Source organism: Chlorocebus sabaeus, chromosome 16 (genome assembly GCF_047675955.1).
Source record: "Chlorocebus sabaeus isolate Y175 chromosome 16, mChlSab1.0.hap1, whole genome shotgun sequence".
NCBI classification, from domain to species: domain Eukaryota; kingdom Metazoa; phylum Chordata; class Mammalia; order Primates; family Cercopithecidae; genus Chlorocebus; species Chlorocebus sabaeus.
In genome coordinates, this window is record NC_132919.1 from 71,174,014 (window position 1) to 71,244,700 (window position 70,687).

Genomic DNA, 70,687 nt, shown 5'->3' on the forward strand with positions numbered 1-70,687 from the left:
TCTCAAAAGTGACATTCCGCCACTTCTACCATATTTTACTCATTAGGAGCAAGTCGCCAGGTCCAGCCTACGCTCAGGGGAGGGGATTACACAAGGACGCGTGGTATGCCTACCACATACTTGAACATTTATAGCATCTTCTCAATAACAAAAACAGTATTTTCTCAAGTTACTTGTCTAATATGGAAACTTTCTAAATCCATTGGTGAATGCCCACGCCCATTTCTCGCAAGCAACAGCCCCCGGTCCCCCCGGTCCCCCTGGCCCCCGCCTCCACCAGACTTAGTGGAAAGTCCCTGCCGGGTGAGTGAGCGGCTATTTGCCAGATTGGGGGTGGGGTGGGGGTGGGGTGGGGGCAACATGGGCACCTTCAGAAGTCAAACGTCAGAGGAGGGAGGCAACTCAGGACTCGCCTTTGAAAAAGGTTCAGTTGGTGCCTGCCCCAGGCCATTATCATTGCTTTAGGCTGAATTCTTAACCAGCCCAACAAGGTGTGTCCGGATGTGGCTTCGCCCGCTTTCTCCAAGCTCAACCCGCCTTTCTGTTCACTCTCTCCACACGCTAACCACAATGGCCTCTTCTCTGGCCTCAGAGAGGTCAGGCTCTTCTTCTCCCCATGAGGCATTTGCTATGCTCTTTCCTCTCCTGGATCCCCGCCCTGCCCCCCAAAGCCTCACCTGCCTGACTCCTACTGAGCCTTCAGACCTCCGCTTGGACAGCACTTCCTTGCAGGGGCCACCCCCAAGCCTCCAGTCTCGGCCAGCTCCCTGAGCTACCAGTGATTTCCCCCCCAGGAGATCTCTGATTCCAACCAGAAATAGCATTTCCAACCAGCCCTTAGGCAATTTTTAAAATAGGGCAAGTTTGGGAGGCACTACCCACTGTCTTCACAAGTTCACCTGGCACCCTTCCCTCTCCGGTCCCACTCAGCACACCTAGAGCTGATGAGTTGGTTCTGCCCTGTGGACCCCTGTGGGCCAGGCCCACATCTGTCTCGCCTAAGCTCAGTAGGGGTAAGTAGGCAGCGGGAGAGCAGGCTGGAGGGAGATGGACAGGCACTGCCAAAGCAAAGGTGGGGTGGAGCGAATGAGCACATTGCTGCTGAGATGGGCTGAAGAGAGGCTTGGCTGGGCACTGTTGGGGGAGGCAGGTGCCGCAGGACATCCAGGTCCCACTGAGAATGCTCAGGATGCCACGAGACAGAGATCCAGGAAGAGGAGAGATCTTCCAGTGCTCCTGCAGTCACCAGGCAGAAAACCATGAACCTCAGGCTCTTTCTGGGATAGTGTAGTCTACTCACAGCCCAGCTGCTCAGGATTACAATGGCAGAGACTGAGGTTTAGGGTTGTCAGGTTTACCAAAGAAAAATGCAGAAGCCCTGTTACACTGGAATTTCAAATAAACAACAAATAATTTTGTAACATAGGTATGTCCCAAATATGACTCAAGTGTCACATATTTTAGCTGGCAATCCTGCCAAGGTTATGAGCTGATGCTAAGGCCCCAAGGCTAGAGTCTATGATTACTCCAAAGGTTTCCTGGAGACAAGAATAAACTCAGGGCCAGGCACAGTGGCTCACACCTATAATCCCAGCACTTTGGGAGGCCAAGGTGGGAGGATGACTTGAGGCTAGGAGTTCGAAACCAGCCTGGGCAACATGGCAAAACCCTGACTTTACAAAAAAAAAAAAAAAAATTACAAAAAATTAGCCAGCCATGGTGGTACGCACCTGTAGTCCCAGTTACTCAGGAGGCTGAGGTAGGAGGAACCCTTGAGCGTGGGAGGTTGAGGGTACAGTGAATCATGATCACACCACTGCACCCCAGCCTGGGCAACAGAGTGAGACCCAGTCTCAAAAAAAAGTAGGGGGCTGGATACAGTGGCTCACGCCTGTAATCCCAGCACTTTGGGAGGCTGAGGCAGGCAGATCACTTTAGGTCAGGAGTTCAAGACCAGCTTGGCCAACATGGCAAAACCCCGTCTCTACTAAACATACAAAAATTAGCCGAGCATAGTGGCACACGCCTGTTAGTCCCAGCTACTTAGGTAGCTAAGGCACAAGAATTGCTTGAACCCAGGAGGCAGAGGTTGCAGTGAGCCAAGATTACGCCACTGCATTCCAGTCTGGGCAACAGAGTGAGACCCTTTCTCAAAAGAAAAAAAAAAAAAACTCCTAGGGCTCTCCTCTCCAAACAGTCCACGGAAGCGGTTTTCATTGTTGTGATAGTTCAACACTGGAAGCAACCTGAATGCACCTGAGGAGGGGGGGATTCCTTTCTAGTGGCTTAAAACAACAGAAATGGATTGTCTTGCAACCTGGAGACCAGAAGTCCCAAATCAAGGTGTCAGCAGGGTTCTGTTCCCTCCGAGGCTCTGGGAAAACTCCTTCCTTGCCTCTTCTAGATTATGACGGGCAGCTATCCGCCCTCAGCGCTTCTTGGCTTGCAGCCACATCACACCAATCTTTCCTCTGTCATTGTGTGACATCCTCCCTGTGCCTGTGTTTCTCTCTCTCTCTCTTTTTTTAAATTTTAAGTTCCGGGATACATGTGCAGAACGTGCAAGTTTGTTACATAGGTATATATGTGCCATGGTGGTTTGCTGCACCTATCAACCTGTCACGTAGGTTTTAAGCCCCACATGCATTAGGTATTTGTCCTAATGCTGTCACTCCCCTTGCTCTTCAACCCCCATCAGGCCCCAGTGTGTGATGTTCCCCTCCCTGTGTCCATGTGTTCTTGTTGTTCAACTCCCACTTACAAGCGAGAACATGCAGTGTTTGGTTTTCTGTTCCTGTGTTAGTTTGCTGAGAATGATGGCTTCCAGCTTCATCCATGTCCCTGAAAAAGACATAAACTCATTCTTTTTTATGGCTGCATTCTCTGTCTCTTTTTATAAGGGCATCAGCTATATTGGATTAGGACCCACCCTAATCGAGCATGGCCTCATCTTAACTTGATCACATCTGCAAATACCCTATTTCCAAATAAGGTCACGTTCATAGGTACTAGGGATTACGACTTCTTCCTCTTTTTTTTTTTTTTGAAACAGGATCTCACTCTGTCGCCCAGGCTAGAATGCAGTGGCATGATCTCGGCTGACTGGTTCAAGCGAGTCTCCTGCCTCAGCCTCCTGAGTAGCTGGCCTCATCTTAACTTGATCACATCTGCAAATACCCTATTTCCAAATAAGGTCACATTCATAGGTACTAGGGATTACGACTTCTTCCTCTTTTTTTTTTTTGAAACAGGATCTCACTCTGTTGCCCAGGCTAGAATGCAGTGGCATGATCTCGGCTGACTGGTTCAAGCGAGTCTCCTGCCTCAGCCTCCTGAGTAGCTGGGATTATAGGCACACCATGCCCAGCTAATTTTTGTCTATTTAGTAGAGATGGGATTTCACCATGTCATCCAGGCTGGTCTCGAACTCCTGACCTCAAGTCATCCACCCACCTCAACTTCCCAGGGTGCTGGGGATGACAGGCGTGAGCCATGGCGCCTGACTCAGGATTAGGACTTCAATGTAGCTTTTGAGGATAATACAATTCAGCCCATCACAAGGGGAATGGATAAATTGGGAACCAATACATGGAAGGATTCCATGACAGATTTTTGAGTGAAAAAAAAAAAACAGTCAAAACAAGGAAGGTGCAAGAAAAAAACATATGTAGCATGATTCCCTTTTTAATCTTTAAAAAAACAACTATCTATGAGCCTCTATGTGTGATTACTACTTATGCATTAGTTCAATCAGCAAGTATTTCCTGGGCACCCACCAGGGACACAGCCGTGGGCAAGGCAGATGCCATCCCTGCCCTCCTGGAGCCTGCAGTTAAATATGCAGCTCGATGGAAGGACACACATCTACCCATTATTTCTTTTTCCAAGTGGGCTTGGAGGGGACAAAGGAAAGATTTTTTCCTTTCTTTTTTTTTCTTTATTGCTTAAATTTTTATAACAAGCGTGTTACTCATTTGTGACTTTTTAAAAAATGCTTAACTTTTTTTTTTTAATCCGAAAGGCCAGCCCTTTGGAAGCCTCTTTGTTGTCTTCCTGAGTGCAATGGCTGGGACACGTCTGGGACACGGCTGCAGTAGTGGCATGCTCTGTGTGACTGCTGGACCCTGCAAGGTTTGCCCTGAGTGTGGATAACTGAGAAGAAGTAGGAATCTTCGCAATCCAAATGACACTTAGGAACGTTTAATGGCTAAACAAGTGAAATATTTGTAATTGTCCACTTATTTGTGGTGTGTTTGATGTCTGTCTCTTCTATGAGACAAGACGGCAGGGGCCAGGTTTGTTTCGTACATCACAGAGTCAGCCGCCAGCACGCACTCAACACATACTCAATAAAAATGGGGTCGAATGAATGAAAGAACACCGGAGCTTGGGATGACCCTGATGGATCATCTAGTCTAACCTTGTCATTTTATATAATTGGTAAAATTGAAGCCCAGAGAAGTCAAGGAACAGAGAAAGTGAGTGGTAGCCAAGACTCAGAAGAGACTTATCGCTCTCAATCCAGGCTCTTACCTTCAAAAGAAAATGTAAAAATTAAAAAACCCATGTGACACACATTTTATAGTAAGATCAAAAGACATACGAACAAGGATAGAGAAATATTGTCTAATAATTACCAGAATGTTAAACCAGTGTTTTCATCTAACTTTGGCTTTTCCCACTGGGGCTAGATATTCAACAGATGTTGGGGGTTTGCGGGTGCTAGTTAATCACACCCCTCACTTCTCCGAGGTCTGATCCAATTGAGAAATAGTCACAGGAGACAAGTAGGGATTAAAATGTCAGCTTTATTGCTAGTCCAGATGGACTGGAGGATGTGGCTAAGACCCAAGGCCCAAATGAGCTTTCTGTGTCTTCTCCCCTGACTTGAACTCACTCACCCACTCGCGGCAGAGCAGCTGGACTATTGAAGTCCTCCCAAGCAGGGGCTGGACCCGCCCTGGTGCTCATTGCCTGGAAGAGGCAGGAGCAGAGAGAGAACATGCTGCTTGCAGTCAGGTCAGTCCCAGAGAGAGAGCCAGGAACAGGCTGAGCCATGCACACTTCATACCCTTTTCCCAACTACACCAACCCAAGATTTCCCTCCTTCTCTCACAGAGAGGAACCAGTGAAGATTGTACCAAGAAAGTCGAAAAGTTTCTACCCAATTCTTCCAAGAGGTTGTCAGTTCCTGTTTTATGGGCTGATAGGAGAATGGGGAGGGGAGATTGCTGCCCCCTTAACAGAGCCTTCAATTCACTCAATACCTTTTCATAGAATCTGAAAACTTCTATGTTACAGGAAGCAGATCTGAGGCAAAAGGCCGTATCAATTAGAAGTGAACTTGCTGCAAATAACACAAAATTGAGATCAGTAACTTAAACTAAAAAGGGACATTTTTTTCTAATGCAACAGGAAATTCAGAGGGGGGCAGATCTGGGCTGGGTCATGCTCCATGATGGTGCCAGGGAGCAGGACTCCATCTGCCTTTCTGCTCCACCATCCTTAGAAAGTGGCTTTTGTCTTTACACTTTTAAGATTGCTCCTCCATGTCTAGGCATCCTGTCTACATTCCAGACAAGGCAGGGAGGACAAAGAGACAGCTAAATCTGTCCCTTCTTATCAGGAAACGGATAACTTTTCCAGAAACTCTATTCGGTAAATGTGTGTTTTCATCTCATGGGCCAAAACTGTGTCACTTGCCCCTCTCTCTGAAAGGGAGTCCATGAAATTTAACTTTGAACTTGACAAAACTGGATTCTTTTCAATAAAGGAAGAAGAATGAATATTGGATAGCAGAATGGCCTGCCACAAAGAGCACAAAATGATGAAAGAAAATAGAAAAAAATCTTGTCCAAAAAGTGGTTTTTTAAAAAGATGTGGACAATTGTTTTTGCAAACATTCAAGAAGGAGATTATTCCCTGTGCAAACACTTTCAGAGAATAAAAAAGGTAGAAAACTTAGTTCATCTTACAAAGCTAGCACAACCCTGATACCTAAACCTAATAACAGAAAACAGACACTAAATTAACAAATTAATTAAAACTACATACCAAGCTAACTTATAAGCTGACAAAAATTCCATGTTTTTCTCATTCTTGGTTTCTCCTTTGTTTTACTGCTGTACATCCTCTATTGCTGTTTTTTTCCGGCAGCATTACCACAAGGAGTCTACAGGAAGTAAACTTCCCTAGTCCTCATGTGTCTTAAAGTGTCTTTGATCTGCCCTCTTAGCCAGTAGACAGTTTAGCTGGGTATTGAATTCTAAATTGAAAATCACTCTCTCTCAGAACTTGGAAGAGATTGCGTCACTGTCTTTTGGCATCCAATGCTGCTAGTGAGAAGTCTGGTGCCTTTCTGATTTTCAATCCTTTATAGGTGATTTTTTTCTCTCTGGAAACTTTTAGCACCTTCTCATTTTCCTAAGTATTCTGAAATTTCTAAATCTTGTATGTTCTTCATGCTGGGGGCTTGATGAGTCCTGTTATTCTGAAGACTGGAGTGTTTTGTGTTTAAAAAATTCTGTTCAGTCATTTACTTAAAAATTCTCTCCCTTGATTTCTCTCTTCTCTCTGAAATCTTTATAAATCAAACATGGACCTCCTGTATTGATTTTTTATGTCTCATATATTCTCTAATAAAATTCTGTGTCTTTACCCTTTTGCTTTATTTTCTGAGAGATTACCTTGACCTTAACTTTCAACATTTCCAATGAATTTTAATTATATTTTTCTATGTCTGGGGCTTTTGTGTTCTCTAATTGTTTCTTTTTTCATATCACTACTCATGTTTTATAGATTCAGGGTCTTCTTGAATTCTTTTTTTAAGTTCTGTTCTACGTATGAATTGTCTTTGTTTCCTCAGAGGTCTTATTTTCACTTTGTTTATCTTAGTCTCTCTATTTCATATTTCAGGCTTCCTCAAATAGCTTCTGGCTTATGGTTGTCCATTCATATTTAAGAATGAAGCAGTAGAAAAGTTTCCTGGAAGCTCTGTGTACATGGATAAGAGGAGATGAATGGCAGGCTTTGTTTCCAAGTAAACTGATCTTTATGCCTTGAGATTTCTAAATGTCAGCCTGCAGTGTGCTTTGCTCTCAGATGCCACCTTAAAACCCAGCTATCCTAGTCTTCCTCAGGCAGTTTAATTTCTTTAAAGAAGAAATTAAGGGAAGCAGTAAAATGGGGGACAGAGCAAACATCTGCTGGCTGAACAGTTTGCATATAAGGGTCAGGGAAGTTAACTGTTCCATTTTTAGACTTCCAATTAAGCTCCCCCTTTTCAGACACACATCCCTTTCCCACCCTCAATTGCACCTAGCACATCCAAGTCCTGAGCTTCTCGGGGCCTCGGCGGACAGGTCAGCTCCCTCTTTGGCTGCAAACCCAGCCATGTGCATTCCACACTGCAGCTTCCTCTGTCCTGCTTACTCGGTCATCATTCCCCATCAAACCACTTCTCCAGAAATTTGTTGAGATTTCTCTTGTACACAAGTGCCCCCTCCCAGTTCAAATTTTCCTTTGGAAGCATTGATATATTTATTATTTATTATGAAGACATTTCTGGAAGAGGTAAAGATAAGCCCTTGTGCATTTAGTCAACCTTCTTGGATTGGAAGTCCCACCGACCTTGTAATGAAGGCTGGTGGGCATGGGTGTGTGCTTTTACATGGACAGACCTGAGCAGACTGCGGTCCTTCTAATCAATGACACATTTACAAGAAACTCAAAAATATGCACAGAGATGGAAGGAAAGTTTTTTTTTGTTACATAACACATTTCAGTGTCTGTTGATTATAATATATTTTAAATATGAAACTAAAATTATACGTGTCCCTAAAGCACCTCCTCAGAACCCTAAAAATTTTGTAGAATATACTGGGAAAACCACTGGCATGATTAAAAAAAAAAAAGAGCATGGAGTTTAGAGTCAAACAAACCTGATTCAATTCCTGGTTCAACCATCTGTTCTCTCCAAATGTTAGTTCCCTCATCAGTACCTACCTTCTCAGATTGCTGTGAGGATTAAGTGAGATCATATATACACAGAGCACCTAGCACAGAATCCAGTGATTAGTAGGTGCTCAATAAATGCTCATTGCTATTCCTCCTTCCCACTCCATACTGGACTACTCACCATGCCCCACCTTGTTCATGCTATTTCCACCTTCCCTCTTCTGTACCTCTTGGATTTATGCTTGTTCTTCAAGGTTCAGATTAAACATCCCCACATTCACAAAGTCTTCTCCAACCTTCCAGAAGATTAACTGCTGTTTCTTCTGGGTCCCCGTGACACCTGTTCACACCTCTGCTTTGTTCCAATCTCTCTGCAACCAAGAGAGCTTTGCACACACCTGTCCCTCTGGTACAGAGGGATTCCTTAAAGAGAGTATCCTGATCTGATTCCTCATATTTCCCCTATACCCAGTCCTATAGCTAGCACATAGTGCGCAATCAATAAGTACTAGAGTCTAATTGAGTTGCAGCAAACCGAACCAGATTATGAAGAGCCCAAACCCACTGCCAGGCAGAGATATGAAAGCCAAGCTATTATGGCCAGGCACGGTGGCTCACATCTGTGATCCCAGCACTCTGGGAGGCCGAGGCAGGTGGGTCACTTGAGGTCAGGAGTTTGAGACCAGCCTGGCCAACATGGTGAAGCCCCGTCTCTACTAAAAATACAAAAATTAGCCAGGCATGGTGGCATGCACCTGTAATCCCAGCTACTTGGGAGGCTGAGTCAGGAGAATCACTTGAGCCAGGGAGGTGGAGTTTGCAGTGAGCTGAGATTGCACCACTGCAATTCAGCCTGGGTGACAGAGTAAGACCCTCTCTCAAAAAAAAAAAAAAAAGAGAGAGAAAGAGAGAGAACAGAAGGAAGGAAGGAAGGAAGGAAGGAAGGAAGGAAGGAAGGAAGGAAGGAAGGAAGGAAGGAAGGAAGGAAGGGAGAGAGGGAGGGAGGGAGGGAGGGAGGGAAGGGAAAGAGGGAAGGGAAAGAGGGAAGGGAAAGAGTGAGGGAGGAAGGAAGAAAGGAGCCAAGTTATGACCTAGACAGACAGATTCTAACTTGTCCACAACACAAACACTTTGTTCCTTTCTTGCAGGAGCTTCTGAGCTGCTGTCATGACCTCCGTAGCCAACCCTGCCACTTTGCCAAACACAAGTAAACACGTTCCACTCCACGAGACACATCCTTGGTTTGGCTTGGCCCTTGCCCCACCCCATAAGACAGAGTCAGAGGAAGAAAGACAGTTAGACTAGACAGAGCTCACCTGGAATTCTGAGAACCCACTGGGTGGGGATGGAATTTTTCATTCTCTAGAATGACACATTTAGCTCTGGGGCAGGGCTGGGGCAGGATGCTTTCTCTGTTCTTCTCTTTACCGCCTTGGGCAGCACAAGTCTGAATAAAACACCTTAGGCCTTCAGCTCTCCCTTCTTCCTCCCTCTACCTTTGCCTCCCACCCAGGCAGAGTTAGGCCCATTAGTCAGACAAATATGGAGCTAAGACACAATCTGTGAGCAGGATCCTGTTCTCGGGCCTTGGGCAGAGCCAAGAGGAGGAAGAGCATCATCCACACTTTTAAAGAGTCTTTTAAAGAGTCGCAGGTTTAATGAAGAATGCAAAGTCCTTGTCCTCAAGGAGCTTCTCATCTAATATAGCGGGGGGTGGCAGGGCAGGGAAACAAAATAGAGTCCCAGGCTGATGTGATCCCATCCACACTCAGGAAATACCCAGTCCAATATGGGAGACAGTACATGTGCACACAAGTGTCATCCAAATTCAGAGGATGCAGCACCAGTCACTGCGCCTACTGTGTCCCTACTGTGTGCTAAGCATGTTACATAGGTATCACTTATAAGGCCGTCATGAAAATAGTCCAGTCTCAAAGCTGTGTTATCATCAAGGATGGCAACCAAGCTGGACGCAGTAGCTCATGCCTGTAATCCCAGCACTTTGGGAGGCTAAGGCAGGAGGATCACTTGAGGCCAGGAGTTTGAGACCACCCTGGGCAATATAACAAGACCCTGTCGCTACCAAAAAAAAAAAAAAAAAAAAAATTGGCTGCAGTGAACTATGATCTCACCACTGCATCACTCCAGCCTAGGCGACAGAGCAAGACCCCATCTCACAAAAAAAAAAAAAAAAAGACAGAGAGAGAGGGGGACAGGAGAGAGAATAGCAACCAAAAAATAATAATTTCACAATAACTCCATTTACTTGAATTTCTTAAACTTGACTACAAAGAATCATGGATCATAGTGATGCTTCTCAAATCTCCTTTTTCCCACCCACTCTCTTCCCTCACCCATTACAGCTGCTCAAACCTCCCTCCTCCCTCAGTCTTGCTGCAGATCCTTCTTCCCTCTCTCTCTCCTCCCATCACCTAGGCCTAAGGACTATTCCAATAAATCAGCACCTTTCTTAGAGGGCAAGGGAGACACACACACACACATACACACACACACACACACACACACACAATTCAAATAGGCCAAGCCAGGATTTTCTCTGATGAGCAGAGAGAAGGGAGAGACTGGGATGGAACACTCACTCCGCCCCCATAGCTTTCCTCCTGCCACACAGTATCTCATTTGATCCTCACAACCACCGTATAAGGTTGATGCTATTATCCCTATTCTACCAATGAAAAAACTGAGATTAGCAAGTAATGCTTGACCAAGGCCATGCCATTAGTTAGCAGTGGAGCAGGGACTTGAACCCATGTCTGCCAAAAGAACAAATATCCTTGTCCCTAGCAGGGTGTCCAGAGTGAAGGAGTTGGGTGACTCAGGGCTTGGAGGGGGTGCTTTGTGGAAAGCAATCTTCAGGGTGTGGTGAATTCTTCTTCAATACCTCAGGATATGTATGTGTTTGTGTCTGTGTGTGTCTGGGGACGGGAGTGACTTGACCACAGGAAGTTCCTCTCAGCCATGCTCCACTTCCTACAGAGTGGAAGGACGTTCCCTATGGAGCCACTCATCCTGGAGTGGCTCAGGGACAACTGTGAGGGCACCCTCCACACCGGGGAAGATACCTGGGGACTCTCCCTGGGGGTCAGAGTGGAGCGGGGGACTCCGGAAGCCCAAAGGCGGGAGACTCCTGGGGCTCAGGCTGAGGGTATGGTTCGCTCATGGCATCTTGTTACAGCCACAGGATGCTTGTGTCTCCTCAGAGCCTCCCTTCAGCAACACGAAGCTGGAAGGGCAGAGTGTGGCCCCATTTTACAAGTGAGAAAACTGAGGCCCAAAGCAGTTCCTTTACTGTAGAGAAGACAGGGCTAGGCCTCAACACAGAACCTCTGACATCCTGCCACGCCCCACAGACAGCCCCGGCTGCCAGGAAGACTCCACAGCCCTGCATCCCACCTCCACTTCCCCCAGCCCATCTGAGACAGTGCCTCCTTCTCTCCTTCCTGAAGCCACCAAGCGACTCTTGTCCTTGGACTTTGGGTCCTTCAGGCAGACCCAGAGGAACCTGTCCTGCCCACTGTGTCCTGCTGGGGTCTGGCAGGAGAAGACACTGTGTGAATGGAGGGATGCAAGCGGCAACAGACAGGCTGGGGTAAGAGAGGCAGTGCTGGGCAGGAGGCCTCGTGACCTCTTCCCGCTCCACCACAAACCTGGGTGGTCTTGGGGAAGCCACTCTCCCTCTCTGTGTCTCCCTCCTTCATTGCATAGGAGGGAGCGGGGACACGTCAGGCTGCATAGAACCCAGGTGGGGGGTGCAGGAGTTCGGAGGGGGCTGAACGGCTAGGGCGCTGACCCCTCCCTCAGTGCCCACCTCCACCAGCACCCCCTCCAACTGGATTAGCCTTGACCTACCTGTTGTATTCGTCTGCACTTACTGGTAAGCTTCTGTTTGAAGAAAGGATTCTGCATCCACCTTCTTTCTTACAAATACCTCTGTATGGCGTCTGTTCATAATCCTGTTCTGTTGATTGTTATTAAATAAGGATTTTCCTGTACATTTAGGAGGATGTTCCAGGCTATGGGCTGGGAATGGGCCAGGGGATTCACTGCTTCACTCCTCCTGGGTCCCCCCACCCCGCTATTGGTACTGGAAGTATTCAACACATGGCTTCCCTTTGAGACCGTCTCCATGGGACACCTCCCCTGAACCTCACCCCCCAACGACGTAAACCTTCTGAGCTTGCTGTCTGTTTTACCCTGGTGGTTCTGACCAATTTGTTTTTGGTTTTGTTTTTGTTTTTGTTCTTTGTTTTTTTGTTTTTCTTCGATACCGAGTCTCACTCTGCTGCCCGGGCTGGAGTGCAGTGGTGCCCTCTCGGCTCACTGCAACCTCTGCCTCCTGGGTTCAAATGATTCTCCTGCCTCGGCCTCCCAAGTAGCTTGGATTAGAGGCGTGTGCCATCACTCCTGGCTAATTTTTGCATTTTTAGTAGAGATGGGTTTTCGCCATGTCAGCCAGGCTGGTCTTGAACTCCTGACCTCAGGTGATCTACCCACCTCGGCCTCCCACAGTGCTGGGATTACAGGCATGAGCCTACTGCACCCAGCCGGTTCTGCCCAATTTGGATGCGACTCCCAAGAGCTTGTTCCTCAGTCCTTCCGGAAGGGAGTGTGTGTGGGATATTTCTGAGGCCCTCAAAGGCACAGGCTGCCCCAGTGCCCTCTGACCTTCCCACAGCCCCTTCTGCTTCCCTGGGTCTCACTTGGCCTTTTTGCTTCACCCACACCTCGAAGCCTGTGGAGCTGCTCCCAGCTGTCGAGGACTCCACTTAGAATGCCTGTTGGAGATCAACTGTTTTTCTCTTCCCCTAAACTCTGCTGCCTTCTTTAAAGCTCTACAGTTCCGTGCTACACCATCCAAAGTCTGAGAGTGCTGGGATTCAGGGGGCGGGTTGCGGGAGCAGGCGTCCTATTCTCCCAAGCGCCCCTTGATGTGATCTTAGGAGGTTGGGTGGACACCAAAGCGTAGTGAGACCAGAGCAAGGAAAGGCGCCTCCTGCTTCAGGTCCCAGCTCACACTGGAGAGGGTCTGCCCCTTGGCAGGAAGGCAAGGACTGGAGCAGGTGATTGTGAGCTCCCAGCCCTGGGGAGCTCCCATGGGGCTGCCCCAGATGCCCTGGTGCTGGTCAGCAGAGTCTCTTTCCAGCTGAGCTTCTGCTGACTAGAAGGCAGTTCTTACCCTCTCTGTGCAGTTCTGCTGCTGTTCTATGAAGCGGACCCAGGAGCCCAGGCGGAGCAGGGGTGGGGGGTGCGGCAGAGGAGGGAGCCAGATGCCAGGGAGAGAGCACTGCTGTCAGCGCCCCTGGGAGTCAGAAGAGTCAGGCTGGAGAGCACAACCTGACCTCCGTGAGCCCCCAGCAGCCCCTTAAAGCCCGGCCCCATTTCCAGTCACAGCAGAGAGTGCGCCCTGGAGCTCTTTGGATGAAATGGACAGAGTGGGCTCTAGTGGGGAAGCACCCTCAAGGTCTGTCTGTACTCCCCACAGCCAGGGCCTGAAGCCCTCTAGACAGTCCTCAGCAGCAGGAAGTAGTTGGGGAGGCAGCTGGAGCCCCACAAACCCACCCCGCAACCTGCCATTCCATATAACAGGAGGATCCCTCAGAGCCCTTTGAGGGGCAGAGGGCTGGCGCGAGGGTGGCTGGCAACAAGCTGTGGGTGAGAAACCCTCCTCAAGGCCTTGGAGGAGCCCTAATCACCAAGCAAAGAAACATCCCTGCCCTGCCCTCAGGGAGCTCCCACTTCAAGGGGAAGACCCAGGCCTTACTTGGAGATGGGTATGAGGGGATAGGGGTGGGTGCTCGAGCTTGCTCACTGAGACACCCCAGGGAAGGGTGCGAGCCTGCAGCTGGAGGGCGGAGACTCCATGAGTAAGCAGGTTTACAGAGAAATGCACTTCCAAGGAAAATGAGTCAGAGGCAGGAAGAGGAGAGTGAGAGCAGTCTGGAAGTCCCTTCTCTCACCTGACCTACGAGGCTCGGCTGCCCCAAGCATTTGAGGAGACCCCTGTTCCCTCTCACACTCTCAGCCCTACTACGGGCCCCGGTGGAATGCAGGGAAGATCCCTGTAGCCAAAAGTCCTATAAATGATGGTGAGGAATCAGGGAGGAGACCCTAATGAATCCTCTCCCAGGGCCCCGTTTTCTCTTCTGCCTGGAACTCAAACAGTATTTTCAGGAAAGCACCCACTGAAGGTGCTCCTTCTTCCTCTGGGCATGAGCTCCAGGACGCATGCTTGCTATTTGAACCTCCCTGAGCACTTTGCACTTTCAGCCTGTCCAATCTGCCTCCAACTTGCACTCCAATTTCTGGGAGTGAGAGCTGCCTAAAGGCAGAGCCCAGCCTGGCTCTCTGGTCCTTAGAGTCATGGTGTTTAATAGTGTTGAATGGACAAATTCAACTCTACTGTATTGGACTGTTTTGGACAGTGCCTTCTAAGTACTGTGTTTCTCAAAGCCAGTCATGTGCCTGTGTCTCCACCACCACCACCCTAGGCTCTGCCTCTACATTTGATCAGCTCCCCCACCCGTTAGCCAAACACACTCAAAGGATCTTTCAAAACACAATGTCTTGGGAGGATTGCTGGAGCCCAGGAGGTCAAGGCTGCAGTGAGCTATGATCATGCCACTGCACTCCAGCCTAGGTGGCAGAGCAAGACCTTGTCTCGAAAATAAACTAAAACAGGGCCGGGCGCTGTGGCTCACAGCTGTAATCCCAGCACTTTAGGAGGCCAAGATGGGTAGATCACGAGGTCAGGAGATTGAGACCATCCTGGCAAAGAGGGTGAAGCCCCGTCTCTACTAAAAATACAAAAAATTAGCTGGGCATGGTGGCATGTGCCTGTAGTCCCAGCTACTAGGGAGGCTGAGGCAGGAGAATCCTTGAACCCGGGAGGCGGAGATTACAGTGAGCCAAGATAGCGTCGCTGCACTCCAGCCTGGGCAACAGAACAAAACTCTGTGTCAAAAATAAATAAATAAAAATAAATAAACGAAAACAAACAAAAAACAACAACAAACACAATGTCGTCACACTTCTACAAATGTTCTGTTTTCCACGGTTCTCAAGGTAAATCCAAATCCTCTAAGCTGGTGCACTGGGGCTGGTCCCCAGCTGCCTCTCTGGCCTTGTTGTTGTAAATCCTTCTGTCTTTGTCCACCAGCTGCACTAAGTTTTCTTCAGCTCCTCAAGAGGACCACTATCACTCACTCCTACCCCAGGACCTTTGCACCTGCAGTCTCTTCCATCTGCAAGTTCTTTCTCTCCCCTTTACCCTCTTTGCCTGGCTAACTTCCACTGTACCCAGATCTTGGATTAATTGAGGAAGCTCTCCCTGATCCCCTATAGGCATGTACCTTGTTACATTCTCAAGGCAACCTTGACTTTTCCTTCATAGCCTCTTTCACAGTCCATAATTAGACATTTGCATGGTTATTTCATCAACGTCTACCCTCCATCCTCACCCCCTATCCTGTCCCAAAGACTATCAACAGGATGTGGACCAATGCCCAGGCCCAGTCCTAGCACCTGCCCCCCAGGAGGCTGGAGTCAGAAGGACACACCTGACCCAGAAAGGCCCCGCACCCCAAGAGCCTGAGATCTGGGAAGTACTTGGCCCAAAAGGGCAGCCCCACCCTGTGCTGCCAAAGTTGCAAGAGGAAGAACCTGGGCTCTGGGTATACTCACCTGGAAAGAGAAAGCTGAGAAATGTTTGGAGAGAGAGATAAGATGGCCAGAAAGCAGGAAATGAGCTGCAGATAGCTGTTGACTGAGGCAGGGCAGTTTAGAATTAAGGCTGCAGATCAAAGCCACAGGAAGTGGGCTGGTATTTTTTGGTAACAGAAAAATCTGATAGAAGCCACACTTTCCTGTCTGGGTGGGGCAGGCAATTCATTCATTCATTCATTCATCCGTGTTTGTTCCTATCATACAGTCATTCAACAAATACCGATGGAGCACCTTTCTGGGTGCCAGGCACTGTGCAGTGCCCTGGGGGACAGCAGTGAGCACGAGTGAATTAAGTCCCTACTCTCCTGAATTTGCAGGCATCTACCTTGTCATCTAGACCTTTTTCCCAACTGCCAGCCTATAGTCCATTTAGTGAGTCACAGCCAGCATTTTTTTTAATGCAATACAGCATGGGATAGAAAATATCAGTGTGGCCCATGCACTAAGGATAAGCATTCAATTATACATGTATTATGTGAACTGGGTCCTGGCATAAAGTCCTTTTCTTCCTGTAGTTCATAATCAGAAAAGTTTGAGAAACATCAGTCTAAGCATTATTTAAATAATTCCAAGGCCGGGCATAGTAGCTCACACCTGTGATCCCAGCACTTTGGGAGGCCGAGGTGGGTGGATCACCTGAGGTCAGGAGTACGAGGCAAGCCTGACCAACATGGTGAAACCCCATCTCTACTAAAAATACAAAAAAAAATTAGCCGGGCATGGTGGCGCATGTCGGTAATCCCAGTTACTCAGGAGGCTGAGGTAGGAGAATCGCTTGAACCCAGGAGGTTGAAGTTACAGTGAGCCGAGATTGCGCCACTGCACTCCAGTCTGGGCAACAAGAGCGAAACTCTGTCTCAAAAAAAAAAAAATTCATAATCGAAATCAACGATAGGGAGCATGAAGAAATACACAGAGTGCTACAGGAAGTTAGAACAGTAGGACCCCAACTGGTCTGGGCTGGAGACAGTGGTCAGGGACATCTTTGCTGCGGAGAGGATGCCTGAGCGAGAAGGGGCTGGGGAGGGGGAAATGGAGGAGTGCTAAGGGAAGGATGGGGGAGGAGGTGTGAACTAGTACTGTGTCAACTCAATGACCTCTGCTTTTGTCCACCTGGCAAATAACCCTTCTCGTTATATCTCAGCCCTGCCTCCTCTAGCAAGCCGGTCCTGATTCCCTCCGTGCTTCCACTGTGCTGCTCACCTCCTCCTCTGCAGAGCAAGGACATCATGAAATAGTCATTGTTAAACTGCATATCTGCCTTCACTAGACTGAGAGTTCCTCCTTGAGAAGAGGGACATTATTTTATTTTTGTTTCCCCAGCACCTTAGCACAGAGCCTGCTGCCAGGAATCCCTCCATATATGAAGTGACTAGGCTAAGGTGACCCCACTGGACAGTGTCTGAACCACGATGGCACTCATTCCCACCTTCTCTCCTTCTGCTGGATAGAGCCACCCAATACAGGTGACGTGTGCCTGTTAAGGTGAGGGACAAAATAGAGCAGTGCTTCGTCTACCAACATGGCACTCCTGAACCCACCCAGCAGGGTTCTAATAGTGGGGACAGGGTGCGCCAAACCATCAGTGGCCTCTCAGGTTGGACGCAGGGTCACACCAACAGACAGGCGTGGAACCTGGGCAGAGCAAGGAGATACTGCCCCACTGGGCACTAAAGACAGCCTTGGCCTCAGGGACCCTGGATTCTACCCCTATGGGCCAAATGGCCAGAGAGCATCTGGAGCTGGATCTGCTATCTTCCTGGGGGATAAAAGTCAAGAAGATCTTCCAGATCTTCACTTGTGGAGCCTATTTTCCAGGGCAATTTAATTCCACATGGTTTGTTCTCCGCTCTGCAGAAGCCTCGGAGTTCTGTGCCAGGAACTGAGCTGGGAAACTCAGCTGAGGAAACCACGGGAATCTCATTTGAAGATTCAAATGGAAAAGCAGCTTCTCCTCTCCGAGCCTCAATTTCCCCATTTATAAAATGGTAACTCGTACCCAAGTCCATTCCAGCTCAAAAATACTATGATTCTTTTCTTCACTAGGAGGAGTTTTAAGGGGAAGAAACTATCATTTCAACTGTGATCTCACCAAGGAACAAGTCTGAGGACTGAGTCGGGGGCCAGTAGCATGGTGTGGAGCACTCAGCATTTGGGGATGACCACCCCCTGCCCAGCCTCTGCCCTGGTACCAGTTACTCTAGGGGAGTCCCCTTCTCCTTTCTTGGTTTCCTTGTCTGTAAAAGAGAATGATGCCAGCCACACCAGAGGGGGAGAAATGCAATGTATTATATAAAGTGCCTGGAGCTGGCCGGGTGCGGTGGCTCACGCCTGTAATCCCAGCACTTTGAGAGGCCGAGGCGGGTGGATTATGAGGTCAGGAGATCAAGGCCATCCTGGCTAGCACAGTGAAACCCTGTCTCTACTAAAAATACAAAAAAATTAGCCAGGCGTGGTGGCGGGCGCCTGTAGTCCCAGCTACTTGGGAGGCTGAGGCAGGAGAATGGCGCAAACCCAGGAGGCGGAGCTTGCAGTGACCCCAGATGGCGCCACTGCACTCCAGCCAGGGTGACAGAGCAAGACTCTGTCTCAAAAAAAAAAAAAAAGTGCCTGGAGCAGTCCTTGACCCATAGCTGATGTCATTATCATAGTTTCCTTTGCCTGGGTAACAAGTGCTAGGTGCCTCCCCAGCTCAGGCTGCAGAGCCTGGAGACCAGAACGTTCTACTCTCACTCACCGCCTCCGTCCACCCCCATCCGTGGCTTCCCTCCCTGTCAAGCTCAGCTCCTTGCCTGAGTTGGTCCAAAGGCCAGAGTGGCCAGGTGAGCGTGGTTAGCCACAGGCGTGACCATCCAAGATCCCATGACCAGAGTGGTGAGCCTGAATCCACACCCAGGCCTGGAGACCAAGTCCAGTGCTTTTGTCACAAAACAGCAGACCCCCATGCAATGCAGGCCCAAGGGCTCACTGCCTACTCGCTGTCCAGCCATCTCCCTCTGTCCCCAGGTGACCCCATTGCATTCCTGTGGTTTGGGGTTTGCTGGTGCGGCGGCGGCAACTGAAGTCTTGGCACCCTCCCACCAGTGAGTGGGGAGGGGGCTCCAGGGGCCAAATTCCTCTTCAAATGAGATTCCCGTGGTTTCCTCAGCTGAGTTCGTCAGCTCGGTTCCTGGCATAGAACTCCGAGGCGTCTGCAGAGCAGAGAACAAACAATGTGGAATTAAATTTCCCTGGAAAATAGGCTTCGCAAGTGAAGAGCTAAGCATCTCTTTGGGCGTGGGTCTGATTGCTCTGCCCTGTGCCAGGATGGACTCCCTCCGCCCTCCAGGCACGGCGGTTGAGCAAGTCCAACTCCTTCCCCCACCCACCACCTCTCCCCACTGTGGGACCTCAAAGCTGTCACCAGAGACGGGCTTTGGCTTTTCCCAGACTCTGTTGGGGCACCCTGACCAGAGACAGACAGCTGGGAGCCCCGAAATAGGAGCGTCCTCCTGGGATGGGGTCACATCAGCTCCGGCTCTGTCTGATGTTGCCGCCACCGCCAGGCAGGATTCAGGATCAGGTTTCAAAGACTAGGGGACATGGTGAGACAGGCTGTCTTCCTGGGTCCCCAAGCCTCAGCAGCATATTCTAAAGTCACAAACCCCAAGAGGCATGGAGGAGAAAAGGACAAAGAGGTAAAGTCGCCAGCTGACCTCCCCCAAGCCCCAGCCCAATACCATCTTAGATCCTGGCAGGAAAGTCCCCTGGACATATGGTTTATCCGTGCAAAGGAATGTTATTCTGCCATAAAAAGGAATGAGCTACTGAAATGTGTTCCAGCATGGAGGAACCTGAAATCATTATGCTAAGTGAAAAAATCCAGACACAAAAGGCTGCGTAGTGTATGATTCCATTTATATCAAATATCCAGAATAGGTAAAGCCATAAAGACAGAACGCAGATTAGTGGTTGCCAGAGCCTGGAGGAGAGGGAGATGGGAGTGACTGCTTAAAGGGTATAGAGTTTCCTTTTGGGGCTATAAAAATGTTCTGGACCGAAATAGAGGTGGTGGTTGCACAACACTGTGAATGTATTAAATTCACAATGGTAAATTTGATGTCATACGTATTTTACTACAATAAAAGGATAAAATGAAAGGTCCCTGGCTTGGGTCCCCGGCTGTAGAGGAATTCTGCTTTGGCCACCCCCACGGAATGAAGCGTCTGTGGGTCTGCGTGGATGTACCCACCAGAACCACAGCCCTCCCTTCTAGACCATGCGTTCCCCATGGAAGACCATGGTATTCCTGCCCATACAGCCCTGAAACTCTTCTCCAGGTTAATTTCTCAAAGCCAAGTCACACCCAGGGCCCAAGGGACAGCTGTTTGAAGGAGAGTGGTTAGAATTTGGCTTCTCCTGGCTCTTCTGTCCCCCCTGCTTCTGGTGCAGGATGAAGCCAGGAATGAGAAGATGAGAAGTCCCAGCGAGGGACTGGGATCCAGGGGCCAGCCCTCCCCAGGCAGCTACCTCCTGGCACAGAACTCCTAGTTGTCAGAGAATTATGAATTTGACCCTGGCCTTCCCAGTCATTATTAAAAAAAATCAAGGTAGATGGATAGAACATATTTTATTAACAGTGTGTAAGCTTGACTTATGGCTTTTGAATATTCAGACTTATGGTATGTATTCCTCTTCTACTTCTGTGTAAAAAATGACCACAGATTTAGTGGCTAAAAACAACACCCATTTATTAACTCACAGTTAACACGTGGCTCCAGGGATGCGGTGTGCAAAGGGCTGCCCCACGCCATCAGTGACAACACGCCAAGCAGCAGAAGGGAAGACAAGGGTGGGCATGCCGCGGTGGGGCCAGGGGGGTGTGTGAGCACAGCGTGTCCTCTTACTCAGCCGCCAGGCTCAGCAGGAGGCTTCACTCATCCCATGAGCTCACCTTGGGCCTAGGGCCATGCAGGATCGCACACGAGCTGGCCGGGGATGCCCTTCTCCCGGCCAGTGCCTGGACAGACGGTCCAGCAACTTGGGTCATTGCTGCACAGGTACTGATGCCACCAAGAGCAGCCCGCACTTCCCCTCCTCCGAGGACAGTGAGAGGCCCAGGAGGACAAGCCCAAGGATGGCAGTGCCCAACCCCCAGCCTATCTGTTTTTGGGCACAGAAGGCTGATTTTCCTTTCAGATCTGAGGTGTAAAAATCAACAAATTATGTCCCAAAGCCAAGTACAAATTCCTCGGTTCTGAGAGGCCCACAAAACTTACCCCTGGTCACGGTACTCTAGACTTGGTCTGAGAGGCCTGGCTCTGATGTGAGGAAGGAAGGGAGTGGGAAAAGAAGGGGGCATTCTAATCAGAAGCATGTCCACACCTGCTCTGGGGCTTACCCGGTGCTGTTCCCCAGAGAGCACAGAGCAGAGCAGATGTTGAGGTTCCGGCCCTGAGTGCAGGGAGACAGGTATTCCTAGGGCCACAGGACCCTATGCAGGGGTGGGGCTTGCACAGGCTACCCTGCATCACCTCCACATCCACACTGTCAGGGTCCAGGGAGGATTGTGGAAGGCAAGGACCTGAGTTTCAGTCTGGCATTATCACTCCATTAGCAATAGGTCCTGTAGGCAACCCCCACACTAAGCCTCAGCTCACCCGTCAGTCCAATGAGGTAGGACATACATACCCCAAAGGTACCACAGAATGTAGAAAGAAAATTTTAGAATTCATATACATGTATTTGTATCTAAAAGTAAGAAAGACGGAGGGTACAGAGGCTCATGCCTGTGATCCCAACACTTTGGCAGGCCAAGGCAAGAGGATTGCTTGAGTCCAGGAGTTCAAGACCAGCCTGGGCACCATAGTGAGACCCCCATCTCTACAAAAATTTATAAAAGGAATAAATTTTTTTTTTTTTTAAGAAAGAAAGAGGCTGGGCACGGTGGCTCAAGCCTGTAATCCCAGCACTTTGGGAGGCTGAGGAGGGCAGATCACCTGAGGTCAGGAATTCGGGACCAGATTGACCAACATGGTGAAACCACATCTCTACTAAAAAATACAAAAATTAGCCAGGCATGGTGGCAGGTGCCTGTAATCCCAGCTACTCAGGAAGCTGAGGCAGGGAGAATTCCTTGAACCTGGGAGCTGGAGGTTGCAGTGAGCCAAGATCACTCCAATACACTCCAGCCTGGGCAACAGAGTGAGACTCGGAAGGAAGGAAGGAAGGAAGGAAGGAAGGAAGGAAGGAAGGAAGGAAGGAAGGAAGGAAGGAAGGAAGGAAGGAAGGAAGGAAGGAAAGAAGGAAGGAAGGAAAAATTCAAGTCAACTAATATTTAACATACAGATTGACCCAGGCACCCTCACTCAGTCCGTTTGTCGGCCAATTGTGTCTCCTGAATTAGTCACTCCATCAGGCAGAGAACTTGAGGGCCATACTCTCACTCTGTTGCTCACTTTCAATGTATTATGACATATTGATGTCTGCATATGCCCAGTTTATACTGCCTGATTCAAACTAAATTAGCCTTCCTTCAAAAAAAAAAAAAAAGGATAAATGACATAAAAAGATTTCTGCAAAGAAACATCAAGAAAATAGCAGAAGATCGCCTCATCTGCCATCTCACAAAGGAAGAACAAGTATTGCCTATTGAGTGCTACAGTGGAGATTTCCAAAAATGAAATCTCTTTTCATCAGGATAAAGGTGAAGTTCAGCCAAGTTATCAAGGAAGCAACTGTGGGCGAAGGAAAAGACTATGACAGAGCATTTGAAAATAAGGTCGGAAAGCGTTCCCATTGTTACATGATTTTGTTGCTGAAAACCTCATGTGTTCCCAGGATCTTTCATATCTGCCCTTCAAACAACGAACTAAAAAAGAAATGTTTAATTTGCTTAAAAATCTTCTAAATGAAGAGTTTGAGTGGGTTTAAAATCCATTTGCTGAAAGTATTAAAATGCAACATATTCCAATTTCTTTGCAAGAACAACTGATTGACATGAGAGAAGATGGAAATTTGCAAGCCAATTTTGAACAAAACCTTTGCATAATTGGTGGATGAAATTGAAAATTGAAAATTAATGTCATGATTTAATGAGCTGAGCCCACAATGCACCCCGTCCGTCTGGATCTAGGTATCTTCGTGAGGCCTTCTTTTCAGCTGTGACAACCATTAAAACTGAATATTGAAATAAACTGAATTTAGAATGAGATATTCAAATCACTGTTCCACAAAGTGTTTTCAGATTTCACAAACCAGGATTTTCAAAAATAAACAAGCATATTCAATCATGTTGCTCTCATTGTGAGAACAAAAGGGTTTTTATTAAATGAAATGCCATAAAATTGCCTTTAAATGTATCATCAAAAAAGATTCAATGTATTTTTCTTCATTTTTATTTATAATTATAGAATGCATATAATAGATACAGTTTATACATATATGTATAATGAGCATAACATATTTTATAATGTACATATATTTTTATAATGTAAATACTAATATATTTATGTATACATAGTTCATGTATATAATTTGTAAAGTTCCATATACATAATTTTTTTGTTTTTTTTGAGATGGAGTCTCACTCTGTCATCCAGACTGGAGTGCAGTGGCATGATCTTGGCTCACTGCAACCTCCACCTCCTGGGTTCAAGTGATCCTCCTGCCTCAATCTCCCAAGTAGCTGGGATTACAAACGTGCACCACCACATCCAGTTAATTCTTATATTTTTAGTACAAATGGGGTTTCACCATATTGGCCAGGGTGCTCTTGAACTCCTGACCTAAGTGATCCACCCACCTCAGTCTCCCAAAGTGCTGGGATTACAGGCATGAGCCACCAACACCCGGCCTATATATCTGTAATTTATAAACAAATAGTTATTGGGGTGCCTGCTCAACATTTTTTACCGATGGGATGCGTGAACAACAGAGTTTGAGTCTGAGGATGCAGCAGTACCTGAGGGGCTCTCCAGTCTGGGGTTGGAGAATGCATAGGGCCACTTGACCTGGATGTGAGCCTTCATAATAAAGATGTTCCCGAATTGGGCTTCACCTGCCCTGCAGAGGCAAGCTATTGACTAGAGCTTCGGGCATGTGGGTGTTATTGTTCTTATTATTATTTTGAAATAGGGTCTCAGTCTGTCACCCAGGCTGGAATGCAGTGGCACCATCATGGCTCACTGCAGCCTCAGCCTACCTGGGCTCAGGAGATCCTCCCACCTCAGCCTCCCAAGTAGCTAGGACTACAGATAGGCACCATCACTCCCAGCTAATTTTTGTTTTCCTTTTTTAAAGAGATACGAGGGTTTCACCATGTTGCCCAGGCTGGTCTTAAACTCCTGAGGCTGAGATCCATCTGCCTCGGCCTCCCCAAGTATTGGAATTACAGGCGTGAGCCACTGCGCCCGGCCAGGCATGTGCATGTTATAGCTAGGGGGTCAGAGGTCCAAAAGCGTAAGACCTGAGAGCAGCCTCATTGGGAAGACCATCATCTCCTCCCCTGGAAAAAGAAGGACCTCTCTCTCCACTGCTCCTCACCCCTCCTACGCAACAAGAGAAGGGAAACTTTCCTCCCACTCAGAGGGAATTCAGAGGCCCTAAAAGGGTAACTCTCTTTCCTGGAGTATCACAGCAAACTGGCAATGGAGACTAAGTGTGAATTCAGATACCCGGAGTGCCAGTGCTGAGCTTTTACCTGCTCTGTTCTCTCTTGATCCCGAGCCCGGTTTTTGGTTACCAAAATTCTCACTATCGTCTCTACTGTCAAGTCCTCCCTGCTATTCATTTTAGATTTGCATGTGGCAAATAAAGCCTAGAATGCTCAGGAGTCTAAATACTCAAAGTCAATTATCTGCCCCATTGAAGCAAAGAACATCTCTCTCCAATCTTTTGGGTCTGTCTTAACCCCACAGAAGAGGGACTCCCAGAGAAAAGTGAAGTCTGCACCTCTGCTACCTTCTCAGGGGACTCAGCACCTCCCTGAAGCAACAGGACCTCCCTAAGTCACACATTTGTTCATGTCACTCCCTCCCTGACCTTGACCTGCTTAAAGGCTCCCTCTGTATCTCCACCGCCCACCACAGAAAATTCCCACTGCTCAGGCCAGTCTACACCCTGGCCCCACCCATTTGCATCAGTCACCTGCAGGAAACCGAAGCCACACTAGCTGGTGTAAGCAGAGAGGAATTTCATGCAGTATTCTGTCCTTAGAAAACGATCAAGAGGGCCAGAGGAGCAAGCTGCACTGCAGGAATAGCTCCCAGAAGACAGGGGCCGAGCAATCCACCTGGGAGTCTTGCCCTCTGGTCCCAGCAGGAGAGTAAGGAATCAGGAGTGGCCAGGCACAGTGGCCCACAACTGTAATGATCCCAGCACTTTGGGAGGCCAAGGCAGACGATCACTTGAGGTCAGGAGTTCCAGCCTGGCAACATGACGAAACCTGTCTCTACTAAAAATACAAAAAAAAAAAAAAAAAAAAAGCCAGGCATGGTGGCGGACAGCCGTAGTCCCGCTACTCGGGAGGCTGAGGCAGGAGAATCGCTTGAACACAGGAGGTGGAGGTTACAGTGTGAGCTGAGATCGCACCACTGCACTCCAGCCTGGGCAACAAAGTAAGACTCCATCTCAGGAAAAAAAAAAAAAAAAGAATCAGGAGCCGCTCAGGGTCCGTGGGCTTCAAGAACCATCATCATAACTGATTCAGGAAGTTGTTTCGGCAACAACCTCTTGATGCCCACAAAGCTGAACACTGGATGTTAGAAAGCAGCTGCTGAAAAAAGTGCCCAGCGTTGAGCTGGGCACGGCAGCTCAGGCCTGTAATCCCAGCAACTCAGGAGGCTGAGGTGGGAGGATCAGTTGAGGCCAAGAGTTTGAAACCAACCTGCACAACATAGTGAGACTTCCATCTCTACAAAAAAATTAAAAGCTTAGCTGGGTGTGGTGGCATGTGCCTATAGTCCCAGCTACTCAGGAAGCTGAAGTAAGAGGATTGCTTGAGCCTGGGAGTTCGAGGCTGCAGTGAGCCATGATGGTACCACTGCACTTCAGCCTGAGAAACAAAGCAAGACCCTCTCTCAAAATAAAGAAAGAAAATAAAAGGGAGGCAAAGAGAGATTAGATAGAAGAGGAGAAGGAGATGTGAAGATGGAGACTGAGACTGGAGTGACGCAGCCACAAGCTCAGGAATTCCAGGACAGCCACCAGAAATTTGAAGAGGCAAGGAATGGATTCTCCCTTTCAGGGCCCGAAAGGAGCATGGCCCTGTCCAATTTCAGGCTCCAGACTGTGACAGAATAGATGTTTGTTGTTTTAAGGCATCAGGTTTGTGGTAATTTGTTACAATAGCCTCGGGAAACTAATAAAACACATCTTAAAAAGTGAAAAGAAGCAGAGGAAATTAATTTCAATAATATTTTTATTTAACCCAATATCTATAAAACAGCATCATTTCCACACACAATCAATATAAAACATTACTGAGCCAGCACGGTGGCTCACACCTGTAATCCCAGCCCTTTGGGAGGCCAAGGTAGGAGAATAGCTTGAAGCTGGGAGTTTGAGACCAGCCTGGGCAACATAATGTAACTGCATTTCTAAAAAAAAAAAAATTCTCCAATTACTATTGAGATATTTCATATAATTTTTCATACTGAGTCTTTAAAATCTGAATTGTATTTTGCACCCACAGCATATCTTTGTTTAGATTAGCCACATTTCAGGTGCTCAGTATCCACACGCGACTAACGCTGACAGAAGATGGCTCAGCTCCAGCCTTTTGTATGCCTCTTGGTTGCACCAGGCTGCGATCTGGGGGCCTTTCTGTCTATGAGTCATACTCCCCGATGAACAGTGTGCTCCTTGGGGGCAGGAGCCTTGTCCCATTCATCTCTACATCCTAACATCTGAATGCAGGGGCACTCAATAAGTGGTTGTTTTTTGTTTGTTTGTTTGTTTGTTTGTTTGTTTGTTTGTTTGTTTGTTTTAGATGGAGTTTCACTCTGACACCCAGGCTGGAGTACAGTGGTGTAATCTCGGCTCACTGCAACCTCCACCTCCCGGATTCAGGAGATTCTCCTGCCTCAGTCTCCCGAGTAGCTGGGATTACATGTGCCCACCACCATGCCCGGTTAATTTTTGTGGTTTTAGTAGAGACGGGATTTCACCATGTTGGCCAGGCTGGTCTTGAACTCCTGACCTCAGGCGATCTGCCCACCTCAGCCTCCCAAAGTGCTGGGATTACAGGTGTGAGCCACCACACCCAGCCAAATAAATGCATTTTGAATGAATGAGTAATGTGGGTTCTCTACAAGAAAAAAACTCAGTCAGAAATTATATTTCTTAGTTTCTTTAACTGATTTTCCCTCTCCCTTAATGAGAGACATGCAGAATACAACAAAATGTAGGTTGGACTTTTTTTTTTTTTTTTTAATCTACTTGGAATCCCTTCTCTCAGAAGAGTAGATGCAGGACAAGGTGATTCCATCAACTAGGGAAATAGTGTATTTTGAGGTTGAAAACAAATGCTGTGAATAGGTCTATATTTAGCAAAGAAATTGAATTAATGATTAATAACCTTCCAAAACAGAAAGCACCAGGACCAGACAGTTTTACTGGTGAAATCTACCAGACATTTGAGGAAGAAATAGGACCACTTCTCTACAACCTCTTTCAGAAGATAGAAGCAGAAGGAACACGTCCCAACTCATTTTATGAGGCCAGCATTGCTGAAACCAGAGACATTACAAAAGAAAACTATACACCAATATCACTCATGAACACAGATGCAAAAATCCTCAACAAAATGTTAGCAAATTGAACCCAACAATGTATTAGAAGAATTATACAGACCCACGCATAGTGGTACATGTCTGTAACCCCAGCTACTCCAAAGTATGAAATGAGAAGATCACTTGAGTCCAGGAGTTTGAGACCAGCCTGGGTAACATAGCAAGACCCCATTTCAAAAAAAAAGAATTATATACCATGACCAGGGGGTTCATCCCAGGTATGCAAGGAGGGTTCAACATTCAAAAGTCAAGTAATGTAATCTATCACATCCATAGGCTAAAGAAAAAATGTCATATCTACAGATGTATAAAGAAATGCCATTCCATCCAACCCTTGATGATCGTGGCGAAGGGCAGTGGCATGGTGTTGGGCAGGGTCTGTGAGGCAGTGTTCTGGGACCACCAAGTTAAAGAAAGCAGCTGGGTGTGAGAAAAAAGAGCCAATCTGCCAAGAAAGACCATAACCCCAAGGTATGGGTTTGAATGGCTGGAGGGTCCCCTGGCCCTGAAGAACCACTGCAGAGGCTATCCATGCCAGTCCCAGGGGAGATGGCCAGGGCTACCCCAGAGTTGCCACAGTCTTAGCCCAATACTTCGCCCTATTGTAACCTGCCCCTTGCACTCAAGAAACTCACCAGTTGCCCTGCCCACTCTCCCACAGTCCTGAGCCGCAGCCTCATGGGGGAAGCTGCCGTGTGCAGCGACATCCACTCCGGGGCAGGAGCATCACATTTTTCATCCAAAGACATAATTGCTCACCAAGCCATGTGCCAGCAAGGCTGCATGGACACCTAGGGACACCTTTTATGTCACCATCAGGAAGGGGCACCTTATATAACTTTGCATAGCTTTGCTCACCAACCTCCCATGCGCTAGCTCACCATGCCTCAGTGAAACCCCAGGGCATCAAAAACTGTAAGGCCAGAAGCCCTTCCACTGGGCATAATGGGGGCATGGGGCAACCCACCCCTGAGATTAGCCTACTGGGGTCACCATGAGTCCCTGGGCTGGAGACTTCGCCAGCTCCCTCACTTCAGACCAGCACCCCCAGACCAGGCTCTGCCATCAGCGCCCTCCCCCACCATGGCTGAACGCCCCCTTACAACATTCTAGGACCCCTGACCCCTCTAGAACAGGGAGAGAGTTGGAACCATGGAGAAGGAGCTACCAAACCAGACTTCCGGGCTTCCTGATATCACCTTCCAATGTCCTCCCCTCAGGGAACTTCCACCCTGAAGCACAGACCAGACGAGGGACGGAGAGAGCCTGTGAGTGAAGGAACAGCTATAAGCCCCTTCTTGAAGGCCTCCAGACACTTCAGCCTCCTTTCCTGGAGTTAGAGGCCCCATCCCAGGCTAGTCATTACTGTAAAAGGAAAGAAAGAAGAAAAGACAAGCTCATGCCTAGCCTTACCTCCAGTGGGCCCCTACCCTGTGCCTGTTCCAGCATGACCCAGCACAAAGGGGGGCTGCAGAGGGTCTCCTGCCCACTGGCATCCTGCTTTGTCAAGGCCCTCACTCTCTGCCAGTTCTGCCAACCCATGTCCTCTGCCCCAGCCAGCACCCAAGGAGTGCCCACTGCACACCTTGATCCTAGCAATGCCTTGTCCAAGCAAGGACTCCCTGGCCATGTGGTGCCACGAGAAGGCCAAGCAGGAACTTGGGAGCCCCTCACACACACCTGGCCCCAAAACCCACCACCCAGTGCTTCCCTTCCTGCTACCTGTGTCAGCCCTACCTGAGCTCATTGGACCCAGCAGGGGTGGGGCCTACTGCTGTCAGGGCCACGTGCAGGGCCCGCCCAGAGGGGAGGAGCGAGGGCGGGCAAGCTGCTCTTAAGGCAGGTCTGGAGGTGAACTGGCGCCTCTCCTGACTCTTCACCTGGACTCTGAGTCGTCTTGGTCCCAGGAGTGAACGCAACAGTCTGCCTCCCCGTGGACACCAGGTAGGTGCCTTTATTCTTTAAGAAGAGAGGAACACTGAGCACCTTTGCCAGCCCTGACTCATTTAACCATTTAATTTTCTTTTTCTTTTTTTTGAAACGGAGTCTTGCTCTATCGCCCAGGCTGGAGTACAGTGGCACGATCTCGGCTCACTGCCAACGTCTGCCTCCAGGGTTCAAGCAATTCTCCTGCCTCAGCCTCCCAAGTAGCTAGGATTACAAGTGTGTGCCACCATGCCAGGCTAATTTCCTTATGTTTAGTAGAGACGGGGTTTCACTATGTTGGCCAGGCTGGTCTCGAACTCCTGACCTCAGGTGATACTCCCACCTTAGCCTCCCAAAGTGTTGGAATTACAGGCGTGAGCCCAGCCTCATTTAACCTTTTGTCCTCAGCTTCTCCACTTCTCGGGGCTCAGAGTGAAGGTTGGGAGAAATGGGGTGGAGGATATGGATGAGACTGAGATGGTCTCAGGATCACAGACTGCAGAGTTCAGCACTTTAAGGGAACTAAAACTGTGCCCCTCGGTGAACAGATGAGAGAGCTGAGGACCAGGGTGAAGAGGCTTGCCTGAGGTCATGGAAAGGGACTGGACACAGCATCCAGGCCTCCTGCCTCCCAGCACTCCGGGAGCCCTCTGGGCCCTTCAGAGGTAGGCAGGAATGGGAGGTGGGGTGGCTGGCCTTCACTGGTCCTGTAGTCTCTGCCTGCGGTCCACATCCTGCGACACCAGGTCTGGGTGGGAGGGATGGGAAGACTGGGAGCCAGTTTTCAAAAATACGGGGTGCAGTGGAGATTGGGCTAATCAGGCAAAGTGCTTTAGGGGAGACTGAGGCTTTACCCTTGCCCCACCCTCTCCCTTTACTGACCCGGGCTTGTAGGGAGAGAGTAAGTCAGGAGAAGAAGTTGGCAATGACATGGAAGAGGGGATTTGCCAAGGTGCCAGGACTCCCCAGAGTCCTTGGGAACAAAGAAAGAGATCTGAGTCAGAATCAGAAGTGGGAGCTGGAGAGGGGAACCCACAAACAGGGCAGAAGTGGCTGGAGCCCTCCTTGCCCCTGCCCTGTGCATCCCAACCACACAGAGTCCCGGGCCCAGGGACTCTCCTCACCACTTCCACCAAGAAAGAGCAAGTTAGAGGAGTGTGTGGGGCCGCGAAAGGCGCAGCTTTCAGGAATACAGGAGTAAACCCTGCCCTGGGACATCCAAGGGCAACGTGGAGCCTTAAAAGTGAGGGGAGGCTGAAGAGGAGCTTAGGGGCTACCTGCCATTTGCTCAGCTCCAGGTCCGTCCCTCTTGGTTCCAGAATCCCAGAAGGGGCAGAGTTGGACAGGGTTCTTAAATACGTGAAGCAGCAGCAGAGGCTAAAAGTGTGAGACCCTGGAGGAAGACCACCTGGGTTTAAACCCCAATTCACAGTTCGGGTTGTATGACCTTGGCAAATTCCTCAACCTCTCCAGCTCCGCAGCAAGAGCACCCTCGTCAGAGAACTGCTGAGAAAATGCAAGGTGTTTGGTATCTGTTATTGTTATATCCCCATCATACAGATGGGACAACTGAGGTCTGCCCAGAGAGGAAAGGACGCTTGCCCAGGGTGGCACCAAAGCTTTGTCCAAATTAGTAAGCAGGTATCCTGGATCCTGGTCGCAAGGGGACACCCAGCTCTCCTTGAGCTCTGCAAAGTCAGCAGCCCCAGCCTCCTCTGCAGGACACAGCCAGAAAACTCCTGTCCCAACAAACCCAGTCCACTTGGAGCCTGTGTGGAAAAAGCCGCGGTTCCGGCTCTGTGTCCTCAGTTGTCCCGGGAGGGCGGGAGCGCAGAGGCCGGCTCCCTTCCACTTCCATTTATAGAAAGCTTCCCGTGCCCGGGATGCCCCGCCCCCTGCAGGACCTGGCCAAGGAAAAGTCTGGCATCAGACCTACGGGAGCCGGGAGCCGTGGGGGTGTGGGGAGGCGGGAGAGGGGAAGGGAGCCTGGCTTTTCTCATGAAACCTGTGCGACCTTCAGCCAATAACGCCCCCTCTCTAGATCCCAGGTGACCCTCTGCACTTGAATTCCATGTGGCGGAAGGAATTAAGATTCCAAAATCCCACACCTGGGTTTGAATCCCAGCTCCACCATTTTTCTGGATGTGAAGCGTATTTCTTGACCTCTCCGAGTCTCACTATCTTCATCTGTAAAATGGACTGATAACTCAAAATAAATAAATAAGGCCAGGCACAGCAGCTCACACCTGTAATCTTAGCACTTTGGGAGGCCAAGGAAGGAGGAGCACTTGAGCCCAGGAGTTCAAGACCAGCCTGGGCAACAAAGTGAGACCCTCTTTCTACAAAAAATTCGCGGGGTGTAGGGCACAAGCCTGTAGTCCCGGCCACTCAGGAGGGTAGAATCACTTGAGCCGCAGGAGATCAAGGCTGCAGTGAGCCATGACTGTGCCACTGTACTCTAGCCTGGGCAACAGAGCAAGACCCTGTCTCAAGAAAAAAAAAATCAAGAGGACTGACAATAGGGTGCAGTACTTCCTCCAGCTGTGAGAGAATTGAGTTCCCAAATGTAACTCATCTGTAAACTACGTGGCACATGGTCAGCGCTCAATAAATGGAAGCTACTGTTAATGAGGCTGTTATACTCCGTAAGTCCTTCTTTCTAAGTACTATTTAGAATTGCCTAACTACCTTCACAAGGAGCACCTCACTGGTGCCATAACTCTCTGGGAGGGTGCAGGGCAGGAATTCTCACTCCCATCTCACAGATGAGAAAACTCAGGGTCAGAGTCATACCATAAGGAGCTATTTGAGCTAGAAGTCAAATCTAAATCTTCGGATCCCTGAGTCCATTTTCTCTTCTCCCAGGCTAGTCCCAGATACCTTTTCCAGTGCTAAAGTCTGACTCCAAAGCAGGATGTAAAGGAGGTGTCTTGGCAATGAGAAGAAAAAGAGTCGGGGGGTGTTGGTGGGGGCTGAGGACAGGCAGCAAAGCTCAGAGCACGCAATGGAAGTGCAACCAGCACACTGCAGCTCTGTACAGTTTTCTTGGCAGCCTCAGTCCCAGAACCTCTTACCTCCTTACCAAGCCCCACCTACAAGAAACTAGCATGTGGCATTAAGGTTAGACAATGGAAAAGACTTTTCACAGTCAGGAAAATGAAGAGGTTGGGACATCTCTTTCCCAAATGAGCCCCAAGGAAATGAATAGCATCTGATGATGTCACTCCCCAGCTCAAAACTTTTCAGAGGCTCTCTGTTGCCCCTCAGGGTTGAGCTGGCAGTCTGAGCCCAGCCTGCAAGGCCCTGCGGGATCTGGCCAGCCTGCCTCCCCCGCCCCATCTCCTCTATCCACCCCAGGTGCCCTGTTACTCAGGTGCTCAATAGTGTCTTGTGAGTTTCCCTGCTGGCCAGACTTTTGCACAAATGGTCCCCTCTACTTTATTTATTTATTTGTTTTATTTATGTAGTTATTTGATGTTTATTTAGAGACAGAGTCTCGCTCTGTCGCCCAGGCTACAGTGCATTGGCTCTATCTTGGCTCACTGCAACCTCTGCCTCCCAGCTTCAAGCAATCCTCCTGCCCCAGCCTCCTGAGTAGCTGGAATTACAGGCACGTGCCATCATGCCAGCTAATTTTTATATTTTTAGTAGAGATGGGGTTTCATCATGTTCGCCAGGCTGGTCTCAAACTCCTGACCTCAAGGGATCAGCCCACCTCAGACTCCCAAAGTGCTGGAATTACAGGTGTGAGCCATCGTGCCCAGCCCATCCCCTCTACTTTAAACCTTCCTCTCTGCCTCCTCATCCCTACCCATCTTCCACAGCTACCTCTTGCTTTTCCTGCTTATCTCCCTTTGCATGTCCCTTCCTCCAGGAAGGCCTCCCTAACCTCCCCCACTAAACTAGGAAAGTCCACTGTCCCTCCTCTCCTCCTCATGACACTGCTTACAGTTGTTCGCTCGCTTACTTGTCTGTTTCACCAGCTGGCCCAAGTGCAGGCACTCGGACATCAGGCAGCCGGGGGCCCAGTCCTTCTCTGACACTTGTTGGCAGTGTGACCCTTGGGCAAGTTACCTACCTTTCTGTGCCTTAGTTCTCTCCCTGTAAAATGGGATAATAGTACCTACCTTATACAGTTGTGATGAGGATTTTTAAAGGCTTTATATAAAAATACCAGCGCTTATGTGGATAATTACTCAGTAAACATTAAGTAGTATTTACTTAATAAACACACCTGGGATGTAGTAGATATTCCGTAAACAGCTACTGAAGGAACTTTATTTATTTATTTATTTATTTTGGAGACAGAGTCTCGCTCTGTCACCCAGGCTGGAGTGCAGTGGCTGGATCTCAGCTCACTGCAAGCTCCACCTCCCGGGTTTACGCCATTCTCCTGCCTCAGCCTCCCGAGTAGCTGGGACTACAGGCGCCCGCCACCTCGCCCGGCTAGTTTTTTGTGTTTTTTAGTAGAGACGGGGTTTCACTGTGTTAGCCAGGATGGTCTCGATCTCCTGACCTCGTGATCCGCCCGTCTCGGCCTCCCAAAGTGCTGGGATTACAGGCTTGAGCCACCGCACCTGGCCTGAAGTTACTTTATTTAATGATCACTTACATAATGGGCTTGTTTTGTGCCAGGCACTGTTCTAAGCACATTACAAATATTAACTTGTTTTATAGACAAGGGAACTGAGGCACAGAGAAGTCAATTAACTTGCCCAAGGTTATACAGCTAGTAGGTGGTGGAGCCAGGCTGCAAACCCAGGTCGTCTGGCTCCAGCATCCATGCTTTTAAATGAATGAATAAATTAACTCTTGTATGGAGGGTGGGGAGGCAGGGGCTTCACCTACAGAAGTTACTCCATTCCCACTCTTGGACTCTTTCAGGTCCTGGGAGCTTCTGGTTGGCAAGTGAGATCTCTGGGATGTCAGTGAGGCTGGTTGAAAACCAGAGGTAAACCGCAGAGGTCACCATCCCCACCACGTCCCAGGTGATGTCCAGCCCACTGCTGGCAGGAGGCCATGCTGTCAGCTTGGCACCTTGTGACGAGCCCAGGAGGACCCTGCACCCAGCACCCAGCCCCAGCCTGCCGCCCCAGTGTTCTTACTACACCACGGAAGGCTGGGGAGCCCAGGCCCTGATGGCCCCCGTGCCCTGCATGGGGCCCCCTGACCGACTGCAGCAAGCCCCACAGGCGGAGGCCAAAGCCACCTGCTTCCTGCCATCCCCTGGCGAGCAGGTCTTGGGAACCCCGGAAGACCTTGACTCCTACATTGACTTCTCACTGGAGAGCCTCAATCAGATGATCCTGGAACTAGACCCCACCTTCCAGCTGCTTCCCCAAGGGACTGGGGGCCCCCGGGCTGAGCTGGCCCAGAGCACCATGTCAGTGAGAAAGAAGGAGGAACCTGAAGCCTTGGGTAAGGATTTGGGGCACAGTACTAGGAGCAGGGCTTGGCGCCAGACCTTATGAGGAAGAAGGACTTTCCTATGTACAGAGAAGGGGACCCTGTCCTGTTGGGAGATACTGTGCAAACCTAACCAAGTTACTAACCCCTCTGTTTTCTATGCTACACAAAAGGGATAAATACAAGTTTCCCTCACCAGCCAATTCTATTTGCTTTCTGAGTTTGGAAAGTGATAGATACCAATTTTCTATGATTTTATGAGGACTCAAATAAGCTTCTATAGAAAGTGTTTTGTGCAGTACCATGCCCATAAGGAAGAGCTCAGTAAATGTGGATCCCTGACCCCTGCTGTCCTAGGGTGTCTCACTTCAGAGCCTCACCTGGGGCCCCCCCTGAAATGTTGGTAGGATTGCTATCTGGACCTCTGTCCTTGTTTAGGGGGGTATCTTTCCGGAGAGGCCCACACTGGAAATGGTAGGATAAGGACCCAGTAGCGTTCAAGCAGTGGTATGCTGGTGAATGTTTCCCTGGCTCCCTGGTTGGGGAGCAGGGGCAGAGGGAGCTGATTTGAAGCTTCTGCCCATTTCCACAGTGTAAATTCTCCCCCTCTGGCCAGTTTCAAGCTGCCAACATGATGTCACTGAATGAGGAGCTGGAGACACGTGGAGTAGCAGGCTGTTACACAGCCTTGCCACTACACCGACACGACAGATGGTCAATAACCCTGACAGCACAGACAATAATAAGGAGGGTGGGGAGACATTGTTGTAAAATAATTGGGATGTGATGAATTTTGAGTATTTATTACCTTTGTTTTTAATGGAAGTTATTTCATTGTAAGTGTACATAATGTAATTACTCAATGGCTGGGTTTAGTAACCAGCTGGACAAAATCCTGAAAATTTAACAATCAGCTCTTAACCAGCCGATACAAGCCAATTCCAGGGCACCACCGAGTCCAAAGGAACCTGGAAATTCCTACATCTGGCTTCAGTTTCCTGAACAAAGAGTTTCAAGGAAGCTCTTGATGAGGGTCAAGGAGCAGGCGCATTAGACAGGTTGGAAGACTGAGGCCTCCAAGGCTTTAAACTACCAGCAAGGGTAAGGGGGTGCATGATTAGGATTAGAGATAGGAGCCATAAGATATTCCACTTACTGGACACATATTATATATCAGGCACTGTGTTGAGCACTTTATGTGGAATCTTCAATCCTCTCAATCCACTCCCTGAGCTGATTTTTTTTTTCAATGGAGTCTCGCTGTCACCCAGGCTGGAGTGCAACAGCACGATCTCGGCTCACTACAACCTCCACCTCCCAGGTTCATGCCATTCTCCTGCCTCAGCCTTCCCAGTAACTGGGACTACAGGCACCTGCCACCAGGCCCAGCTAATTTTTGTATTTTCAGTAGAGACAGGGTTTCACCATGTTGACCAGACTGGCCTCGAACTCCTGAGCTCAAGTGATCCACCCACCTCGCCCTCCCAAATTACTGGGATTACAGGCGTGAGTCCGGCCGAATATTTTATCTCCGTTTCGCAAATGAGAAAGCTGGGGTTGCTGGGGTTGAGTAAGGAGCCAGTCTAGCCTAATGGCTGGCGTCAGGCAGAGCTTTCACAAGCTGCTTGCTTCACCGCTTTGTGTCACGGATTCCTCACCCGAGAAATGGAGATAATGAGAGTTCTTACCTCAAAGGGTGTTATGGGGATTAAAAAAATTACATTTGTTGGCTGCTTATCACAAATCCTGGCACACTATACGCTATTCTAAATCGTAGCTGTTTTTATTAAACATTGGGGTTGCACGTCGGGCTAGCCCCAGGGTAGGTTTGGGCTCTGAGGTGGAGGCCAGCCCAACACCCACGCCCTCTGGCACCCCGGGTTCCTGGGCTCCTGGGCTCCTGCCTGCTCTGCCCCCTTTCGCCAAGCATTGCCTGCCAGGCCTGTTAAAGAAACTGTCCCTCAAGGGTCTTCCTGTTTCTTAAGGCCAGTCATGGGCACGTCACTGCAGGAAAGGCGTCTTGGGCCTAATTACTGTTGGCAGGAGTAAGCCCAGGCTTTTACCATTCATGCCCCAGGACAGGAGTTCCACATATCCAAGGCCAGGTGGGGCAAAACCAGTCCCTGTGGAACATCCACACATGTTGGGTGAGGGTTGGTGACAACTGGGCCCTTCCTCCACGGAAGGGGCTCATGGTCAGCTTAGGGCTGATGGCATGGGTCCATATCCACAGATGCCCCGGGCACCACATACCGTTGTGAACATGTGTCCACCCAACTCTGGGGAACAGGGAATGTAAGGCAGGCAGTGGCCAGAAGGTCCTGAGGAAGCTGCCTCACTGCCCTGGCCCCTTCTGATGGAGAAAAAAAAAAATCCCTTCCTCTAACCTCTGCCTGGACACCTGCAATGCCTGGGAGTTCACTGCCTCCTAAGACAGCCCAGCCAGGTCAGCTCCCCATTGAGAAGTTTTCCACCATCACTAAGAATAGCAGGCACCTGCGCCCAAAATCCTCCCCGCAGACCCTACTGCTGGTGACAAAGCTCTCACTGGCCCATGGCAGCGTACAGCTCTGAGCATTGTGGTGAGTTCTCTTACCTCTAAATGTATTCAGAGTGGAGGATCCCCTGCCATTTTACAATCTCATCCTTCCTACTTTTGGGCTGTTCAAGGAAAGAACTCTGACATTACCGTGCTAGGAGATGTTTACTGTTCCTCTTCGTCCTAACGTGGAAATTTTTAAAATTAAACATTGGCAATTCTATATTGACATTTCCCCTAATATATATACATATATTTTTTTGAGACAGGGTCTCGTTGTGTTGCCCAGGCTGGAGTGCAGTAGTGTGATCGTAGCTCACTGCAGCCTTCAATGCCTGGACTCAAGCAATTCTCCCACCTCAGCATCCCCAGTAGCTGGGACTACAGGCACATGTCACCATGCCCAGCTAATCTCTTTTTTTTTTTTTTTTTTGGGTGGGTGATGGAGTCTCTGCCTCCCAGGGTTCAAGCGATTCTCATACCTCAGACTCTCGAATAGCAGGGATTACAGGTGCCCACCACCATGCCCAGCTAATTTTTTTGTATTTTTAGTAGAAACGGGGTTTCACCATGTTGGCCAGGCTGGTCTTGAACTCTTGACCTCGCCCACCTCAGTGATTCACCCACCTTGGCCTCCCAAAGTGCTGGGATTACAGGTGTGAGCCACCACGCCCTGCCAACCCAGTAATCTTTAAACTTTTTGTAGAGACAGAGTCTCGCCATGTTGCCCAGCCTACCTCAAGTGATCCTCCTTCCTCAGCTTCCCAAAGTTCTGGGAATACAGGCGTGAGCCATGTCACCCAGCCCAGAATTTAAAAAAAAAAAACTATTCCATGTACCAGCCTGGCCAACGTGGCGAAAACCCGTCTCTACTAAAAATACAAAAATTAGTTGGGTGTGATGGCACGAACCTGTCATCCCATCTACCTGGGAGGATGAGGTGGAAGAATCACTTTAGCCTGGGAGGTGGAGGCTGCAGTGAGCCAAGATCCTGCCACTGCAGTCCAGCCTGGGCAAGAGTGAGACCCTGTCTCAAAAAAAAAAAAAGAGTCCACGTAATCCATGATCCCAGTGTCTGGCTTTTGAAGGAAATAGTGGAAACCTCCTGTTACAGATGAGGAAACTGAGGCTCAGGGTGGGTGTGTGATGGCTCACAGTCACACAGCCAGGGAGAAACAGGTCAGGCCTCAAACCCCAGCCTTCTGGGCTCCATAGGCCACTGCCCTTTCTCTCTTTCTAAAGTCTAGGCTTCTGCCCTCTGGGGCATCACAGAATTCATCAGGTTGGAGGCAGCCTGCAGGCTCCTCTTCTGAGACCTATCCTCCTGGGCGCTTCACAAACCTTCCCCAGGTTCCCTGCTCCTGCCTTCCTTTAAACTCGTCCTGGGGGCCCCCATCCCACAGGGAATGTGGTTCCTAGAAGCAAACACCATATCCCTTCCTTTATCCTCTCCAATGTCCCTCACCCCATCTTTGGAACAGGCCCCCACTTTCATTTTCCAGTAATTTCTGCCAGACAAGGCTGTTTACCAGCCCAAATGAAGGGGGTTTAATAACTGTCTCTCCACCCCTCACCTACATGCCCTCCCTCCACTCACCCACCTGCCTGGGGCTGGTGCCGGCATCCACCCAGCACTGCTCAGACTTGCCCCACAGGCCAGTAAACAGCGACTGCACCCCTGCGGTGGGTGGAGGCCCCCGCCCCACTCCCCCAGCTACACCCACCTTGGGACAGCCACGGGAGGTGAGCACGGGGCTGCTCCCTCCCCTCCCACTCTCCTTACTCAGCACTCCCAGCAAGGTCCCCGGTGGATGTTTAGATGACCCAGACTGGAGTAGGGAGCCCAGAGCTTCACCAGACCAAGAGATCCTCCCCAAAGCAGCCAAGCACCTTCTCACGGGGCAAGGCCTTGGAGCAGGGCTCATCCTGGAAGAAGCAGTCCCTAAACAGAGCTTAGCAACGCTCCCTGGCTGTGCAGCATCAGATAACTCACTTCACCTTTCTGAGCCTTCCAGATTTCCCATCTGTTATATGGGCGTTAATAATATTCCCTACTTCAATAGAGTTGTCACGAGGGTTAAAAGAGCTAATACAAGCAATGTGTTCGTAGTGGTCCTGGCACATTGCACCCAATAAAGACCAGTCTCTATGAAACATGGTTGTACACTAAGTGTTAGCTCCATCCCCACTCTTCTCCAAGCCTCAGTTTCCTCCTCTGTAAAAAATAATGCCTGCCTGCTCAAGGGCTGTTACGAGGTTCAGAGGAGATTATGGGTATAAACACTATAAAGTCCTATAAAAATTGAAGTTGTGCTTTCCAGCCTTCCAGAAGAATCCAGCCCATTCCAAGATCTCTTTTCTTCCGGAGCCCACCATACAGTCCCCCAAAGAGTCTCACCTTGCAGTCATCTTTCTAAGCAGAGAGATCCCCAACCTTAGCCAGAAAGAGGGTTCCATTTGGCCAATACTGCCCCCAAAAAGCAGGCAGGTAGGAAAGGCTCCTCTCTTGAGCCTCACCATGGGCCGGGCTCCAGGCTATCGTATTTCATCCTCATCACAGCCTTGGAAGACTGGTTTCAGATCCTCACTTTGCAGATAAGGAAACAGAGGCTCAGAGAGGGTCAGAAAGTTACACAATGCCCTTGGCTGAAAAGCAGCAAAGCCAGGACTCACCCCAGGTTTGTTTTGCTACAAAGCCAGGCTCTTCCTCCACCCGCTGAGCAGCAAGCCCCGGTCAGCTGCCAGCCCTTGCTCATCTGATGTAACTCCCCACCCCCTCCGTGTGGCCCAAGCAGGCTCAGACAGAGGCAGTAACCGTGAGCAGGGCCAGATGGCCCTACCCTGGAGCGGGCTGGGGCAGGCTGGGGCTCCACAGTCGTAACGGGGAGGAACAGTACATGTGCCAGGGCCCCGGGCAGGTGGGAGCTGAGGGTGCACGTTCTCCCCAATTTCCCCAGCCTCCATGCCAGGAAGCCAGAGGCAAGACTCACACTCTTCAGAAAAGAGCAGCTCATTAACCCCCACCTTCCTCCAGCTTTGCTGGAACAAGACCAAGGACAATTCCCCTCCCCCAGGTCAGGAGGAAGAGTGTTCATCCTCACCATAGGGAGAACAGCAGAGCAGCCCACTCCTAGGCTGACCTCGGGAGAGGAACGAGGCCTCAGAATCCCAAGAGTCCCGGGTGCCCCGACCGGGGAGTGGAAAGGGCGCTGAAGTGAGTCGGCAGCCTGGGGTGTGTTGGGTGATCCCTGTGTACCAGTTACGATCCCCCGGGAGATCCATAGCTCAAGAATGCAGCAAGCCCTGCGCTCAGGGAGTGCCTGCTCCAAAGCAGGGTTCTCAAACTCCACTGCATATTCACATGCCCTGGGTGGCCTCGCTAAAATGCAGATTATGTTTCCGTAGGGGTGGAGCCCAGGTGATATGGTCCTGCTGGGCCATTCATGGTCTACTGCACTCACCTGAAAAACTGGAAAACAAACAAAACTGAGGCCTGGGTTAACACCCTTGAGAGTTTAATCTAATTGGCAGGAGGCGCAGCCTGGGGTGAGTCTAGTGTGTAACCAAGCTTGAGAATCCCTGCTTTCATTGCAGGTACAGAAATATCACTTCGTTTTGTGTTGGTTTTTTTTTTTTTTTTTTTGGACATGGAGTTTCACTCTTGTCACCCAGGCTGGAGTGCAGTGGCACAATCTCGGCTCACTGCAACCTCTGTCTCCCCGGTTCAAGCGATTCTCGTGTTCAGCCTCCCAAGTAGCTGGGATTACAGGCGCACGGCTAATTTTTGTAGTTTTGGTAGAGATGGTGTTCGCCATGTTGGCCAGGCTGGTCTTGAACTGCTGACCTCAGGTGATCCACCCGCCTCGGCCTCCCAAAGTGCTGGGACTCCAGATGTGAGCCACCGCGCCCAGCCTCAGAGAAACCACTTTCACACACCTTGAGTAGCAGAGGCATCAGAAAGTATCACTGGTACAACCCATCAAGTGGCCATTTCAACCTAGGAAAAGGGCACAGACAAAGGGGAGGGTTGCCCAATTTTTAAGCACCTGCTCTGTGCCAAGAACAGTGCTGTGCTGCCTGCACAAGTGTCACTTCATCCTTTTTGTAACAACAAGAGGCTGGATGCAGTTGCCCCGCTTTACAGGTGTGGAAACTGAGACCCTGGGTGGTGAAGTCTTTTGGCCAAACTCTCTCAGAGAATAAGTAGCAGAGCCAGATCTGAAGCCTGGGTCTGTCTGATTCCAAGGCCTCGGTCCTCTACGGCATCTCCTCACCCAAGAGAAGTTGTCACAGGAAGGGTGACTTTGGAACTGGGCCCTGAAGATGGAGTTGGGCTCTCCTCTCTGCGCCTTAGTTTCCTCATCTCTATAAAAGAGGGGACAGAATGGCCTTGAGGACACTTCCAGCCTTTCTGTTTTATGAGTCCAGGCTCCTGTGTTTCACCAATGCTCTGCTTTTCTCCCCCAAAGACATAAAGTACATCGAGGTGACCTCCGCCAGATCAAGGTGCCATGATGGCCCCCAACGCTGCTCCAGCCCCTCTGTCACCCCACCCTTCGGCTCCCCTCGCAGTGGTGGCCTCCTCCTTTCCAGAGACGTCCCCCGAGAGACACGAAGCAGCAGTGAGAGCCTCATCTTCTCTGGGAACCAGGGCAGGGGGCACCAGCGCCCTCTGCCCCCCTCAGAGGGTCTCTCCCCTCAACCCCCAAATTCCCCCAGTATCTCAATCCCTTGCATGGGGAGCAAAGCCTTGAGCCCCCATGGCTTGGGCTCCCCACTGGTGGCTTCTCCAAGACTGGAGAAGCGGCTGGGAGGCCTGGCCCCACAGCGGGCCAGCAGGATCTCCGTGGTATCAGCCAGCCCAGCGTCTGATGTCAGCTACATGTTTGGAAGGTAGGTTCTGTAGCTTCTAACATTGCACACGCATACACACACAGGCATACACACACACACATCCCCTAAAATCATTGAAAGGCACCCTACTCTGAGCAAAATCTGGGCATGCACCAAAACCAAAAGGGAATGCCCTGCCTGGGCATCGCTTACAATCATCCCAGGTCAATTCTCTATAGACCTCACAGCAGAACTGCAGGCACATGCACACCCATTCTGCCCCAGGAAGACTGAACCACAGGACTCTGCTTCCCACTCCACCTCCAAAGCCACTGGCCAAGGCAGTCCCTGGCACAGAGGCTGGGGATTCCACAGCCATGCCCACTGGCACAGGCCTCTGAGTTCAGGGAGAAGTCTGGCTGGATGTGAAGCTGGCCTCCTCCTGCAGCTGGGGAGTTCCCTCTGCATCAGCCACGTTGTGGTCCAGCGTAGGTCCAGCCCATCTGCACGGCTCCTGGGAGTCATGGGGGCCTGGGGAAATCCTGATCCGACAGCTCAGTCACAACGACCTGGCTGGGAAGGCAGACGGAATGGGGGCCAGCCTATGCCCAAAGCCTGCAGGGGTCAGCTCATCGGCTACTTTAAATGACCAAAGACCCTACCATCCAGGGACATTTCTGTATCCTTACCATCCCTTAAGGATTAGGTGGGGGTGCACTTTGCTGTGGGCTGTACGGGGTGGGGTATGCAGTGTTCTATTTAGCCAAAGCCACGGGAACCCAGATCACCAGATCCAGAGCCTGGCTCTAGCCCCTGAGCCACCTGCTGCCCTAACAACCTTTCTGACTCTCCTGCTGCAGCAGCCAGTCCCTCCTGCACTCCAGCAACTCCAGTCATCAGTCATCTTCCAGATCCTTGGAAAGTCCAGCCAGCTCTTCCTCCAGCCTCCACAGCCTTGGCTCAGTGTCCCTGTGTATGAGACCCAGTGACTTCCAGGCTCCCAGAAACCCCACCCTAACCATGGGCCAACCCAGAGCACCCCACTGTCCACCACTGGCCAAAGAACATGCCAGCAGCTGCCCCCCATCCATCACCAACTCCATGGTGGACATACCCATTGTGCTGATCAACGGCTGCCCAGAACCAGGGTCTTCTCCACCCCAGCGGAGCCCAGGACACCAGAGCTCTGTTCGACCTGGAGCTGCTTCTCCCAGCAACCCCTGTCCAGCCACCAGGAGCCACAGCCAGACCCTGTCAGATGCCCCCTTCACCACATGCCCAGAGGGTACGTTGTAAACCAATATTTCAAGCAATGTAAGGTTTGGCTTGGGGGAATAGATAAAGTGCCAGTAGGTTTCTGCAACAGCCAGTCAACACATTTATTGAGCAACTATTGTGTGTCTGGTACTATGCCAGGTAGCGAGGACGCACAAAGGGACACAGTTTAGAAAGAGACAAACACAAATCCTCACAGTAGGGTAGGATAAATGTGGAGGTAAAGAGATATTCTCAATCATATGGGCCAAAGTAGAAGGAATGATTCTTTCAGTCTGGAGAATAGAGGAAGCGACATCCGAGCTGGATCTGTGAAGTGGATCAGAAGTTTGTGGCCAGAGAAGGAGAGGAAAGGCTTGCCCAGCAGAGAGAGCAGGGAGTCCACAGTCGGGAAGGTGTGGAAGCACATGGCATGTTCAGGAAATGCCGGAATGTTGGGTGCAGGTTCAAGTCATTGAGAGTAATTTGAAGCCAGATTGTGAAAGGCCTTCAATGCCAAACTAAAAAAAAAAAAAGAAAAGAAAAATGGAATTTGCCTTTTAAGCAATGGGGTACCATCAGTGAGCCTCACACAGAAAAGTGATGGGGTCAGAGGTGCACACTCAATGGATCACCCTGGCAGCTCAACGAATAGCAGGGGCCTGAACCGGGGTGGGGCAGTGGGGATGGAGGAGAGAGGACAGAGCCAGGCGACCCTCAGGATGTGCTTGATGACTAACTTAAGGAGAGCAAGAGGGCGAGTCAGTTCTGACTCTGACGTTCATGGATGACGAGAACGCAGAGGGGGTGGATGGGGCAATAGAGACAATGCATTCCAGTTCAGACAGCTGAAAACCACAAAACAGCAAACACCCTCCTTCCCGGAGTCTGAGACCACAGGCGTCCAAGGAGAACAAAATCAACCAGAATCTACGGCAGTAAACACAGAAGCTAAGCTCTAGCACCCTCTGGATGCCTCTCCCATGAGCAGAGTCCCCTGCCAACCCCCTGTTCCCCCTCCCTCGGCCATCAGAGGGCTTCTCAGCCCCCACTTGGCCCTGACATTCACAGGCATCAAGGCAACTCTGGGGGAGTGGGGTGAAATGTTTACTATAGCCCACTGCTCAGTCCCACGCACAAAGCCATGTGGAGGCAAGCAGGAGAAAATGACACTTCCAGCATGCCTTTGCATCTGCCGTGATCGATTTCCTAGGACGAATCAGTTGCAGATTTCAGTACTTTTTTTTAATGAGTTACTTGAGAATAACTGGTCACAACACTCCTTTTCAAGCCGCCAAGGTTGACAGCTACTGCTCTCTGCCTTAGGGACCCAGAGAAATGGCCATTTTGGCATCTCAAAGAGTACATTTACTTAGCCTAGTGATATTCCCATCCTGCTTTGGTCCCATACTATCACTAACTGTACCCCCAGATCTTCTCAAATTCTGCAAAATATTCTCAAAACAACATTCATTTTAATTTCATAGGCAACTGGAACATTAAAGACCCTCAGAAGTTGTTTAGTCCACTTGGTTCCCTCTGAGCTTCGGTTATCCCATATCAGAGTCAAGACCCAGCCTCCCACCTCCCAGGGGCATGTTTTTCTGCCCGGATCTGCTATTTTCCTCTCCTTCACGTTTTCTGCCATTTTCTTTTCCAAGCGGAATATTCCCCTAAGGAATTCTTAAGATTATGAAGATGGAGGAGAATGTGATATCAAACATGAAGCATCTGAGAATTCCTTGTTTATCTCTTATTTCAGTCCTCACCAGGGGACTCAACACTAGATTTGAGAAGCCATTTCTCCTTAAACTAAGGTTGTATCTATTCATTTTTTTATTCATTACCAAGGATACAAGGGCACTTCTGAGTTCTAGATGCACCAAACCCTGGCATCCTTCTGTTTGATTTTCCCTCTCATAGGCAGTTTGGAGATACAATGGAGTTAGGGTCTGGGATGGTGGTCGAATGAGACCTTGGAGCAATAGAATAGGGAAGGGTCTCCAGCCTTCTCTGGTGAACATCCCTCAGCTCCCATCTGTCCAGCCTACAGGGTCCCCCTTCTCTGTCTGTCTCCAGGTCCCACCAGGGACATGCAGCCCACCATGAAGTTCGTGATGGACACATCTAAATACTGGTTTAAGCCAAACATCACCCGAGAGCAAGGTAAAAGGAAGCATGAGCGACCCCAGAATCGGATCTGGGTCTTGCACTTTGCATCAGGCAGGGCCCTGGGTTACAGTTAAGGAATGGCAAATAGTGGGTCCAGGGAAGCAGGGGAGGGGGATGTCCTGCTGACCTCATGATCTCCCAAGGAAGTAGGAACCACAGCAAGAGTGGTGGAGATTTGACAGTAGAAAGAACTTCCTGGGGACAAAAGGTGACTCTGTAACATCTGCTCTGTTACGGGGGACAGAGGGGGACAGAGGGTGTCCAGGTGGGGCGGTGTCCGTCTCTGACTCAAGGATTGTTCCAGCAATCGAGCTGCTGAGGAAGGAGGGGCCAGGGGCTTTTGTCATAAGGGACAGCTCTTCATACCGAGGCTCCTTCGGCCTGGCCCTGAAGGTCCAGGAGGTTCCCCCATCTGCCCAGAATCGACCAGGTATGCATCTGTCTCTGTGCTCACTCAAGGTCTCACGGAGGCAGCGGGGTGTGGTAGCTTCCAGTCCTGGCTCTGGCATTAGCTTTCAGGGTGACATGGCACCAGTCTTAAAACAGCACCTAGGAGAAGTGTCCACTCCAGTATTCTCTCCAATGCCCTCCAGCCCCAAGGCACCCTGAAAAATGCCTTTCACAGCAAGCCTGAGTGCTTCTGCCTTCCCGAGCCCCGCCCCCAGTTCCCTGCGAGGAGGGTCCCAGCCCCCCCTAGGCTGCTCTTTTTGGAGTCAAACTGGATTCATTTCCAGGGAACCTAATGTGTGATTACACGCGTAGCTAGCTTATCTCACGGGTGATAGCTTACCCCATGTGTGTATGAGCTCAGCACACGTGTGTGTGATAGCTCTTATCACATGCTTTCCTGTGGTCTCCCACGCTCATTTGATAGCAAACATCCACGGGGCATCCGCCACACACCAGGCACTGTGTGAGGCTGCAGGGATACAGAGGAATCAGACCCAGACGCCACCTCACCAGGGAGACAGACGAAAATATGATTACAACGCAAAGTACCTGGGTCATAGGCCTCACTCAAACCCCAGGATTGCACCTTCTTATTTAATGGATGAGGTAACGGAGGCTCCCAGAGTTACTTAATGACCCCAGAGCAATTAAGTGATAAAGGGAGGATGAAACACCCAGCCTTGTGTTCTTGACAGTACGCCTCACTGTCACAATAAGAAAGTGACCTCTGAGGAGGGTGTTGCTTATAAAGGACGCCTTGCAAGAGGCAATGAACCCAGACTGAGGAGAACGCTGTGGATTGGTGGAAAGGAGTCAGAAGGTCATTGTTCGCCTCCCCCAGCCCCCCGCCCCCCTGCCACGCCCGGGGCCAGCGTGGCTCCAGCAAAGATGACCTGGTGGGCAGGAGGAGACAGAAACCAGAGCGAAGAGTCAACATTTATCTATACAATAATTAAGAAGTGTCCTTGCCAGGCACAGTGGCTCACGCCAGTAATCCCAGCACTTTGGGAGGCCAAGGCAGGATGATTGCTTGAGCCCAGGAGTCTGAGACCAGCTTGAGCAACATAGCAAAACCCTGTCTCTACAAAAATTACCCAGGTGTGGTGGAGCACACCTGTAGTCCCAGGTACTTGGGAGGCTGAAGCAGGAGAATCGCTTGAACCCAGGAGGTCTTTGAGGCTGCAGTGAGCCATGATCACACCACTGCACTCCTGCCTGGACCAAAGAATAAGACCCTGTCTAAAAAAATAATAATAAATTTAAAAAAAAAAATTCCCTAGGCCTCTCTGTGTCTCACACCTGTAATCTCAACATTTTGAGAGGCCCAGGCAGGAGAACCACTTGAGCTCAGGAGTTGAGACCAGCCTGAGCAAAACAGTGAGACCTTGTCTCTACAGAAGAATTAGCCAGACGTGGTGGGGCACGCCTGTAGTCCCAGCTACTCAGGAAGCTGAGGTGGGAGGATTCCTTAAGCCCAGGAGGTTGAGGCAAATAAGCTAAGATCACACTGCACTTCCAGCCTGAGAGACAGAGCAGAACAATGTCTAACAACAACAAAAATATCCCTGTTAACTCTTGAGCAACAGAAAGGTTTCCCCACCCCACCCCCAAAAAAAGAAGAAGAAGAGAAAGGTTTTCTGAAGAGGGTGTGGCTGCAGTCATTGAGCAGATGTGTTGGCACCTCCTCTGTGGGAGTGAGAGGCAGGGGGATGGACAAGGTGGCATTTTTTTTTTTTTTTTTTCCGGTGAGACAGAGTCTCACTCTGTCACCCAGGCTGGAGTGCAGTGACACAATCTTGGCTCACTGCAACCTCTGCCTCCCAGGTTCAAGCGATTCTCCTGCCTCAGCCTCCCGAGTAGCTGGGACTACAGGCATGTGAACCACGCCCGGCTTTTTTTTTTTTTCTTTTTTTTTTTTAAATCTTTAATAGAGACGGGGTTTTACCACGTCAGTCAGGCTGATGTCGAACTCCTGACCTCAAGTGATCCACCCGCCTCAGCCCCCCAAAGTGCTGGGATTATAGGCGTGAGCCACCGCGCCCAGCCACAAGGTGGAATTCTATCCGAATGCACTTTCTTCTTTCTCTATCCAGGCGAGGACAGCAATGACCTTATTCGACACTTCCTCATCAAGTCTTCTGCCAAAGGAGTGCATCTCAAAGGAGCCGATGAGGAGCCCTACTTTGGTGAGATTCCCCAGCCTCCAGGCTCCCCAGGGATGGGGGACCAGCGAAGTCTCTGTTCTGAACTGTGGGGTGGGCTAGGGAAACTCTACTCATGCAGGGCTGCTTGCTTCCTTTCAGGGAGCCTCTCTGCCTTCGTGTGCCAGCATTCCATCATGGCCCTGGCCCTGCCCTGCAAACTCACCATCCCGCAGAGAGGTGGGTCTGGGCCCCAAAGAGGGAATGCCAAGGAGGGGGACCTGTTTGTTCTTACTAGAAATGGGGTTCATTTCTACCTTGTTGGTGGATTATTTTAGTGTCACGGTTAAAACTGTGTGTACTGGAGTCGCTCAACATCTCCACCTCCTAGCTATGAAAATTTAAGAATGTTGACCTCTCTAAGCCTCAGTTTCCTCATCTATAAAATGGGGACAATCATCATGGTACCTACTTATAGGATTGCTGTGCAGACTAAATGAGATAGCTCGAGCAAGGCTCTTAGCGCAATGCCTGGCATAGAATGGATGTTGGATAAATAGCAGCCTGCTTTGAGAGGAGGAAAGAGCCTAAATCAAATAGTTGGGAGAGCTTTTCTCTTTCTGGGTCCAATATTTGTTGAGCGCTCACTCACCCATTCATGCTTCACTACAAGCTTGTGAAGCAGACTTTGCTGTTATCATCCCCATTTCACAGATAAGAAAATAAGGGCTGGACGCAGTGACTCATGCCTGTAATCCCAGCACTTTGGGAGGCCGAGGCAGGTGGATCACTTGAGGTCAGGAGTTCAAGACCAGCCTGACCAACATGGTGAAACTCTGTCTCTACTAAAAATACAAAAAATTAGCCGGACGTGGTGGTGGGCGCCTGTAATCCCAGCTACTTGGGAGGCTGAGGCAGGAGAATCACTTGAGCCCGGGAGGCAGAGGTTGCAGTGAGTCAAGATTGCGCCACTGCACTCTAGCCTGGGCAACAGAGCGAGACTTCATCAAAAAAAAAAAAAAAAAAAAAGAAAGAAAGAAAGAAAGAAAGAAAGAAAGAAAGAGAAAGGAAGGGAAGGGAAGGGAAGGGTTCGGTTCTAGATGTTAAGTAATTTGCCCAAAGGCCCGCAGAGTCAGACTTTGAACTCAGATCAACATGCCCTATCCAGAGCGTACAGCCAGGTAGGGGGACAGCTCAGATGGAACAGATCATCTCAGGGGTATGCAGGAGAAGCTTGAGAAGGGCATCGGCGCAGGGGAGCCCCAGAGGAGCGTTGGTGAGAGCCTCCTCGCTTTCTGCAAAGACAGGTCAGGGGTTGGGACGGGGTCCAAAAGAAGTGAGAAGGTCAGGGGCCTGTGAGGACAAGATCATGGCAGCCATCTAAGAGGTAGGGGGGCGAGGAGGGGAAGAAGAGATCAAAAGGGTTGCAAACTAAGCATTTAGGGAGCCCAAAGTGGCCTGTTTGCCTAATTACGGTAATCACACCTGGTTTGAGTCATTTCCTGGAGATGGGGGTGGAGGTGGGAGATCTTCAAAGGGATTCATGAGGTCTGTTCCTGTGAGAGGGGTCCATTCACTCCACCCCCGCCCCTTTGGGGGGCCTGTTTCTTTGCCTTGGCTCAGAACTGGGAGGTGCAGATGGGGCCTCGGACTCTACAGACAGCCCAGCCTCCTGCCAGAGGAAATCTGCAGGTGAGTGGTACAGGACGGGAGACGCCAAGCTTGGCTGTGCCCCAAGAGGGCACCTCCCGACCCTGCCCACACGCACGCATGCACGCACACACGCACAGGCCCACACGTGTTTCCCATCTCAGCTTCATTTGTGCATCTTTAACAAGGTGCCACTCCCCCCCCTCCGGTCACCCCTGTAAAACAAGATGAGAGGCCAGCAGGGAAGTGGGGTGGGTTGGGGGTGGTGGGGTGGCAGAACTTGCAGTCTCTCCGGCACGCACACGGGCACGTGCACATGTGCTAGAGTCTCTCTGGGTCTGAGGAGCCTGCCCTGGAGCTGTTTCCAGGTTTGGGATCCTCTATGGGGTGTCAGGTTTGAGTCCTCGAGCCTTCACCAGGGGAAAGGTCCCTAACCCACACTCCCAGAGGCCAGCACACATCGGCACTTGTCTCAGTGACAGCTCCTGCTCTATGCCCGGAGCACGAACGGCTTCCCTCCCCATTCTTGTCTTCTGTCCCTACTGTCGCCAATGAGCCAAGACCTTGAGGGTAGAGGTGTGGGGAGGAGGGCAGTCATTGAGTGTGGACAGAAGGATGTTTTCCTGGGCCCCCCTACACACAGGGCAACTTCCCCTCCCCTGCCCCATGCTGGAGGGCCAGGGGCCAGGGCGATGCAAAGCCACAGAAGATCCCAAAGCCCTCTGGGGTTGGCCTCAGACTGTGATCACCTACACACCCACTTCCTGTTGGGTGGCCCTAAGAGGAGCTCCACTGGATTCCTGAACAGGAGACTCACCCCCTCCCCTGGGCCTGGGTCAGTGGCCCAGCACAGTGTCTGCCTCCCACAGGCTGCCACACCCTGTACCTGAGCTCAGTGAGCGTGGAGACCCTGACCGGAGCCCTGGCCGTGCAGAAGGCCATCTCCACCACCTTTGAGAGGGACGTCCTCCCCACGCCCACCGTGGTCCACTTCAAAGTCACAGAGCAGGGCATCACCCTGACGGATGTCCAGAGGAAGTAAGGGCCTTCCCTTGCCCTCGGGCTGCGGGACTGGCGGCGTAGAGCTGGAGAGGGTAGCCGGGACATTCGCGGATCAGGGATGAAGGTCGAGTTCAGGGTCCTGGATGACCCAGCGGGGCCAGGGATGTGCTGAGTGACTCCAGGCAACTTCCCTGCCTCCTCCAGGCCTCAATCCACTGCCAAAGCCCCAGTTCATCGTGACTTGATGAAAATGGAGTTAACGGGGGCCGGGCGTGGTGGTTCATGCTTGTAATCCCAGCACTTTGGGAGGCCGAGGCGGGTGGATCACCTGAGGTCAGGAGTTCGAGACCAGCCTGGTCAACATGGTGAAATCTCGTCTCTACCAAATATACAAAATTAGCCAGGTGTGGTGGCGCACACCTGTAATCCCAGCTACTTGGGAGGCTGAGGCAGGAGAATCGCTTGAACCCAGGAGGTGGAGGGTGCAGTGACCTGAGATCACCCCACTGCACTCCAGCCTAGGTGACAGAGTGAAACACCACCTCAAAAAAAAAAAAAAAAAAAAAGAAGGAAAATGGAGTTAACTAGTATTCATGGGTGCTGATTATGTCTGCACCCATTGATGGAACATCTTCCTTAGGCCAGACTCTGGCTAACCACTGGAACCCGGAGAGAAATGAGATCGTTCCTTCCCCAGGCTCGGGATCTCACAGTCTAACAGGAGCCTGATCCAGGGCTGAGCACTTCACAGGCAGAAACAAGAGATGACCAAGATGTAATTCGTGTCCTCAAAAAGTTAGGGGACAAAAAAAAAGTTAAATGGCATGGTAGGGGTATGAAACAAAACCCCAGAGTGTAAGACATAGGCAGGCAAGTCCCATGAGAGGAGAGAGGCAGGAGCAGGGCACCAGGGTCCCCCAGTGGGAAAAGCCGTAGCGGTCATCGAGGTCTAACCCAGAGACTTCTTGGAGGACAGGGCACCTGAGCTTGGGGGGAACAAGAGATGCTGGAGGCAGGGTGACACTGGGACAGGTTCTCATCACTTCCCTTCTCTCCCCACCTCCTCCTAGGGTGTTTTTCCGGCGCCATTACCCCCTCACTACCCTCCGCTTCTGTGGTATGGACCCTGAGCAACGGAAGTAAGTTCAAGGCTGGGCCAAACTAAGAAGGCCGTCCAGGGCCCAGCTGCCCACCAAGGTGTCCTGACGACTCTGGGACTGGGATCCCAGAGGGAGCTTGTGAACCTCAAGGGGTCAGGGTGACAGAATGAGGGTCGGGTGGGGTGTGCTGGGGCGGGGACACAGCTGGCCAGTCCTGCGGCTCCTTCAGGGTCCTGTGGCATGGAGCAAAGCCTCATTACTCGGTATCGTGTTCTTTTCCTACAGGTGGCAGAAGTACTGCAAGCCCTCCTGGTAAGGCCTTCCTGTCTACTCTGTTACCAAAGAGGAGTCCCTGTCTCAGGGCCCCAAACCCAACATGGGGAGGGAACTAGAGAAGGAAAGAGGCCCCATTCTGACTTTAATAGTCCAAGGTGTTAATGAGGGCACAGGCCGTGGTCCTCAGGGAGCTTGCATCTGATGGGAAAGACTTTCACTGCCCTCAGAGCCTCTGGGCTGATAGGGGCGACATGAGCCTGGGAGCCCTCAATCTTCTGCAAGAGGTACAGGCTCTAACTTCAGGAAGCCTCAAGCTATTGGAATGTCCCAGTCTGATGATCAAGATGCATCTTTGCCCTCAGGGAGCTTCCACTCTAATGGGAAATGCACAGGTCCTGTCCTCAAGGAGCCCCCACTCAAAACAAACGAAACCCAGAGCTTGAACTTGGAAATCTCCCAGTCTGACAGGAGAGGCACCTTGTTCCTCAGGGAGCCCCATCTTAAGGAGGTGCTGGAGCCAATTGGCTAAGGGAGGAGCAGGGAGGAATGAGGTGCAAGCTGAGGGCCCCCCACTACCCCATTCCCACCAGCCTGATGCCTCCCTGGGTCCCACCCCTCACTCAGACTGCCCTCCCCCACCAGGATCTTTGGGTTTGTGGCCAAGAGCCAGACAGAGCCTCAGGAGAACGTGTGCCACCTATTTGCGGAGTATGACACGGTCCAGCCAGCCTCGCAGGTCATCAGCCTGGTGACTGCTCTGCTGCAGGATGCAGAAAGGATGTAGGGGAGAGGCTGCCTGTGCACCTTCCCAACACCTCCAGGGATTCACCAAGGAGCCCCCCTCCACCCCCTGAATGGGTGTGGCTTGTGGCCATATTGACAGACCAATCTGTGGGACTAGGGGGATTGGTATAAAGTTGACACCCTTGAACCTGCTATGGCCTTCAGCAGTCACCATCATCCAGACCCCCCAGGCCTCAGTTTCCTCAACCACAGAAGGAGACCAATAGACAAGATCAGCTGTTCTCAGATGCTGGTGGGCATTTGAACACCCTCCTGCATGATTCTGAAGCATGCCCACATCTGAAGACCCCTGCATGAAAATAACCTCCAAGAACCCTCTGACCCTATCGACCTGGGCTCTGCCAACACAATAGTCTGAGCGAGAGACCTGCAGCCCCTGTTTCAGGTGCCTGGCGTTGACCCACGGGGTATCTGGCTTGCAGCCAGTGATGGTCAAGGATTGACTACAAAACGGGAATGGATAGACTCTATTTCCTTCCATATCTGTTCCTCTGTTCCTTTTCCCACTTTCTGGGTGGCTTTTTGGGTCCACCCAGCCAGGATGCTGCAGGCCAAGCTGGGTATGGTATTTCGGGCAGCTCAGCAGGGGGAACTTGCCCCCTTGGTCAGAGGAGACCCAGCTGTCCTGCACCCCCTTGCCGATGAGTATCACCCCATCTTTTCTTTCCACTTCTTTTTTTTTTTTTGAAACGGAGTCTCATTGTCACCCAGGCTGGACTGCAGTGGTGCGATCTAGGCTCACTGCAACCTCCACCTCCCAGGTTCAAGCAATTCTCCTGCCTCAGGCTCCTAAGTAGCTGGGATTACAGGCATGTGCCACTCACCCGGCTAATTTTGTATTTTTAGTAGAGATGGGGTTTCACCATGTTGGCCAGGCTGGTCTTGAACTCCTGACCTCAAGTAATCCACCTGCTTCGGCCTCCCAAAGTGCTGGGATTACAGGCACGAGCCACCGCGCCCAGCTTCTTTCCATTTCTTGATAGGCGAATATTCCAAAGCTGGTATCGTAGCTGCCCTAATGTTGCATATTAGGCGGTGGGAGTAGAGATAAGGGCCATCTCTCTGTGATTCTGCCTCAGCTCCTGTCTTGCTGAGCCCTCCCCCAACCCATGCTCCAACACACACACACACACACACACACACACACACACACACACACACACACACACACACGCCCCTCTACTGCTATGTGGCTTCAACCAACCTCACAGCCACACGGGGGCAGCAGAGAGTCAAGAATGCAAGGAGGCCGCTTCCCTAAGAGGCTTTGAGGAGCTGGGCTCTTTCCCACCCCCACCCCCACCCCCACCCAGCCTCCAGAAGCTGGAACCATTTCTCCCGCAGGCCTGAGTTCCTAAGGAAACCACACTACCAGAGTGGAAGGGAGGGTCAGGGAAGAAGCCCACTCTTGCTCTACGAGGAGCAAGTGCCTGCCCCCTCCCAGCGGCCAGCCCTGCCAAAGCTGCATTATCTTTGGCCAAGGTTGGGCCTGATGGTTATGATTTCAGCCCTGGGCCTGCAGGAGAGGCTGAGACCAGCCCACCCAGCCGGTGGTCGAGCACTGCCCTGCCGCCAAAGTCTGCAGAATGTGAGATGAGGTTCTCAAGGTCACAGGGCCCAGTCCCAGCCTGGGGGCTGACAGAGGCCCCCATATACTCCGCTACAGCTCCTATCATGAAAAATAAAGTGTTTGTCTTTGCAAAACAGTAAGTTCTGAGGCAGTCAGGGCTGTGCCCTCGGAGATGGAGACCTGAACAGAGAAGGGGGCCTGACTTGGGAGGGCGTGGCTGTGTCTTAGGGGAGACCAGGTGTGCCACACTCCCTCCCACGCTCCTGGCCACGGCACTACAGGCTCAGCAGGCTTCCACGTCATAAACCATTGCTTAAACCACTGTGTCCCCCACACGCCCAACATGCTTGTTCTTCTTTCTTCATCACCCCTTTCCTGCCGCTTTGCCAGGGAAACAGGAGGATTGTGATTTCCTGGGGCCCAAAGTGAGTGTGTATGGTGCCCCTGATGGATTCCAAAAAAATCTCACTCAGCCCCCACTGAGAGGCAAGGAGAGGCGGGCAAAACAGGAACTCCTCAAGAAGAGTCCAGAAGAGTCCCCGAAACCAGATGCCCCAGAGCTGCCAGCTCCGCCCTGAAGAACCAGACTGTGGTTGGGTGTGGTGTCTCACACCTGTAATCCCAGCACTTTGGGAGGCCAAAGCCGGAGGATTGAGCCCAGGAGTTTGAGAGCAGCCTGGGCAACACAGGGAGACCCTATCTCTACAAAAAAACACAAAAAGTTAGCCAGGTGGGGTGGCACATACCTGTAGCCCCGGCTACTTGGGAGGCTGAGGTGGGAGGATCACTTGAGCCTGGGGGTTCAAGGCTGCAGTGAGCTGTGGTTGTGCCACTGTACTCCAGCCTGAGTGAGAGTGAGACTCTATCTCAAAAGGAAAGAAAAAGAACTGGACTATGGCCTCTTGATCCCACCCTGGGCGTGGGGAGTTCTACCCCCAGCTCCTTCCAGTGGCAGTCCTCCCCTAAACCAGTCCCAGAGGAATGCCCCCCTCCCAGACCTGCTCCAGACTTCACTGCAACTAGGAAGCCACGGCTGGCATGCCCTGAGAAGGCCTCAGCAAGCGATGCAAGAGAGGCTGTGGCACTTCTGTTCTCCTAAAGAGCTTTGGGAACGGGAGAGCCCCTCCTTCTGTGTGGGCTGAGCTATGTGACCCAGTGGCAGCAGCCTTGAACCACTGCCGGGTAGACCCTGCCTCCCTTTCCACTGCCCCAGTGCAGTTCCAGATGGAGACTCCTCTCAGTCTCCTGCTCTGGCCCTGCTTAGCCCAGCATGGAACAGAGTTCGTGGAAGGCGATCATTTCTGCTGCATTTGCCACAGCTCATGTTTCCCCTAAGAAGATTTAGCAGAGAACTTAAGACTTTTGCTGAGGGCAAAGCAGCCAGCCCGGCAGGGGCTGGACGGCTGGACAGGCTGGGAGGGCTGGACGGCAGAGAGGAGGCAGGACAACCACCGAGCCAGGAGCCAGGAAGGGAGGAGCCACCCTCCTATCCACCCAGGAACACCAGAGGAGTTTTCTCCAGGAGGCTCCAGGCCTTATAGCCCTCGGTCTTTTTTTTTTTTTTTTTTGAGACGGAGTCTCACTCTGTCGCCCAGACTGGAGTGCAGTGGCCAGATCTCAGCTCACTGCAAGCTCCGCCTCCCAGGTTCACGCCATTCTCCTGCCTCAGCCTCCCGAGTAGCTGGGACTACAGGCGTCCACCACCTCGCCCGGCTAGTTTTTTGTATTTTTTAGTAGAGACGGGGTTTCACCGTGTTAGCCAGGATGGTCTCGATCTCCTGACCTCGTGATCCGCCCGTCTCGGCCTCCCAAAGTGCTGGGATTACAGGCTTGAGCCACCGCGCCCGGCCTAGCCCTCGGTCTTAACCCCTGCCGCAGCCCCCGCTCCAGTGTCTCTCTCCCCTGAGTCTTTTCATCCCTCCCCATCCCTTTCTTGATCTCCATACACACACATACCACCCACCCTCCCTCCCTCTCTTCTCCCACTTCCTCTGTCTCCTTTCTCACCATCTCTCCTCATTATGTCTTCTCTACTCGATCACCCCTTCGCAGAGAAACTTTTCCAGCTTCTTGCTCTTTTCCAGTTGAATTTCCTCGCCCCTTTGTCCCAGGTGGCTGGACATGCAGCAGAGTCCAGCTGCTGTTGGAGTTCATGAGAAGGGAACCGGGAAGCCTCTCACACTGCCAATCGTTTCTCAAAACTTAGGTTCCAGTTTGAGACCAGCCTGGCCAACATGGTGAAACCCCGTCTCTACAAAAAATACAAAAATTAGCCGGGCATGGTAGCGCACCTGTAGTCCCAGCTACTCGGGAGACTGAGGCATGAGAATCCCTTGAACCTGGGAGGCGGAAGTTGTAGTGAGCTGTGATCGTGCCACTGCACTCCAGCCTGGTTGACAGAGCAAGACACTGTCTCTAAAAACAAAAAACAAACAAACAAAAAAACCTCAGGTTCCCACACCCACAAACCCTGCCTCCTCTCAGGCTACAGAGACCTCTTCAGGAGACTGAAGTGCCCTTACCCCGACCATCTGACCAGCCACCACCCCATGCCCGTGACCCACCAAGGGCTGAGGCTGCTCACTGCTCTGTTTTATCTTTGGCCTCTGGTCCTTCACTCTTGTGCCAGGGCTTAGACCCAGGGCAAGGTCTTAGACCCAGGGCAGGGGCAGGGTTAAAGGCTTTCAACCCAGGGCCAATGCCTTAATTCATGCAACAAATGTTTTCTGGCTGTGTGCTTTATTCACGTGAACCAGGAAAACAGAAAAATATGACAGTGTTTCTAACAGAGGTTTACAAGTGCTATGCAGGGCTGGCAGAAAGAGTAGAAACCGGAAAAGATAAACTTTACCCACTTGAAGGGAAAGAGGGCAATGTTACCAAGAAGGTAACATTTGAGTTGGGTCTTCAAGGATGAATAGGAGTTCAGCATGCAAAGAGAGGTAGAAACCAACTTTTAGGAGGGGGACGGGCTCTCATGTGCTACATATAATCAGAGGCACATTATATATGCCTAATCCCATTTTACAGGTTAGAAAACTGGGGCTCAGAGGGTTAACTTCTCCTAACTGTAAATGGCAGAGAAACAGGATTTCAAGTCCATGCCCATCCTATTGCCCCAGCGTTCAGAGAAAGCAGATGGAGACATTCGTGTGTGAAGCACACAGGTATGAAAAGATGTACCATGTTTGATGTGGCTCAAGTACATGGTACCTAAGGGAGTAGGTGAGAGAGAAAGCAGAAGAAAAAGGCAGCAACAGGACCCTCAGGACCCTTGGGTGCCAGCTGAGAATGTCTGGAGATTGAAGACTTGCTGAATTAATGAGGTGGGACTCAGGCCTGCCGTTTACGATTTTGTAGGCTATGCAGTGCATGGTCATACATGGCACCCTGCTTCAGCTTTATCCCATAGGTAATGAGGATGAGGTAGGAAGCAGGACTGGACTCCAGAGGCAGGGCTTGGACACAGGTCCAAACTGAGGACTAGCTAAAACAGGGATGAGGTAGGAGGAGCTTTCCATAAGACACACCCGCCAGTGTGACATGTCAGTTTACCATTGCCGTGGCAACACCCAGAAGTTACCACCCCTTTCCATGGCAGCAACAACCTGATGACCCAGAAGTCACCACCCTTTTTCTACAAATCTCTGCATACTCTGCCCCTTAACTTGCATGAAAAGTGGGTGCAAATAAGAGTGTGGAAGCTACTGAGCTGCAGCTCTCAGCACACTGGGGTAGCCCGGCTCTGCAGGAGCAGTCACGGGATTGTGACACTGCCACCTCTAGAAAGCTGCTTTCTTCTACCACCATTTGCCCTTGAATTATTCCCTGAATGAAGCCAAGAACCCTCCCAGGCTAAGCCCCAATTTGGGGCTTGCCTGCCCTGCATCAGGGAGACATTTCAGCTGAGGAGTAATTGACCAGATTTATGCTTTAGAAACATGGAGGCCGGAGATGTCATCTGAGGCTGAAGCTGGGGAGAAGAATGCTGGGATGAGAACCTGGAGTTCGGACCAGGGAAGGGATGAGAGCCTAAAAAGAGGAGCTCTCACCCTGAGACACGCTGGGGCAGGAGCCTGCTTGATCCAGGCCTGGGTCCCTGGTTCTCTCTGAGCTTGGGAGGACTATGTGAGACAGAGCAGGACCAGGGGCCTGCATTCCCCCTTGTATTATTCATCTTCCCGGGCTGCCATAACAAAATACCATAGACTGGGCAACTTACACAACAGAAATTTATTTTCTCACAGTTCTGGAGACTTGAAGTCCAGGATCAGGATGCCATGATGGCCAGGTTTGGGTAAGGACTCTCTTCATGGCTTGCAGACAGCCACCTTCTCCCTGTGTGCTCAGATGGTCTTTCCTCAGTGTGTGCATGGAGAAAGAGATCTCTCTCCCTCGCTTCCTTTTATTTTAAAGCCACCATCTGATTAGAATCTCACCCTTGTGGCCTCACTGAACCTTAAGCCTCAGAAAAGCCTTATCTCCAAATATAGTCACATGGAGAATGAGAGCTTCAGCATGCCAATTTGACAGGACACAGCTCAATCCACAGCACCCATCCAGGCAGAGTCCTGCCCAGTCGTGTTCCCCATCCCCACCAAGCCTCAGTCCGGACCAGGCTGGAGCCCTCAGCCCCAGGAAAGGAGATCCTCAACTTCCCGGGCTCCCAGGGCCAGCCAGGGGCTTATTTTGCAACTGTTTCCTGGAAGGCTTTTCAGTGTTCTCCTCTCCCCATCTGGACTAGCCAAGAAAGGCAAGTAGAGCTTGGCTGGGAGCAGGCCTGGGGGTCAGGGAGACAAGCCGGGAAGGAGGGAACCAGAGGGGAAGAATGAGGAGGGGGTTAGGAGGGCGAGCAACACACACTCATTCATTCACGCATTCAACAAATAAACGCTGTGCTCCCATGTGAACCACGCAGAGTTAGGCGAACGAGTTGGCCAGGAGCTGGGGGAGGGGCTTACATGTGCCCCAGGAAGCGATATTCTCTCCTCCAAGAATTCAGACTTGACACCCTGTGAACACTCACATGGGACATATCCTTAGTTCACTCCACTCCCATCTATGCATGCACACACACACACTTGCTTCTTTTGGATCAAAAACTGGAAGCCGGACGGGCGCAGTGACTCACGCCTGTAATCCCAGAACTTTGGGAGGCTGAGGCGGGCGGATCACGAGGTCAGGAGATCGAGACCATCCTGGCTAACACGGTGAAATCCCGTCTCTACTAAAAATACAAAAAAAAAAAAAAAAAAAAAATTAGCCGGGCGTGCTGGCAGGTGCCTGTAGTCCCAGCTACTCGGGAGTCTTTTCCTGAGAAAAGACAGGAAAAAAAGAGATATGGAGAAACAGGAAAAAAAAAAAAAAAAAAAAAAAGGGCATGGAGAAACCAGGAGGAGGGGCATCCGAGAAGAAGAAAACCCAGAGGAAGAACAGGGCCAGAAGACAGGAGACCCAAATCAAGACAATCTACAGAGACACATTCCGTCTTACAAAATGCAGAAATAAGTCAGGCACAGTGGCTCACACCTATAATCCTAGCTCTTTGGAAGGCCAAGGTGGGCGGATCACTTGAGGTCAGGAGTTCGAGACCAGCCTGGCCAACATGGTGAAACCCCCCCATCTCCACAAAAAAATACAAAAATTAGCCAGGCGTGGTAGCACACATCTGTAATCCCAGCTACTCGGGAGACTGAGGCAGGAGAATCCCTTGAACCCGGGAGGCGAAGGTTGCAGCGAGCCAAGGTCACGCCACTGCACTTCAGCCTGTGACAAAGTGAGGGAGACTCCATCTCAAAAAAAAAAAAAAAGACGACGACAAAGAAGAAATAGGGCTACTAGGTGCCAAGGGTACAGAGCACAGGAGAAAAGCATTTATGGGAAGTAGGCATTGAAGAGACAGGCAGAAAGCCCCTTGCTACATGTATTCAGTCATCATTCAATATCTGCCTCAGGCCTCCTGTGTATCTGGCACTGTGCTTAGCCCTTAAAGATGGGTTGGGACACACTTATGCTAAAAAATTATTTGTTCTTTATCTGAAATTCACACAGAACTGAATGGGCTGTGTTTTTTATTTTCTAAATATGTAGCCTGGAGCTACAGTGATGAATGAGGTTCCTGACCTCATGGAGCTTATACAAATGAGGGATAGCCGGGCACGGTGGCTCATGCCTGTAATCCCAGCACTTTGGGAGGCCGAGGCGGGCAGATCACGAGGTCAGGGTTTCAAGACCAGCCTGACCAACATGGTGAAACCTCGTCTCTACTAAAAATACAAAAATTAGCTGGGTGTGGTGGCGGGCGCCTGTAATCCCAGCTACTCAGGAGGCTGAGGCAGGAGAACCTCTTGAACCCAAGAGGCGGAGGTTGCAGTGAGCCAAGATCACGCCACTGCACTCCAGCCTGAGCAACAGAGCAAGACACTGTCTCAAAAAAATAAAAAGAAAAGAAGGACAAAGATACAGAGTAATTGCACTGTGAATGCCTAACTAAACACGCTTCTGTTGAGAAGATGCGCAAGGTGCTCTGAAATGAATAGTCAGGAGAACTGACCTGCTCAGGGAAGTCAGGGAGGGCTTCCCTAAGGAGGTGATGATGGCTGAGATGAGAGCTGAAAGAAAGTCCATTGTTGGGGGTGTGGAGAAGGGGGCATTGGGAGCCTTGAAAGCAGAGGGACCAGCATGTGGAAGACCCTATGGTGGAAGGGAATGCAATACAGCCAGTCTGGCTAGCGGCCCCAGAGAGCAAGGGGGTGTGAGGGGCATGGGGCCTGGTGAGGTCGGCAGGGGCTAGGCCAAGCAGGACCTTCAGCCCATGTTGGGGGCTTTGGTCTTGACCCTTCCCTGAGAGGCCAGGGAAGCAAGAGGCTGACACAACTCAATTTCCTGGTATTGTAGGAAGAACCGATTGGGGGCCAGGTGTGGTGGCTCACGCCTAAAATTTCAGCACTTTGGGAGGCCAAGACGGGTGGATCACATGAGGTCAGGTGTTCAAGACCAGCCTGCCCAATATGGTGAAACCCCATGTCTAGTAAAAATATAAAAATTAGGGAGGCGTGGTGGCATGCACCTGTAATCCCAGCTACTTGGGAGGCTGAGGCAGGAGGATTGCCTGAACCCAGGAAGTGGAGGTTGCAGTGAGCCAAGATTGCACCACTGCGCTCCAGCCTAGGCAACAGAGCGAGACTGTCAAAAAACAAACAAAGAACTGAGGATTAATAAGCTGAGAATGGCTGTGGAGTAAGCAAAGGAAGCAATGGTGGAGGCTACGTCTAGGACCTGGATGGAGGCAGGACAGCAGGGATAGAGCAGAGAGATACTGAGAGTTAAAATCCACAGGACTTTGAGATGGAACAGGAGTGAGAAGTGGGGGAGGGGTTATCTAGAAGGACTTCCAGGGTTCCAGCCTACAGGAATGATGGTGGAACCCTCTCCTGAAATGCGAAGAGCCAGGAGGATCCAGCTTAGGATAGGGATGAAAACCTGAGTTCTGAGTCAGATCCCTGCCCCACCCCTCCCATCAGCTGGGCAGGACTCTCTGAGATACCCCCATGAGGACCATCCTCCCAGACAGGGCAGCCAATCATTCTACTAAATTGCCAAGATGGAAACCAATGCATGGTGGAGGAGAGGAGGAAGATGAACAGAAAACCACCCACTTTGCCCTCCCTGAAGGGTTGGGGCCGCCTGAGCCCTCAGACACGCTTGGAAGCAGGTGTGTGGGGAGATCCCTGGTGCCTCACCCTCACTTCCTCCATCCACCTCCCCTCCCAAAAGCCAGGCAGCCTTGGCATTATGACAGAGCCTATCTCGCACTGCAGAGGGTCTTTTGTGGTGGCAGGAGAGAGCATGCCTCAGTTCCAGGCAGACCACAGAGTAGTGTCAGGGAGTGGGACGCAGGAAAACTCAGTGATGGGGCAGATTTAAGAGGTAGGGGGAGGCCGGGTATGGTGGCTCACACCTGTAATCCCAGCACTTTGGGAGGCCGAGGCAGGTGGATCACCTGAGGTCAGGAATTCGAGACTGGCCTGGGCACCATGGTGAAACCCTGTCACTACTAAAAATACAAAAATTAGCCAGGTGTGGTGGTGGGCGCCTGTAATCCCAGCTACTCGGGAGGCTGAGGCAGGAGAATCACTTGAACAAGGGAGGTGGAGGATGCAGTGAGCTGAGATCACGCCACTGTACTCCAGCCTGGGTGATAGAGCGAGACTCCATCTCAAAAAAAAAAAAAGAAAAAAAAAGGGGGGGGGAGTGGGAGAGGGAGACGGAGAGGGAGAAAAGGGACAGGAGCACAGGACAGCAAGGCACAGAAAATGGAAAGATAAGGCCCAAATAAGAGAACCAGGACCAGAGGCAAAGGAACCCACAGAAAGACAGAGGCATAGATAGAAAGACAGCTAGCTGGCTGGGGTGGCTCACGCCTGTTATCCCAAAACTTTGGGATGCCGAGGCAGGAGGATGGCTTGAGCCCAGGAGTTTGAGACCGGCCTGGGCAACATGTCAAAATCCTGTCTCTACAAAAAAAAATACAGAAATTAGCCGGGCGTGGTGGTGTACACCTGTGGTCTCAGCTATTCAAGAGGTGGGAGAATCTCTTGAGCCCAGAGGTTGAGGCTGCAGTGAGCCATAATCACACCACTGCCCTCCAGCCTGGGCAACAGAGTAAGACCCTGTCTCAAAACAAAAACAAAAACAACAACAAAAAATGAAGGATGTCCAAGTGCCAGCTTTCTTGTCGCACTGAGCTCTCCTGTCTCAGGAAGGCTTCTGTCACCTGGGCTGTCCTTAGGGACCCCACAGGGTTAGAGCAGGAAGAGTGAAGAGAAAGGCAGAACTGAGCAGAGGACCCTGGTCCCCTTGTAAGAAGCCTTCAGCCCTGCGGCCACCCAGGACTGCTGCCTGTTTCCTTTTTTATTCACTTATTCATTCAATAAGCATTCGTTGAGCACCTACTGTGCACCCGGCTCTGGAGATTCAAGTGTAATTAAATAAGACCAGCATGTGTTTTAGAAAAACAGGGGAACCCAGGGAACAATTGTGAAAAACATCATGCAGGAAATAAACAAGCTGGTAGAAAAGTAAGGTTGAGGGAGATTCTTTACCTAGGATGGTCAGAGAAGGACTCTCATAGGAGGTGACATTTGGCTGAAGGCTGGAGGTCGGGGAGCCAGCCTTGTGAAGAGCAGGGGTGAGAGTGATTCGGCAGAGGGAACAGTATGTGCAAAGGCCCTGAGGCTGGCAGCGTCATGCTAAAGGGGCTGGAGAAACTCGGAGAGAGCCCTACAGGCCAAGGAAGGTATTCAACAGGAGGCCTCTGGAGGATGTTACACAGGGTCCCAACCAGATGCCTCTCCACTGCCTTCCTCTGCCCCTGAGCTCAGGTACATAAGGCCACCACATAGGTGTGTGGTCCCCAGCAGGACCTCACACACATCCGTCCCCCTCGCGTACGATCATGGCTCTTCTGCCCAGAAACTGCACCCCCTTCCTTCCTCCCAAATGAAAGCCCCTGGCTTAGCTTCACCTCTCTGGTGGCCGAAGTGCCCCTTCCTATTTAGGTTCCCCTTTTAATCCCACCAGGAGACACTGGGGGAAAGAATACGGCCCTGAGTTCTAATCTGCTTCCGCCACCAGTTCATTTACACCTTCCAACAAGCCGGTTCAGGCCCCTCAAGGCCTCGGTTTCCCATCTTCATAATGGACCTGCCAGAGAGGAATGTGCTGGTCCCAACCCTGGTCTTGGGGATGACCTTTCTCAGCCACAGGAGAGAGCCATCCCTTCCCTTCCCCCGACCACATGCACACATGCACACACACATACACACACGCACACATACACCCTGCTCTCTCCTCTCCAGCCGTGACCCTGCCCTGCTCTCCCCAAAGCCTCCTGTGTGGTCTGCCCCCTCTCCTACCTCCCACCCCGGAACCTTGAGATCCGCCTCTGGCCTGCAGGGCCTTCCCCACTCATTAGAGCCCTAAGAACATCCCTGTGGAGGGGTTTACAAGGCCCATTTGCATTCTTTTTTTTTTTTTTTTTTTTTGAGACGAGTCTCGTTCTGTCGCCCAGGCTGGAGTGCAGTGGCACGATGTCGGCTCACTGTAGCCTCCACCTTCCAGGTCCAAGGGATTCTCCTGCCTCAGCCTCCTGAGTAGCTAGGAATACAGGCACGCACCACCACACCCAGCTAATTTTTGTATTTTTAGTAGAGACGGGGTTTCACCATGTTGGCCAGCATGGCCTTGATCTCCTGACCTCGTGATCCACCCACCTTGGCCTCCCAGAGTGCTGGGATTACAGGTGTGAGCCACCTCGCCCGACCCCATTTGCATTCTTAAGACAACCTCCACTCCCCACCTCAACCCTAAAAATAAGAGACTTTCTCCAAGTTGTTAAGGCTCCAGTTTATATTGTAACATAAACCCCTGTGGGCCTGGGCCTGGGCTGTAGGAATCACCCGTGCCTAAACTCTCCTGTCTTTTAGAGGCAGGTTTGTTTCCACTGCAGCCCCTCCCTCGTTGTGAGGCGCTGGGGCTGCCCAGAGAGGGTCCTGCGGGCCTTGTCTCTAGAACAGGCCTCAGAGGGCTTTTGAGGGTGGGGGTGGTCACAGATCCTGGGAGCTCGACTTCTGTGCTGGCCTGGCCTGACCCCTCACAGGGCCGGCGGCCGACCGGACCAGGGTCACAGAGAAGTCACATGTCACTTTGAATGAGAAGTTTTGAATTGTGGCTGAGAAATGAAGTTGGAAAACAGCTCAGCCAAAGGCAGTTGGAGTTTTGTTTTTTCTTTTGAATTTTTTCTGGGGGAAAAAAATCCTCTATTGTCCGACTAGCCTTCCATGATGCTGGAAAATTGAATTTATTTCCTGGGCAGTCTGGTCTAATTTCCCTTGGGTGGGGTGGAGGCTGAGCTCCCCTCCCTGCGTTCCAACTTAGAAGTTTCTGGTTCTGCTCAGAGACCAGGACCCAGGAGGGAAGCAGAGACCCTGAGCTTTGGCCCTGCCAGGCAGCCCCTGCTCCCCGTCATCCTGCCTCGGGAAGCCCCCATCCCAATCCTTGCAAGTTGGGGAGGCTGTTTCAAGAACTTGGAGATTCCTCATCACTCTCACTCTCCCAGCAGCCTGGGTCTGCTGGGCGGCTGTCTGGGCTTGTCCCCCACCCACCCTTGCTCTCTACTTGTGCCCTCTGTCTCCTGGACTTCCCACCTCTGTCTCAAAGCTCTCCAGGGCAAGCTGACTGAGGGACAGCTGCAAAACATTTGTGCTGGGGAGCCATTTGCAGCTGGGTAGCTGCCAGGCCTGAAATGATGGGAACCCTGGGCTCCAGCCCAGCTCCATCCCTTTCACTCGAGCCCCAGTGCAGGGACCTCTCTGTCTGCCAAGACCAAGGAGGCCGAGGTGAAGGAAATGGCCTTGAGGCTACTCCAGGAGACCAGGGGTCAGGCATGGTCAGCCCTCACTTGACAGTCTGCAGCTGAGCTGAGCTCTGAGAATGGGGGGCAGGGTAGGGAGGTGAGGGCAGTGGGTACTGCTCCTAGAGGATGGCATCAGGTAAGGTAGCCACCCAAGCCTCGGTGAGAGGCTGTCCACAGCTGGCCACCCTCTGTGGGCTAATAGAAAGATTTCCAGGCCACAAGCCTAGAGAGACGGAGAAGGGAAGAAGGAGTCTCCCTCCCAGCCCCTGCGAAAAGGGACCCCACACACATCTCCACCACTTGCCCTTGGTCTACCCCCACCTCCTCTCCTGGGGGAGGACACGGAGTGAGTAGACAGATTAGGCCTCCAGCCGCAGCAGACCCATCTGGTTCCAATCAGGAGAACAGGTTCCCAGACCATAGAGAATACATGGGGAGGGAGGCCACAGACAACAAGCAGCCCGCCCTTGCTGCAGGACCCCCAAGCCCCTCCTGACTGCAGCCCCTATCCCATTTGGCCTCCTTTCACCCTCCAGATGGGCCTCACACACAGCCACCTGAGGGCCACGTGGGGCAGGGAAAACTTAGGGGGCGTGGACCTCCCTCTCCTACCTAATCATCTGACCACAGCCCCAGACTTCTGTCCATAGTTAGACATTCAATCCACAGAAGAAAGAAGGAAAGGGAAGGAAAGGAAGGGGCTGGAGGGAGGAAGAAGGGCTGCCAACATAAAAAGAGCAAGCAAAGCTTCTAAAAGCCATCAGATTCCAGCTGCATCTTGTTATAAATGGGGAAACTGAAGTCCAGAGAAGGAAGTCTAACAGAACCTAGTGAGCTCAGCCCCAAGCCTGTTCATGCATCATGCCCATATAATGGTCTCCACAATTCTAGATAGGAATTACCATTCCCATTTGACAGATGGGAAAATGTAGGTTCACAGGAGCAAAAGTTCTTACCTGCCCAACCTCACTCAGGTGGTCAGCAACCAGGTCTGCCTGAATCGAGTCTGGGCTCCAGGCTGCCCACCAGAAGTGAAGGCCGCCTCGACCGCCCAAACCCCAGGGCCATTTTCCCTTTCCCACTGTCTCCAGACTTTGACCAGGTGGGAATCTAGTTCTGGAGAAGTCCACCATCCCCATCCAGGGTCTGCCTTGGTTCCCACCCCTTATCCATGCGGCCCCAACCTCAACCTCTGTCTTCAAGCCCAAGGTCAAAGGACACAAGCCTGAGGAAAAAAAAACAGCCTCTCTAGTTATGGCTTAGTGCCAGAGTTTTAATCCTGGCTCTGGATGACCTTGGTGTCTGGGCCTTGACTTCCCCATCAATAAAATGTACTGGGTTGTCTAAATCTGGGTTGGACAGTGATTCTGTAATTCCCCAACCCTCCATTCCTATCCTCCTGAACAAACCTAGAGGCTTCCCCTTGGCTTGGGTGGTCTTCAGAAAAAGGGTTCTGACCCCAATTTCAGAATTTAGAGCTGGCAAGGGGACCAAGAGAAGGAGGGGACCCAGCCAGCCATGGAAGCCACTAATCTCCATCTTTCCCCGGGGGACTGCACTGCCGCCTCCACTGAAAGCAATTTGTCATGCCCTGAATTAAGTGATTCCAACAAGGGTTTAATTTCAGTTTAATGGCTCTGTTTTTATGTGTAATTAAATCCTATTGCATGGCGAAAATATGTTGTTTGCACTTTAGAGACTGTGTAAGGGCCTAGGAAGCCAACCCCACCGAGTTGCTGCTCTCAGGCTCCACCAGCGCTTCCCCCAGTTTGGCTGGAATTGTCCAGGTAGAAGGGAAGGGGGTTGGGGACCTAAGGAAAAGAGGTTGGGGAGTAGGGGTGAGGGGAGGAGTGGTCCTGGTGGCGCCTGCTCATTCAGTAGAGCATGTTTCTAATTATCTGCAGCTACTCCCCCAACTTCTACTCCCTGACCCCACCCTCCCCAACCCTGGGGCTTCAGACATAAGAGGGGACGGGTCACTCTGGGAGTGAGGATCTAATTAGACCCTTGGTTGGCTGCAGCAGTGTCTGCTTCTCCACGGGTGTGCCCAAAAGTCTGCCCCACAGTCCCGACCCAACACCGACCTTCTCTTTCGAGGTCAGAGAGGCCTGGAATACAGGGGGAGTCTCTGTCAGGGAATGTTGCAGGCCATTTACCACACAGCCATATAACAGCCCCCTACACTGGGAAGGAGGACTGAGCAGGCGCCCCAAATCCTGCATGCCTCATAACATTCCTGGAGCAGCTTGGCGGCAGAATGTGGCTCAGGCGACAGCGGGGTTAGGACAACCAGCCTTTTCCTGGAAAGAGGTGGGGGACTGCAGTGGCTGGAACCTCAGGGCCTGAAGAGCAAGCAGGGCCAGGAGGCTTGGCCAGCTCTCCAGAGATTCCCCAACCTGAATCCAAGGCTGGAATCAGTTCAGGTCTCCATTTTTCCTCCCTACTCCCACCCCACCTTCTTGCCAGTAGAAAACCCAGCCCCCAACCCCCAGCCAACATCAGGGCTTGATCTCCACTAGTGAGCTGGGAAATGGAAACCAAATGTTTTATGTAGATCAGCTAGGGGTTGCTGGCACGGGGGATGTCCCATCCCCTGCTCCAAGCCAGTGGGAGGGAATGACATGTCTCCAGGAGGCAGGGCAGAGCACTCAAGGACTTCATTTCTCAAGTCCGTCTAGGTTTGGTGGTGCCACCAGGACCTCCCTCCCACATTTCCCAGAGATGCTGACACCCCTGTGGCAACTAGAGAGACCATTCGGGTATTCCCACCATTTCAAGGGTGGGAGGGCCTAGGTGCAAACACGAAGCTGCTTTTATTTGCTTTTTGGTACTTAGGACCTGGCTCCAGGATCCTGTGGGCATGAAGGCTGGATACGGCAGTGTTTCTCTGTGATGTGAAAGTCCTCTCCCAAAAGTACATGTTTATTCTCTAGCAGCAGACATCTCCCCACAAACCCTGAGGCGGGATCACCTAATGAGCGAGAGTCCACTCATCCACAGCCAGGCGGGACATGTGTGTTCCGTGAATGTCTCACTCCCTCTCTCCTCACATCGCACACGTGTTCACACTCAGACACGCCACATATACACACCACACAAATGCACACCACATATACACACCACACAAATGCACACACCACATATACACACCACACAAATGCACACACCACATATACACACCACACAAATGCACACCACATATACATACCACACAAATGCACACCTTGCCTTCACACATCAAACAGGCATGCACACCCCCAAAAAGCCCATACGCTCTCACGTTTCAGGTATCACTGCGTCGTACTCACTCACATGCACACACACATACTCCACAAATGCATGTGTGTCACGAAGGTACACCCAGGCCATGCACACAGCTATTTTCAAGCCGACTGGGCTTTTTGGGGAGGCTCATGAAAGAAAAAGGACCTCCTACCACCACTGCCAAGGGTGCAAGGCTAGAGCATCGGGAAGGGGCCTAGAGACAAGGGGGGCTGAAAAAGATGCCTTAGGGAAAGAGTTACTTTCCCTTGGCCTGGGCTCCAGAAGGAGGGGCCTCTGTGAAGAGTGACTGGGGCTGAGGGAGCAACCCTCAACCCCGCTTTGTTCTTTATCTCCTGCTGCTGGCAGCCGCCGCCGTGGTGCCTCAGGGAGACCAGATGGCTGCAGGACTTTGCTGCTGGGGCAGAGCTAGAGATGGAACTGCAGACCCAGCCTCAAGATGCAGACCGGACAGGTGCCAACAAAGTTGGGGCCCAGTGAAATCAGAAGCCTGGGAGCGCCTCTGGAGCTGGGGAGGGGGCTGAGAATCCAGGACACAGCTAGACAGGAGGGAGCCCCCGCAGCTGGCGGCAGGCTCCATGCAGCATCTCCAGACTGCCTGCAACCTCTTGGAAAAAGGCCCCCACCGAGAGATCAGCTTCTGCTCCCAGACCCCCTACCCCCTGCCACACACACGCGCGTGCGCGCACACACACACAGACCCCCTACCCCCTGCCCCCCCCCTACACACACACAGCACAGAGGTGTGGGAGGGGAGGGGCATTTGGAGGATGGCCAAGAATCCAGGCATACCATGTGAGCACAAACTCTGAAGCTGTGGCTGGCACCGAGTCTACAGCAAAGTCAACCCCTCCCAGCCTCAGAATCCAATCTCAGCACAATGCCCGAGTCAGAGATCTCGGCAGTCAGAGCTGTGGAATGTGCTGAAGCATCTACCCCATTTCCCCAAATGCAGGGCAGTGTCCCTGCCCCTCCCCAACAAATTATTAAATCAAATGCAGATGCAAGCCCAGTCCGCCCGATGCCCTAAGAAATGCCCCAGCCCCACATGCCAGCTGACCCCAGACACAGCTCTGCCCCCACAGGGCTGTCCTTGGTCACGCCCCCCTTTCAGGAGCCATTGTTTGCCCGGAGTCTAAGTACAGACAGCACAGACTTTGAAGCCAAGGAGTTCTCTAGGAAACTTCCCTTGCAGGGAAAAGGAAGGTGGATTGGCCATCCTTCGGCAATCCCTTACCATACAGGCAGGTGTAGGAACCACACAATGCTCACCTCCCAAAATCTGTCCCCCTCTCTCCACCCGTGGTGCATCCCTGTGTCTAACTGAGAATAAATCAACGAAACACAATCCTCTGGACACTTTTTGGTTTTGTTCTGTTTTGTTAAAAAAAGAAAA

At 51.0% G+C, this 70,687-nt stretch overlaps 2 protein-coding genes across 2 annotated transcripts in view; one reads left to right on the top strand and one right to left on the bottom strand.

The window, feature by feature from the left end:
- Nucleotides 1-34,384: 34,384 nt before the first annotated feature.
- Nucleotides 34,385-54,727, top strand: TNS4 (tensin 4). Its single transcript, XM_037992991.2, has 12 exons — nucleotides 34,385-34,814; nucleotides 41,811-42,234; nucleotides 43,035-43,459; nucleotides 45,508-45,594; nucleotides 45,905-46,030; nucleotides 48,144-48,236; nucleotides 48,354-48,431; nucleotides 49,815-49,883; nucleotides 50,711-50,879; nucleotides 51,914-51,982; nucleotides 52,229-52,255; nucleotides 52,862-54,727. Exons 1-12 carry the CDS (start codon nucleotides 34,388-34,390, stop codon nucleotides 53,001-53,003), a joined length of 2,136 nt encoding a protein of 711 aa, XP_037848919.2. The 5' UTR covers nucleotides 34,385-34,387; the 3' UTR covers nucleotides 53,004-54,727.
- A 15,914-nt stretch (nucleotides 54,728-70,641) lies between these two features.
- The window catches only part of IGFBP4 (insulin like growth factor binding protein 4), a 15,149-nt gene continuing 15,103 nt past the window's right edge, over nucleotides 70,642-70,687 (bottom strand). Inside the window, exon 4 of the mRNA XM_008012787.3 lies at nucleotides 70,642-70,687. This exon is cut by the window's right edge and continues 1,234 nt beyond it. The gene's annotated coding sequence lies outside the window, so the exon portion shown is untranslated.

Coding starts and splice junctions, on each gene's coding strand:
- TNS4 (XM_037992991.2), top strand. CDS start 34,388: ATGTCCAGCCCACTGCTGGCAGGAGGCCATGCTGTCAGCTTGGCACCT. Junction 34,815..41,810: donor GGAGGAACCTGAAGCCTTGG/GTAAGGATTTGG, acceptor TCTCCCCCAAAG/ACATAAAGTACATCGAGGTG. Junction 46,031..48,143: donor ATCTGCCCAGAATCGACCAG/GTATGCATCTGT, acceptor TTCTCTATCCAG/GCGAGGACAGCAATGACCTT.